General features: G+C 36.9%; 1 long non-coding RNA gene and 1 pseudogene across 1 annotated transcript; one reads left to right on the top strand and one right to left on the bottom strand.

Annotated features, from left to right (window-relative positions):
- Positions 1–36,692: 36,692 nt before the first annotated feature.
- On the bottom strand, positions 36,693–41,652 carry LOC112647928 (cytochrome c oxidase subunit 7A-related protein, mitochondrial-like; annotated as a pseudogene).
- Positions 41,653–55,179: 13,527 nt separating this feature from the next.
- Positions 55,180–61,670, top strand: LOC118355218 (uncharacterized). The gene is made up of 3 exons (XR_004817250.2): positions 55,180–55,331; positions 55,614–55,716; positions 61,217–61,670. It is a non-coding gene; the product is annotated as an uncharacterized LOC118355218 (long non-coding RNA).
- Positions 61,671–62,318: the final 648 nt, after the last annotated feature.

Here is a 62,318-nt window from a genome sequence, read left to right as displayed (position 1 = left end):
ATTGCGTATAGCTCATTATACATAAATATATATACAACTATACATACGTATATGTATAATATACATATTTATACACATATTTATATATTATATGTACAATAAATTTTAAAAGATATACAGAGAGTTCTTGTATCAATCTCCACATCATTCTAAGAAACTAAAAACTCCTAATCAGGATGGTCTAAGAAATAGTTGAAATTCCTTTTTTTTTAAAGATTTTTGCTTATTTATTTATTCATGAGAGACAGAGAGAGAGAGGCAGAGACATAGGCAGAGGCAGGAGAAGCAGGCTCCATGCAGGGAGCCCGATGTGGGGCTCAATCCTGGGACTCCAGGATTACACCCTGAGCGGAAGGCAGATGCTCAACCACTGAGCCACCCAGGCATCCCAGAAATAGTTGAAATTCAAATTATGTTTTCCTTTTTCACTATTTGCAGATGACATGATACTATACAGAGAAAATCCCAAAGACTCCAAAAACTGCTGGAACTGATAAATGAATTCAGTAAAGTCGCAGGATACAAATTCAATGTACAGAAATCTATTGCATTCCTAAACACTAATAATGAAGCAGCAGAAAGTGAAATTAAGAAAACACAGCATATTTCAAAGATCTAGACTAAACAGTCCTAAAATTTGTATGGAATCACAAAAGACTCCAAAGAGCCAAATTTTGGAAAGGAAAACCAAAGCAGGATATACCACAATTCCAGACTTCCAATTGTATTTTTACAAACTGTAATCAAACTGTATGGTACTGGCCCAAAAATAGACACATAGATCAATAGAACAGAATACAAAGCCTAGAAATAAACCCACAAACATATGGTCAACTAATCTTTGACAAAGAAGGAATGAATATACAATAGGAAAAAGTATCTTCAACACATGGTGTTAGGAAAACTGGACAGTATATGCAAAAGAGTAAAACTGGACTACTTTCTTACACCCTACACAAATTCAATATGGACTAAAGACCTAAATCTGAGACCTGAAATGATAAAAATCTAGAAGTAAGCACAGGCAGTAATTTCTCTGACACTGGCAGTAGCAGCATTTTTCTAGATATGTCTCCTGAGGTAAGGGACATAAAAGCAAAAATAAACTATTGGGATTACATCAAAATAAAAATCTTATGCACAGTGAAGAAAAGAATCAACAAAACTAAATGGCAACATACTAAATGGAAGAAGATATTTGCAAATGACATATCCAATAAAAGGTTAGTATCCAAAATATATAAAGAACTAATAAAACTCAACACCCAAAAAACAGATAATCCAATTTAAAAATGGGCAGAAGATACGAAAGATATTTCTCCAAAGAAAATGGACAGATAGCCTACAGACACATGAAAAGATATTCAACATCACTGATCATCAGGGAAAGCAAATCCAAACTACAATGAAATATCACCTCACACCTGTCAGAATGGTTAAAATAAAAAACACAAGAAACAACTGTTGGTGAGGATGTGGAGAAAGAGGAATCCTTGTGCACTGTTGATGAGAATGAAGACTGGTATGGCCACTGTGGAAATACTTGTTCATCAACGTTCAAGTCCTTAGCATTGTACTTAGTACGTAGAAGACATTCAATAATGTTTTCTAAATTAACAAGGGGAACAACGTGTACTTTTACTGTATTTTGAGATCATTTTACATAGGAAAGCCACAAACTTTCTTTATTTACTTAGGTTCCTAGCGTCAAAACCAAAAAATCTAGCCATGAGCCAGAATATTTAAATTTAATCATGTGAGATCAATGCTAAAAATGGAAAACCAAAAGATAAAATCTCATAGATTTCTGTATGAACACATGTCACAATTGTGTGTTGAATGGAGTAAATATGATGACCATTCCCCACTGGTGGAGCTGGTATGTAATAGTTTGTCAAATGGGGAGACCAAATAGAAGGAGAATGTCATATATGTCATCTTTGAAAGGACTGCCTAAGGAAATCTGGGAAATTTGGGTAATACTTAGTCCCAGGAATATTAAGACCCTCTTAGTTCAGTTATATTGATAGGTAGGTGAAATTCCTACCTCTTTGGTGACTTATGTGATACTGGGCAAGGTATAATTTAACAGCAATGCTCATTTATTATGGCTCTAAGATGACATTTGATGGTTTTAAATAGGAGGTGATGTGCCATTATGCATAATAGAATATTTATGTTCAGTGCAGATTCCAAACAGGAATTTGTACTGTTTTTTTGTTTGTTTGATTGGATTTGTTTTTTATAGATGGCTTGGGAAAGAGAAAAATATACAAGGCCATTCCAGAAAAAAGTGTGGGAACAGGATGAGAACTAAATACCTGACCTCATTCAGGGGAAGGGGAAGTTTTATAAAGGAGGCGATATTTAGGCTGAGGTACACATCTAAAGAGAGATTAGTCATATGAAAAAGCCTCAAAATGTACCATTTCCCTAACCTAATCAATTGCAATTCAGTAAATGTATTATATAATATGTATGTTATATATTCATATTTTTGAAAGAGCATATTATATATATATATATAAATATGCATTACTTACGGTACAATGTATAAATACGTACTTAATATGTGTCCAAGCATGTCTATGTGGATTGTAGTCTTACAGCTTCTTGGGTACTTTACTTAATAATGGAGAAATCAGAAGAAATAAGGCAGGGTCTCTGATCTTAAGCAATGCCTTGCTGGTAATTGCTGATTTTTTTTTTTTTTTTTTTTACATTTGATCATTCCAAACTTACACTGAAAATGTTTTAATTTCAAGATAAGTTTCACTTATCTTTTTTATATGATTTTATGTAACTTTCCCAGAGTTACTAGCTAATTCAATTCAGATGAGAATTGGCAAAGTATTTAGAGTTGTTCAGGCCAAGGTACTCGTCTATCCAGTTTGATGACTCTAGCCATGAATATAGTAGGATGTTCCACCATAAAGAGGAAATCTCAGGGTGGTGTGCCAATGGAAAAAACACTGAATCACAAGCAACATTGTAAAATGTTGTTTTATGGAAAGGCGCCAATGAAAGGTAGCAGGCAGTTTCTATTTGCTAAATAAAGAACAAACAACTTTAAGGAGTTAGCTATGAATATTATACTAAGATAAGGCCCAAATTATTTCAGCGTTTTTATCACCCAACAAGCCTAAAGGAAATATTTTTGGCTGAAAATAAAAATATTCTCCTCCCCACACGTACACAGCCTCTTAGATCCTCTTCTGGTCCCTCATCCTGTGAATTCATAGATCATGTCAAACACCAGCCTCACTGATGGCAATATCACTGAATGCTGATTTCAAATGTAAACCATACAACAAGAGGACAGAAAATTATAGAGTGAAAACAAGGAAACATATATATATTAAAAATCAGGCACTGTGCTTAAAGTTTAAATTCTCACATGCATTGTTAGGTTTTTTTAATCCTCATGAAAACATTAGATAGGAGCCCATGTTAGTCACATTCTACAGATGAGAACACTGAGTTGAGAAATGTTTAACAATTTAACCAAAGCCACAAAACTACAAATTCAAATCCAGATTTGCTTAACTCTAACATATATTCGTTGTGTCTTGATACATAAAAATAAGTACCTGAATTTGGCTTTTGTAAGAGAATGGCTTTAAAATGAGAAAACAATGTCCAATATTAAGGATCCTAAAGTGCTCCACTTCTTTTACACCTTTTTTGGGGGGGGGGGGCGGGGAGGGTTGATTTTTGGTTTTTGTCTTTGAGGTAGGTTCATGCCCTGCATGAAAACACAAATTCTGAGATCAAGACCTGAGCTGAGATCAAGAGTTGAATAGGCCTAACTGACTGAGTGATATAGGCACCCCTGCTCCACTTCTGAATATAATATCTACTAATATATCTTTTGAAGGGAAAGCTCTTAGTAAATAATAGTATATTTTTAAAACAGACATAATTTTTGCTCTGTTTTCAAATTCATATTCATATATATATATATAAATATTTTATTGGAGTTCAATTTGCCAACATATAGCATAACACCCAGTGCTCATCCTGTTAAGTGCCCCCCTCAGTGTCCGTCACCCAGTCACCCCAACCCTCCACCCACCTCCCCTTCCACTGCCCCTTGTTCGTTTCCCAGAGTTAGGAGTCTCTCATTTTTCCCACTCATTTTCTCTCCTTGCCCCTTTTGTCCTTTTCACTGTTTTTTATATTCCCCAAATGAATGAGACCATATGTTTGTCCTTCTCCGATTGACTTATTTCACTCAGCATAATACCCTCCTGATCCATCCACGTCGAAGCAAATGGTGGGTATTTGTAGTTTCTAATGGCTGAGTAATATTCCATTGTATACGTAAACCACATTTTCTTTATCCATTCATCTTTCGATGGACACCGAGGCTCCTTCCACAGTTTAGCTATTGTGGACATTGCTGCTAGAAACATCGGGGTGCAGGTGTCCCGGCGTTTCACTGTATCTGTATCTTTGGGATAAACCCCCAGCAGTGCAATTGCTGAGTTGTAGGGCAGGTCTATTTTTAACTCTTTGAGGAACCTCCACACAGTTTTCCAGAGGGGCTGCACCAGTTCACATTCCCACCAACAGTGTAAGAGGGTTCCCCTTTCTCCGCATCCTCTCCAACATTTGTGGTTTCCTGCCTTGTTAATTTTCCCCATTCTCACTGGGGTGAGGTGGTATCTCATTGTGGTTTTGACTTGTATTTCCCTGATGGCAAGTGATGCAGAGCATTTTCTCATGTGCATGTTGGCCACGTCTATGTCTTCCTCTGTGAAATTTCTGTTCATGTCTTTTGCCCATTTCATGATTAGATTGTTTTGTTTCTTTGCTGTTGAATTTAATAAGTTCTTTATAGATCTTCAATACTAGCCCTTTGTCTGATACGTCGTTTGCAAATATCTTCTCCCATTCTGTAGGTTGTCTTTTAGTTTTGTTGACGGTTTCTTTTGCTGTGCGGAAGCTTTTTATCTTGATGAAGTCCCAATAGTTCATTTTTGCTTTTGTTTCCCTTGCCTTCAAAGATGTATCTTGCAAGAAGTTACTGTGGCCAAGTTCAAAAAGGGTGTTGCCTGTGTTCTCCTCTAGGATTTTGATGGATTCTTGTCTCACATTTAGATCTTTCATCCATTTTGAGTTTATCTTTGTGTATGGTGTAAGAGAGTGGTCTAGTTTTGTTTTGTTTTTTTTTTCTAGTTTCATTCTTCTGCACGTGGCTGTCCAATTTTCCCAGCACCATTTATTGAAGAGACTGTTCTTTTTCCTGCTTTGTTGAATATTAGTTGACCATAGAGTTGAGGGCCCATTTCTGGATTCTCTATTCTGTTCCATTCATCTATGTGTCTGTTTTTGTGCCAGTACCACACTGTCTTGATGACCACAGCTTTGTAGCACAACCTGAAATCTGGCATTGTGATGCCCCCAGATATGGTTTTCTTTTATAATATTCCCCTGGCTATTCGGGGTCTTTTCTGATTCCACACAAATCTTAAGATGATTTGTTCCAACTCTCTGAAGAAAGTCCATGGTATTTTGACAGGGATTGTATTAAATGTATAAATTTCCCTGCGTAACATTGACATTTTCACAATATTAATTCTTCCAATCCATGAGCATGGAATATTTTTCCATCTCTTTGTGTCTTCCTCAATTTCTTTCAGAAGTGTTCTGTAGTTTTTAGGGTATAGATCCTTTATCTCTTTGGTTAGGTTATTTCCTAGGTATCTTATGCTTTTGGGTGCAATTGTAAATGGGATTGACTCCTTAATTTCTCTTTCCTCAGTGTCATTGTTAGTGTATAGAAATGCCACTGATTTCTGGGCATTTATTCTGTATCCTGCCATGTTGCTGAATTGCTGTATGAGTTCTAGCAATCTTGGGGTGGAGCCTTTTGGGCTTTCTATATACAGTATCATGTAATCTGCAGAGGGAGAGTTTGACTTCTTCTTTGCCAATTTGAATGCCTTTTATTTCTTTTTGTTGCCTGATTGCTGAGGCTAGGACTTCTATCCTTGTCATGTTCCTGATCTTAGGGGAAAGGCTCCCAGTGTTTCCCCATTGAGAATGATATTTGCTGTGGGATTTTCGTAGGTGGCTTTTAAGATACTGAGGAATGTTCCCTCTATCCCTACGCTCTGAAAAGTTTTGATCAGGAATAAATGCCATACTTTGTCAAATGCTTTTTCTGCATCTATTGAGAGGATCATATGGTTCTTGTTTTTTCTCTTGTTATGATCTAGCACATTGATTGCTCTATGAGTGTTAAACCAGCCTTGCATCCCGGGGATAAATCCCACTTGGTCATGGTGAATAATCTTCTTAATGTCCTGTTGGATCCTATTGGCTCGTATCTTGTTGAGAATTTTTGCATCTGTGTTCTTCAGGGATATTGGTTTATAATTCTCCTTTTTGGTGGGGTCTTTGGTTTTGGAATTAGGGTGATGCTGGCCTCATAGAACAAGTTTGGAAGTATTTCATCCCTTTCTATCTTTTGTAACAGCTTTGGTAGAATAAGCATTGTTTCTTCTTTAAGTGTTTGATAGAATTCCCCTCGGAGGCCATATGGCCCTGGACTTTTGTGTCTTGGGAGATTTTCCATGACTGCTTCAATTTCATCCCCGGTTATCAGCCTATTCAGGTTTTCTATTTCTTCCCGTTCCAGTTTTGGTAGTTTGTGGTTTTCCAGAAATGTGTCCATTTCTTCTAGATTGCCTAATTTATTGGCATATAGCTGCTCATAATATGTTTTTAAAGTTGTTTGTATTTCCTTGGTATTGGTTGTGATCTCTCCTTTTTCATTCATGATTTTGTTAATTAGTCTTTTCTCTTTTGTTTTTAATAAGGCTGGCAAATGATTTATCTATCTTATTAATTCTTTCAAAGAACCAACCCCTGGTTTTGTTGATCTTTTCTAGTTCTTCTGGTCTCTATTTCATTGAGTTCTGCTCGGATCTTTATTAACTCTCTTCTTCTGTTGGGTGTAGGTTTTATTTGCTGTTCTTCCTCCAGTTTCTTTAGGTACAAGTTTAGCTTGTGTATTTGAGTTTTTTCCAGTTTTTTGAGGGATGCTTGTATTGCAATGTATTTCCCTCTCAGGACTGCTTTTGCTGTATCCCAAAGATTTTGAATGGTTGTATCTTCATTCTCATTAGTTTCCATGAATCTTTTTAATTCTTCTCTAATTTCCTGGTTGACTCTTTCATCTTTAGGTGGTCTTTAACCTCCACATGTTTGAATTTCTTCCAAATTTCTTCTTGTGACTGAGTTCTAGTTTCAAAGCATTATGGTCTGAAAATATGCAGGGGACAATCCCAATCTTTTGGTATTGGTTAAGACCTGATTTGTGACCCAGTATGTGGTCTATTCTGGAGAAAGTTCCATGTACACTTGAGAAGAATGTGTATTCAGTTGTGTTTGGATGTAAAGTTCTGTAAATATCTGTGAAATCCGTCTGGTCCAGTGTATCATTTAAAGCTCTTGTTTCTTTGGAGATATTGTGCTTAGAATATCTGTCATTTGCAGAAAGCGCCGTGTTGAAGTTTCCCAGTATAAGTGTATTATTATCTAAGTATGTCTTAACTTTGGTTATTAATTGATTGATATACTTGGCAGCTCCCACATTAGGGGCATAAATATTCATGATTGTTAAGGCCTCTTGTTGGATAGATCCTTTAAGTATGATTTGGTGTCCCTCTTCAACTCTTACTACAGTCTTTGGGATAAACTTTAATTAATCTGATATGAAGATTGCTACCCCTGCTTTCTTTTGAGGACCATTTGAATGGTAAATGGTTCTCCAACCTTTCATTTTCAGGCTGTAGGTGTCCTTAAGTCTAAAATGAGTCTCTTGTAGACAACAAATAGATGGGTCTTGCTTTTTTATCCAGTCTGAAATCCTGCATCTTTTGATGGGATCATTAAGCCCATTCATGTTCAGAGTTACTATTGAAAGATATGAATTTAGTTTCATCATAATACCTATTCAGTCCCTGTTTTTGTGGATTATTTCTTTGGACTTCCTCTTTCTTTTACAGAGTCCCCCTTAATATTTCTTGCAGAGCTGGTTTGGTGATCACATATTCTTTCAGTTTCTGCCTATCTTGGAAGCTCTTTATCTCTCCTTCTATTCTGAATGAGAGCCTTGCTGGTAAAGTATTCTTGGCTGCATGTTCTTCTCATTTAGGACCCTGAGTATATCCTGCCAGCCCTTTCTGGCCTGCCAGGTCTCTGTGAAGAGGTCTGCTGTTAATCTAATATTTTTCCCCATATAAGTTAGGGATCTCTTGTCTCTTGCTGCTTTAAGGATTTTCTCTTTATCTTTGGAATGTTCAAGTTTCACAACTAAATGTCGAGGTGCTAAATGTTTTTTATTGATTTTAGGAGGGGAATCTCTATCTCCTGGATCTGAATGCCTGTTTCCCTCCCCAGTTAGGGAAGTTCTCAGCTATGATTTGTTCAAATACACTTTCTGGTCCTTTGTCCCTTGTGGTGCCCTCTGGAACCCCAATTAAATGTAGATTTTTCCCTTCCGAGGCTGTCATTTATTTCCCTTAACCTTTTAATTGTTTTTCTCTTTTTTCCTCAGCTTCCTACCTTGCCATCAACTTGTCCTCTATGTCACTCACTCTTTCTTCTACATCATTAACCCTCATCATTAGGACCTCCAGTTTGGATTGCATCTCATTTAATTGATTTAAAATTTTGGCCTGATTAGATATAAATTCTGCAGTCATGAAGTCTCTTGAATCCTTTATGCTTTTTTCCAGTCACCAGTAGCTTTATAATTGTGCTTCTGAATTGGCTTTCTGACATCGAATTGTAATCCAAATTCTGTAACTCTATGGGAGAGAGTACTGTTTCTGATTCTTTTGTGGTGAGTTCTTTCTAGTCATTTTGCTCAGTACACAGTGGCTAAAAATGAGTTGTACTGGAAAAAAGAAGAAAAAAAAAGAGAAAAAAAAAGAACCCCCCCCCCCCAAAAGAAACAAAAACAAGGAGGGATATCCTCTGGTTCTATATATTGTAAATCCCTTGACTTCTCCTGCAGCTTTCCAGCGCTGCTCTGTTAGAACTTGCTCTTCCCCTGTCCTTCCAGCTGGTCTTCTCGGGGAGGGGCCTGCTGGCTGATTCTCAGGTGTGTGTACATGGGGGAGCTGCCCACCCCCTGCCAGGTGCCAGGCTCAGTGGGAGCTGTTTATCCTGTGAGGCCCCTGTTCCCTGGTGGCCCCGCTCCGACCCAGGCACAGGGTGACACAGGGAGGAACAACAAGACTGGAGGTGGCCAGGTCTCCAGCTCTGGAGTCAGCTCCCGCGGTAACTACTACAGCTCCCAATCCACACTGTCCTGGATGCTCTGGGGGCAGGGGACGCTCATCTGCACAGCTCGGGGGCACCCGGCAGCAGGAGCATCCTCTCTGTCCTGTGCCCTCCTCACTTCCGCCTGTGTTCCCCAGCACCCTGGGACCCAGGGCCTGCACCGCTGGAATCACACTCCCAGGGCTGCGCAGCCCCTCCGTGCGGAGCCGCAGTCTGAGCTTCTCCCAAGGCCCTGCAGGGCACGGGCTCCAGCCCTTTTCCAGCTAGGCCCACCGTGTGTGGTGCGCTCTCCCCCGGCCGCACCCCCTCTGTTAGTGACCCTGGGAACCTGGAGGCTCCACTGCCCTTCCTGGGATCCCGCCTGAGTTCCCTGCCAGCGCCTTTCCCTCTGGGAAGAATCTGGTGTGGATTTTTAAAGTTCCTGCTTCTCTGGGGCTGGGCTTTCCTGTCCTGGAGGCTTTTGCTGCCCAGCCTTAGCCCGGCTCCTCACAGGGGCTCTTCCCCCACTTGATTCTTTTTTATTTATCTATTTTTTTCCATCTTCCTACCTTTGTTAGAAGCGCAGACTCTTCTCTCTGTAGCGTTCCAACTGTTCTCTCTTTAAATCTCAGGCCGAATTCACCGGTTTTCAGGATGATTTGAAAGTTATGTAGGTAAGTTGGTGGGGACAGGTGACTTGGGGACCCTACTCTTCTGCCATCTTGCCCCGCCCCCTCCCCATTACATATTCTTTCTTTTATTCCTACTTATCTCAAAATGACTCAGGTTTCCAGATGGAGCCAGATGTGAAATCAAATTTTAAATTAGGATAAAGATACTGTGATGGGAATGTCAAAACTATTTCCAATCACGTAATTTCCCCATGGTATTCAATTTTTCTTAGCAGAAAATGTCAACTGAAAAAAAAATCCCTTTATATTCCAACACCGTATGTATACAGCATATACATACTATACTATATAGCTATATAGTATATATAGCATGCATCTATTTTTAATTTTATCCTTCATTTATTTTAAGGAGGAGAGTAATAGGGCACCTAGATGGCTCAGCCAGTTAAGTCGCTGCCTTCAGCTCAGGTCATGATCCCAGGATCCTGGGATTAAGGTCCTGTGTTGGTCTCCCTGCTCAGCAGGGAGCCTGCTTCTCCCTCTGCCCTTCCCCCTGCTTGTGCTCTCTCTCACTGGCTCTCTCTTTCTCTCTAACACATAAATAAAAAATCTTTAAAGATTAAAAAATGTTGAGAGCAATGATAGTAAAATTTATGGGCAAACACAGAGTCAGTGGGAGTATTAATTATTTTTTAATATTTTATTTATTTATTCTTGAGAGACACACAGAGAAAATCAGAGACACAGGCAAAGGGAGAAGCATGAGGGATTCCATCCCAGGATCCTGGGACCACGACATGAGACAAAGGCAGACACTCAATTGCTGAGCCACCCAGGTGTCCCAGTGAGTATTAATTAAAAGAGAGATTTAGAACTAAGTAGAGTTATGGGAACCAAATATAGGGGTTAGTTGTGGAAGTTTCAATGTAGAAGAAAATAGAGGCCCCAGAAGGTTCACAGGGAAGACAGACAGTATAGTAATTGTAGCTAGGATGACAGATTATTTCAACAGCTGTTAGAGTCATTCATGAATGTCTGGAAGCACAAAGACTCATGAGAAAATTCTACTGACAGTAACAATATTGCAACAATCATGGCAACAATGACAGCTAATGTTTATTGATCACTTTCTGTCTTTTAAGTAGGAGTTGAGTAGCCCATAAAAAGGACTTGACCATGCAGATATGAAGTCATCCAATGGGCAAGGCTATTTTAAGTTCAAGATGAGAAATATGTAAACTCACCACCAGTTGTATTTCTATGAACATGTAAAGCATGTGGTTTGCCAGTGGATGGATGGACAAGAAAATTAAATGGCATGGATTTCTGAAATTAATGAGCCAAGGAAAGGGGAAATAGCTCTGACTCCATAATTTCTCTTTTCTAAGTCCAGCCTGCAATTTGTCCACCTCAATGTTGCATGGTGGCTTGGGGAGGTGGACGTGGGGAGGTCTTACTTTCCCAGCTAGTATTGCTCTGCTGTGTTATAAAATAGGAGAAGGAGCTTCAGGAAAGCACCTTGATAAGATATAAAGAGCCTAGCCAAGGGGCCAGGCATTCTAGATTCAGAGTCTGAAAACTCTAAAGCCCTTCATAAATTGAGATGTTTAGGATGCTTTCCTGTCTTTGCAGTTGGATTCACCAGGCCACTTCATACTTCTCATTTTTTTTTTTAATTTTATTCTCTGTTACAAAGAGTTTTCTGTGTTTCCCTATGGAATCCCCCCCACCAGGCACATTCATATGTATACACCACACATGTAATTTTGTGATGGGAAATGAATAAATTATAAAGTAGCCAAATTTGTAAAGTGTTTATTTAGTTGCTATGTTTACATATCTAAGTGAAATGGCAGAGAATTTGGATATTTTTGAGTCTAATATGTGAGTGTACAGATGGGATCCTTAGGATATTCTTTTATCATCTTTATAAATCTAGAATATAAAGCTGAAAACAATTATTTTAACTCCCGCATTTTTCCAATAAAGGAACTGAGGACGCTACTTAAAACTCTTGGTGAGCTACTAGTATTTCTCTAAGTAATAAATACTTCCTTAGAAAGCGTTGCAGTGCCAGTTCTGGTACAAGATGATGATATAGGAGACTTCTAAACTCACTTCCTCCCATGGACACATCCAGTGCATAGCTACACATAAAGCAATTCCCTCTGAAAGAAATCTGGAAACTATCTGAGCAACTTCTACATATTGGGTGAATGAGGAAAAAAAAAAAAAACCATATTGAATCTGATAGGAAAGGCTGAGACACACTCTCATCATAAACCCCACCCCAATCATAGCACTATACAATTGGGAGAGAACCCCCAACTCTCACTTTCTCCGTGAGGAACGAAGGATTTGGACTCTACAACTAGCACCCCAAATTTGAATACTCCCATCTGAGGGGTGGTTCTTCAAAATACCTCACTTTGAAGCCAGTGGGGCTCTCTAGCTTCATCCATGTTGTTGCAAATGGCAAGGATCTTCAAAAAAGCACCTCGATAAGGTATAAAGAACCCAGCCAAGGAGTCAAACATTCCAGAATCTAGGTCTGAAGACTCTAAAGCCCTATGCAAATATGAGATGACCACAAGACCAATATGAAAAAAAAGACACAACTATTAATAGCCTCTAGATATTAAATGGACTAAATTCTCCAACCAAAATACATAGACTGGCTGAATAGATTAAAAAACAAGATTCTTTTCATATTGGTGAGCATGGGGAGAAATGCAGCTCTTCTGGAAAATAGTATGGAGATTTCTCAAAAAATATGATCCAGTAATTCCACTACTGAGTATTTACTCAAAGAATACAAAAACACTAATTCAAAACAATATATTCACATCTATGTTTTCTACAATAGCCAAATTATGGAAGCAGCCTAAGTGTCTATACATAGATGAATAGGTAAAGAAGATGTAGTATATGTACACAATGGAATATTACTCAGCCAAAAAGAAGAATGAAATCTTGCCATTTGCAACAACATAGATGGACCCAGAAACTATAATGTTAAGCAAAATAAAATAATCAGTTAGAGAAAGACAAGTACCACATGATTTTGCTTATATATGGAATTTAAGAAACAAATGAACAAAGAAAAAAATGAGACAAACAAAAAACAGACTCTTAGCTATAGAGAACAGATAGTTACCAGAGGGGAGATGGGTAGGGCATGGGTGAAATAGATGAAGAGGATTAAGAGTACACTTATCACTTGACATGATGAGCACTGGGTGTTATGCTATATGTTGACAAATCGAACTCCAATAAAAATATATACAAAAAAAGTACACTTATCATGATTAACACTAAATAATGTAATATCAATCATTCTCAAACTCCTTTAAAAAATACATGAAGAAAAAAAAAATACATGAAGAGAAAACACTTCCAAACTCATTTTAAATCCAGCATTACCCTGATACCAAAATTAGACAATAACACTACAAAAAAAGAGTAATTTTAGCCAATATTCCTGGTAATACAGATGAAAAAAAAACCCTCAAAAATATTAGCAAACCTAATTCACTGGTACATTAAAAGGATCACACACCATGATCACATAGGATTTATTCCTGGGATGCAAGGATAGTTTGAAATCTATAAATCAATTAATATGATTTATCCCATTAACAAAATGAAGAATAAAATGATCATCTCAATTCATGCAGAAAAAGCATTTGACAAAATTCAACATTCTTTCATAATAAAAAAAAATACTCAACAAAACTGAGTCAGAGGCCTTTACCTCAACATGGTAAAAGCTGTACATTCCAAGCTCACAGATAACATTATATTCAATGGTAAAAAGCTTAAAGCTTTTCTTCTAAAATCATAAACAAGAAAAATATGTCCACTTTTATTACCTTTATTCAAGATAGTACTAGAAGTCTTAGCCAGAGCAATTAGGTACACATATATACACACATAAGTGGCATCCAAATTGGAAAGAAATAAGTAAAATTGTGTGTACTTGGAGATGACATGATATTTTATATAGAAAATACTAAAGACTCCATCAGAAAAACTCTTAGAACTAATAAGTGAGTTCAGTAAAGTTGCAGGATACAAAATCAATATGCAAAAATCAATTGTGTTTCTAAACACCAACAATGAACTATCAGAAAAGAAATTAAGAAAACAATCATATTTACAATTGCATCAAAAAGAATAAAACACTTAGGAATAATTTTAACCAAGGTGATGAAAGATCTGTATGCTGAAAAGCATAAGACATTGATGAAGAAAATTGAAGAAGACACAAATAAATGGAAAAATACCCCATGCTCATGGTTTGAAAGTATTAATATTGTTAAAATGTCCAAACTGCTCAAAGTAATCTACAGATTCAATAATTCCTATAAAAATTCCATGAATTTTTCACAGAAATTTTTTTTAAATCCTAAAATTTGTATAGAACCACAAAAGACCACAAATAGCCTGAGCAATCTTAAGAAAGAACAACAAAGCTAGAGGCATCACATTTTCTGAACTAAAACTATATTTCAAAGCTTTAGCAATCACAGCAGTATGATATTGGCACAAAAACAGACACATAAAACCATGGAACACAATAGTGATCCCATAAATTGATAGCCACATGCAAAAATAAATAAAAAAAATAATAAAACCGGACCACTATCTTACACTATATGCAAAAATAAACTCAAAATGGATTAAAGTGGTGAATGTAAGACCTGAAGCTATAAAACTTTTAGAAGAAAGGATTAGAGGGTAAGCTATTTAACAACAATATTGGAAATGATTTTTTTTTGGATTTGACAACAAAAGAAAATGCAACAAAAGCAAAATAACAAGTGGAACTAAATCAAATAAAAAGCTCTGCACAGCAAAGGAAGCCATCAACACAATTAAAAGACAACTTATGGAATAGTAGAAAATATTTAAATCATATATCTGATATAATGTTAATACCCTAAATACATAAATTACACAGAACTCAATAGCAAAAATTCTGATTAAAGAATAGGCAGAGGAACCAAATAGACATTTTTCCAAAGAAGACTTACAAGTGGCCAACAGGTTCATGAAAAAGGTGCTGACATCACTATTCATCAAGGAAATGAAAATCAAAACCACAATGAGATTCACCTCAAACCTGTTAGAATGACTATCATCAAAAAGACAGAATGGTTCTTGATATGCTTCTTCTCCCTGTTCCCTCAGGGGAAAATCTTATTCCAAATAGGCTAATAGACTAATAAATGTCTTAGCTCATGGCAGAAGTCTGCTTTCTAGAAGTACCAATATCACAGAGGCCAGTATTACACAAACTCTTCAGTTTTTTCTCATCCTAATCTTCTCCTGACCAATTCTTACCATCCTCTAAAATTCCATGAAGCACTACTTTCCAGAGAAACCATCCCTTGACCTTTTCATTTTCCATCTGCTCTCAAACCTCATTATATTTATCCATTATAGCACTTACCATCCCACAGTATAATCATCTGCTTACTTATACATCTAGTGGTGATATTTTTTTCTAATCTTTTTATACCCAAAACTTACCTAAGGCCTGCTCCATGGATGATTCTCAATGAAAACTGGACGGAGGGAGGGATGGTTTGGTGAATGAATGGCTTTACTAATATTAGATTATCACACAGAAGCACCAGACCAGATTTAGCTCCTAAAGCTTGAGTTTATAAGTTCATTCCATTTTTCTCCCACTAGTCAGAATCAGCTATCACCAAAGCCAAGTCTATGCTGAAATTTTTGTTTCACATTGAAGTTCATGATTGTTTTCCCCCAAAGCATTGTAGCACTAATAATAAAAACTTTTTAAAATGTACAGGTGAGATCTGGTGGTCTCATAGCTGGCTAGATTGCTCCAGCCTTTCTCTTTTATGTGATTCTGACTGCTGAGGGCTTTGAGATGACACTGAAGAAAGCAAGCAGATCAGTGTTTGTGCTTATCCCATTGCCTAAGCCCTGTAGTATAAATAGCATGACTCATTGGTCTTGTCTAAACTGGAGGCCCAATAGCACCCTGCCTGTGATTTGTAAGTACCAGGATCTTACTGGACACCCTGTAGGCACTGAATGATTACTCTGTATGCTTGTTTCCTGATGTATATCAAACGAAGCTGTAATGTAAACCTTGCCACAAAACCACATCCTGTTAAAGGAGTAAATACAGTGAGTAGATTCTTACCAAGAGGGATAATCGTTATCAGCTCATCTAAAATGGTCTGCCCCCCGAGCAACTCTTGTTTGTTGTCAGTCTAGTTTTGTTCACTCTTTCACTTACTTTGGTGCATTGTACCTATCCCCATAATGGTATCTTCATCTGTATATCAAATTGCAAGGCCCTGAAGGGCTGGGACTGTGTTTGTCTCTATATCTATAGTACCTCACATAGTATGAGTGTTCAATAAACATGTATGGGAAGAGTAAATGAATAAATGAAAGAATATATTGATCCTTTTTAAGTCAAATGTTACATATAATTTGTATTATCTTTCCAAGTAGGAATGGGCTCACCCATCACTTTTCACGCATTTGTCCTATATTTTATAGTAGTCAAAAACATACATTGAAGAGGCTAAGTTCAGTCTCTGGCCTTGGATCAAAACAAAATTAACTGGTTCCTACTATTCAGACTCAATGTCTTGATCTTGTTAGGATCATTTCTTTGCTTGTTTCTTTCAATTGTGACTGATACGATATGTAAAGATAAATTTGCCATTTGGGTTTAGATAAGAAATCTGAAAATATTACATTATCCAAGTAGAAATTCCTAATGCCCTTAAGGTGCAGGATGGTATGCAAAAGGAATTTCAGAAAATAAAAATTGTTAAATGAAATTGATATTATGAAGAAAGGGGGACTTTTATTTTCAAATTTTTAGCCATAAAAACACCACGTGAAATAGGAGCAGTAAATGAGGGGTGACACATGATCAGAATACATACATTCTAAGAAATGGAGAAAGTCAAACGAAGACAACATTTTGACTGGAATTACTTTGGTTGAACAGTTTGCTGTTCAGCTATGCAAATATGTTTTCATGAAACCTTAATGTTTTAGCCCTTTGCTAAAGATTCTTTGGTGAAATATCATTCAAGTTTCACTTTTTTTGATACCCATGATGATTATTCTATGCAACTTCTCTGTTTAGACAGCCTCATTTGTCTCCATTTCTGCATACCTATTGTTTCTACCTCCATCATTCTACAGTTCCAAGTCCAATTGCCTTGTCTCAGTCATTATTTTATTTGAACTTTTTGTACGTCTTAAAATTATTGATCAAACACCTCTTGAAAACTTTTCTCAGCTTAGTTTCTAGCCTACCATCCTCTTTTGGTTCTCTCTATGCCTTTTTTTGTCTTATATTCATGCATTTCTATGAATTATTTCTTGATTTCTCTTCCATAATATGTCTGTTAGAGTTCAGTCTTTAGTTCTCTTTTCAGATTACAAAATATCTCTGGAAAAGTGATGTCAGCAAAATGGTAAACTAGAAAACTCTAGCCCCCCATTTCTCTCTAGAAACACTAAGTAGTCAACAATACATTGACCAAAATAATTATGTGGGGGCCCTAGAAACTAGTCAAAGGAGCTAAAAACTTATATCCACACATAAACGTGTTCGCAGATACTTATAATAGTTTTATTCATAATTGCCAAAACTAGAAGTAACCAAGATATCCTTCAGTAGGTGAATGGACAAACTGTGGTACATCTAGACAACGGAATTTTATTCATTACTAAAAAGAAATGGATAAAACTTAAATGCATATTACTAAGCGAAAGAAGTCCATCTAAAAAGGCTACATACTATATAATGTCAATAAAATGACATTCTGGAAAAGGCAAACTTATGGAATCAGTGGTTGCCAGGGGTACAGTGCAGAGGAAAGATAAATAGGTAGAGCACAGAGGGTTTTTAGGTCAGTGAAAATAAAGTATATTACAATGATGAATATATGCCATTATACATTTGTCCAAACCTATACAATGTACAAAACTAAGAGTAACTCTAAAATAAGCTATAAACTTTGAGTGACTACTGTGTCAGTGTAGATTCATCCTTTGTATAAATTAATTAATTAATTAATTAATTATTATTTCATTCTGGTGAGTGACATTGATAATGGGAGAAGTTGTGTTTGGGTGCAGGAGGCATATGGAAAATATCTGTACCTTCTTTTTAATTTCATTGTAAACCTAAAAATGTTATTTAAAAAGTTTTTTAAAGTATTTATTCTGTGGAGAAAAAAGAATAAAGTAAAGAGAGCCTAGGATACTTATGAAACACCAAGTGGATAAATACATGCATTATGGGAGAAGATGGGGGAAAGGGAAGTGGAGAAGAAGGAGGACAAATGAAGAAAGGGAAAGGGTCAGAGAGCTAATTTGAAGAAATAATGGTGCATAACTTCCTAAATTTGAGGAAGACATTGATATACAAATAAAAGAAGCTCAGTACAATCCTAGTAGGATAAACTCAGACCTATACCAAAACATGTTATAATAAAATTGTTGAAAGTAAAAGACAAAAAGAGAATATTGAAATCTGCAAGAGAAAAATAACTCATTTTACAATGGATCCTTAATAAGATTATCAGTGAGTTTCTCAGGACAAACATTGTATGACAAAAGGCACTGAGATGATAGTTAAAATACTGAAAAAAGCTGTCAACAAAGAATTTTGTATCTAGTGAAACTGTCCTTTAAAAAATAAGGAAGAAATTAAGTCATTCCTCGATAAGCGAAAACTGAGAGAGTTTATTACTACTACATCTTCCCTACATGAAATGCTAAAAGGAGTTCTTCAATTTGAAAGAGAAAGATTCTAGATAGTAAATTGAAACCATATGAAAAATAAAGTTGTCCCATAAAGATAAATACACGAACAAACATAAAAACCTGTTGTAATTTTATGTTTAAAATTTTATGTAATTTTATGTTTAAAATTATGTTGCAATTTTACCTCATAATCCCCACTTTTAATTCCCTTATAGAATTTAAAAAATAAAGCATTAAAAATAATTATAAATCTATGTTAATGGGTAGCACAATATATGAATATACTGTGTGACATCAATAACATAAAGTGGTAGGGCTATATGAGTAGAATTTTTGTATGTAATTGAAGTTAAGTTGTTTATCAGTTTTAAATTGTTATAACTTTAGAATGTGTTATGTGATCCCCATTAAAACCACAAAGAACATATCTATAGCATACACACAATGAAATGAGAAGGGAACCAAAATATGTTATTGCCAACTAAACACAAAGGAAGGCAGTAAGGGAGGAAATAAGGGACATATAAGCTATAAGACATACAGATTAACAGGTAACAAAATGGCAATAGTAAGTTCTCTTCTATCAGTAATTATTTTAATTATAATGGCTTAATTCCCTAATCAAAAGACATAGATTAGAAGAATGGTTATAGAAATAAGATCCAACTATATGCTGTGTACAGCAGACTCAATTTAAACCTAAGGACACACATAGGTTGAAAGTGAAAGAATGGAAAAATACATTCCATGCACATGGTCACCAAAAGAGAGCAGGGGTAGCTATATTAACATTAGACAAAATAGACTTTAAGTTAAAAACTGTTACAAGGGGCAAAGATGGGTAGTATGTAATAATAAAAAGGCTACTTCACCAAGAAGAATATTTATAAACATATTTGCACCAAACATCAGAGCTTCTGAATATATCAAGCAAACATTGACAGAATTAAATGGAGAAATAGACAGCTTAACAATAGGAGTACAAGACTTCAATGCCCCACTTTCATTAATGGCAGATCAACTAGATAGAAGATCAAAAAGGAAATAGAGGATTTGAACAACACTATAGACCAATTGGACCTAACAAACATACACAGAACAATTCCACCCAACAAAGGTATAATACATATTTCTCTCAAGCGCACATAAAGGAGATCATATATTAGGCCACAAAATGAGTCAGTAAATTTTAAAAGATTGAAATCATGTAAAATATTTTTTTGTAAAATATTTTTTGTAATCACAATGGAATGAAATTGGAAAGCAATAGCAGAAGGAAAACTAGAAAATTCACTGATCTGTGGAAATTAAACAATATATTCAAACAACCAATAAGCCAAAGAAGAAATCACAAGGGAAACTAGAAGATATCTTGAGAAAAAATAAAATGAGGTTACAACATGCAGAAAAAGCAGTCCTAAGGGAACACTTACCAGCTGTAAATAATTACATTAAAAAAGGAAAAAAGATTCCCAAGTCAACCACTTAAATGTACACCTTAAAGAAATATAAAAAGAACAAATTAAGCCCAAAACTGATAATAATAATAATAATAATAATAATAATAAAATTAGAGCAGAGATTAGGCAAAATAAAGAATAAAAAGTAATAGAGAAAATCAGTGAAATCAAGAGTTGGTTTAGTTTTTAAAAAATCAACCAAATTGTCAAAACTTTATCTAAATTGACTAAGAAAAAAAACAGAGAAGATTCAAATAACTAAGATTAGAAATGAAAGAGGAAATATTACCAACTTTACAGAAATAAAAAGGACTATAAGAATACTCTGAATAACTGTACACAAATAAATTGAATAAACTAGATAAAATGGACAAATTTCTAGAAACACATAGCCTACAAAATTTAAATCATAAAAAAAGAGAAAATCTAAACAGACCTATAACTAGTAAGGAGATTGATTCAGTGATCACAAACCTTCCAAAAAAGAAAAGCTAAAGCCAAATGATTTTGCTTTAACAAATGACGTTGGGAACATTAAATATCAACATGCAAAAAAAGAAAAAAGGATTCCTACCTTATATTATATATGAAAATTAACTCAAAGAGGGCTGAAACTAAACATAAGAGCTAAAAATATAAAACTCTTAAAAGGGACGCCTGGGTGGCTCAGCAGTTGAACATCTGCCTTTGGCTCAGGGCGTGATCCTGGAGTCTGGGATCAAGTCCAATATAGGGCTCCCTGCAAGGAACCTACTTCTCCCTTTGCCTGTGTCTCTGCCTCTCTCTGTGTGTCTCTCATGAATAAATAAATAAAATCTAAACAAACAAACAAACAAACAAAAAACCTTTTAAAAGAAAACACAAGGGAGAATAATCATGACATTGAATTTGGCAGTGATTTGTGGGTTTGACATCAAAAGCCCAAGGGAAGGAAAAAAATAGAAAAACTGAATTCATCAAAATTAAAAACTTGTGTATCAAAGGACACTATTCACAGAATTAAAAGTTAACTTCAGTATGGAAGAAAATATTTGCAAATCATATATCTGATAAAGGATTGATATCTACCATATGTAAGGAACTCCTACAGTTCAACAACAGAACAAAAAACCCAATTCAAAAACAAGCAAAGGACTTGTATACACATTTTTCTAAAGATATACAGATGGCCAATAAGCACATGAAAAGATGAGAAGTGCAAATCACAACCACAATGACACATGATGTTCTCTCCATTAAGATGGCTATTTAGCTTATTGATTTGTTTATAAAATAACAAGTGTTGGTGAGGATGTGGAGAAATTGGAACCATTCATAGCAGTATTATTCACAATATCCAAAAATATGGAAGCAACCCAAATATCCATTGACAAATGAATGGATAGACAAAATATGTATAATGAACTGTATATGTCCCCCCCCCCCCCGCCAAAATTCATGTTGAACTCCAGTGAGGAGGCCTCTGAGGAAGTAATTAAGTCTAAATGAAGTTATAAGAGTGGAGCTGCTGATATGATAAGATTAGTATCCTTATAAAAGGAAAAAAAAACACCAGGGGTAAGCTCCTTCATATTGGTCCTGGCAATGACTTTTTGGATTTGATTCATAAACAAAGTGAACAAAAGCAAAATAATCAAGAATGATTACATCAAATTTAAAAGCTTCTACACAGAAAAAGAAACCCTTAACAAAATGAGAAGACAACCTATGGAATGGGGGGAAATATTTCCAAATCACATAACCAGTAAGGATTTAATATCCAAAACATACAAGGAATTCATACAACTCAATAACAAAAAACAAATTCCCAATTAAAAAATGGGCAAAGGGGGATCCCTGGTTGGCGCAGCAGTTTGGCGCCTGCCTTTGGCCCAGGGCGCGATTCCGGAGACCCGGGATCGAATCCCACGTCGGGCTCCCGGTGCATGGAGCCTGCTTCTCCCTCTGCCTGTGTCTCTGCCTCTCTCTCTCTCTGTGACTATCATAAATAAATAAAAAATTAGAAAAAAAAAAAAAGAACTAGAGGGTCCCCCCTTTAAAAAAAAAATGGGCAAAGGACCTGAATAGAGATTTCTCCAAAGAAGACATACAATTGGCCAACAGGTATTGAAAAGGTGCTCAACGTTACTAACTATCAGGGAAGTGTAAATCAAAACCATAATGGCTATGTTAGAATGGCTATTATCAAAAAGACAAGAAATAGCAAATGCTGGCAAGGATGTAAAGAAAGCTTCCATCATCTTAGAGTGTATTCAGATACATAAACACACACATCTTCAAGAACAGAATGTTGGTAGAAATATGGATTTTAAAGGTCATTCTGGTGAAGACCCTAACATAAATGAGAAAGAGATCATTGGAAACTGGAGGAAAGATGATCCTCATCACAAAGCAACAAAGAACTTGCATGAATTGTGTTCTAGTGTTTTGTAGAAAGCAGCACTTGCAAGAGGTAAAATTGGATATTTAGCTGAGGAGATTTCCAAGCAAAGTACTGAAAGAGTGGCTTGGTTTCTTCTTACTGCTTATAGTAGAATACAGGAGAGAGACAAATAGAAGAAATTGTTGAGCAAAAGGAACCAGAACGTGAAGATTTGGAAAGTTCTCAGCCTGTCCACATTACAAAAAATGAGAAAGTTCTCTGAAGAGAAAATTTTCTGAAGGGAGTGTCTGAACTATCACTTCATACAATAATTATGGGACTAAATGAGCAGAAGCACTACCAGTTTTCACTGAAGGGGATAGAGTCAGGGTACAATGAAGGAAGGCTATCAGACTTCTTAGATTCCACAGGAAGGGACAGTAAATCTATATAGCTCTAAACAAGTGCTATTCTTTAAAAAAAAAATTTTTAAAATTAAAAAAAAAAAAAATGGAGGAGAGGGAAGAGAAGGAAGGGGAGGAGAAAAGGAGAAGAGGAAGAGGAATGACCCCAAAGGCTACTCAGAGATCATCAGAGCTGCCTCTTTGGTTTCAAAAGCTGGGGCCTGGGGCCACTGCCTTGTTTTCAACAGGCTAGGGCCTCTACCTACTCTGCCTAGAGCCATGGGGTAGAGCATGAGGTGCTCTTGCTGAGCCTAAAATTCATACAAAATTTCTAAGGAGCCTAAATAGCCAAAACAATCTTTCTGAAGATTCCAAATTCCAAAACATTACAAAACTACAGTAATCAAAACAGTATGAGTATACTAACATAAAAATAGACATGTAGACCACTAGAATAGAATAAAAGTCAGAAATAAACCTTCCCAAATATGGCCAAATAATCTTTGATTCAGATTCCAAGGCTATACAATAGATAAAGCATAGTCTCTTCAACCAGTGGTTTTGAAGAAACTGGATATTCACATGCAAAAGAATGAATATGGACTCTAACCTAACATCATATACAAAAAATTAACTCAAACTGGATCAAAGACTTAAACATAAGAGCTAAAACTATAAAACTCTTAGAAGAAAACCGTGGACAGAAGCTTCAAATATTGGATTTGGCAATGATTTCTTGGATACAAGCAAGCATACAAACTACAACATACATACAAACTGCATACAAACTACAGAAGAAAAAATAGACAAATTGGAATTTATAAAATTTAAAAAATATATATGAATCAAAGGACACTATCAACAGAGTGAAAAAGCAAGCAACAGATGGGAAGAAATATTTGCATATTATATATCTGATAAGGAGGAAAATTTATTGGTAGAAATAAAGAGCTGTGTCAGGATAACAGCCCTAGATAACTTTCTTAATAACTACCCTTAAGGTTTAGTACCTGCAAAGTTTATCCATTTATAAAACATAGGCCCTTAAAAGACCTTCTGAAGGAGAGGAACTGTATTCTAGTTATATATGTAGCACCATTGCCTGGCATAATGTTTGGCCCATGATAGGCACTCAATCAGTGTGGAAAAAAGGAAGAGAAGGGAGGGAAGGAAAAAGAGAAGAAGGGAGGTCTGAAGGAATGAAATTTGTGGACTCTATCTCTAGAATCTATATTCTACGCAACCAGACTGGTTCAAATGCCTAACTATCATGGAATTAAGATTTGCCTTAAAGGGAGAGTCCACACATTTTCCTGGCGGACTATTCCAACCTTTTATAAGATTTATTGCCAGGGGGCATCCGGATGGCTCAGTGGTTGAGTGTATGCCTTTGGCTCAAGTAGCAGTCTCGGGGTCCTGGGATCAAGTCCCGCATCAGGCTCCCCACGGGGAGCCTGCTTCTCCCTCTGCCTATGTCTCTGCCTCTCTGTCTCTCTCATGAATAAATAAAATCTTAAAAAAAAAAAAAAAGATTTATTACCAGGAAAATCTTCCTGTTGACTAATCCACATCCTTCGTGCTATGCATGTAATCCCCTTCTACCTTTCCATTTTTAAGTGAATGCTAAATAATTACATTTTTTTAAGATTTTATTTATTTATTCATGAGAGACAGAGAGAGAGAGAGAGAGGCAGAGACATAGGCAGAGAGAGAAGCAGCCTCCATGCAGGGAGCCCAATGCGGGGCTTGATTTCGAGACTCCAGGGTCACGTCCTGGGCTGAAGGCAGACGCATTACCTCTGAGCCACCCAGGCATCCCATAATGACTTTTCTAATATGCTCTCCTCCCATGTTTCAGAACTATATTAGGTTATTAGCACAGGTTAGCTCAAACCCTCACAGTAGTTCTGCAAAGTGACTATTTAGTTTATTCTTCAGATGGGAAAAGTGATTGGCCCAAGCCTTCAATATCAGGAAGGAGTAGAGTCAAGCTTTAACCTGTCTGTCTCCAAAGACTATGTTCATCTTCCATATAACCTGCCTATACATCTATCCATGCTTCCTTCATTGCTGACCAGCCTGTAATTATTTAGTTAACAAATGCTGATAGGAACTTACTGCATGCTAGGCACTAAGCGCTCTGCATGTATTGAATCCTCATAACAATCCTATGATTGTTAAGTATCATTACTGTTTATATCTTACAGATGAAGAAACTGAAGCACAGAGAAATTAAGTTCTCATTTTACAGATAATAAGACTGAAACACAGAGAATTTAAGTGGTTTTTCCAGGCTATTAGTCTTTAGCAGGACCTAAATGCCAGTAATTTGGACTCAGAGTCTGTGCTTTGAGCCTCTACACTAAACTTCCTTTATTTTTAGTTTTAAAAAATAATTTATTAGTGAATTATTTTGCTAAAAGTTGCAACTCAAGAAATTGATAACAAAATAGAGATTATAACTTAAGGTTAATTTCCCTACTTGCTTTGAGTCTTTGACATATCTAAAACAATTTGTTCCATGACCAGAGACAATCTTGATTTTCTCAATAGTCATTTTGAAAAGATTTTTGTAATTATAGTATAAAACAGAGATGACAGTGTGCAGAGAGTCCATGTGAATTACTCTCTTATTCTAGAAGAGAGCTTTATAAAGGCATGACTAGGTTTTTAGGGGTGAACTTACTTCTCTCATCCTAACTCTGGTCAGTCAGTAGTAGTTTCTTGGAGGAGTACATTGAACAGCTTTCAAAAACCATGTTCTACTACAAATAAGTTCAAATAAAGATCAATCTTCAAATTATGCAGAAGACTATGAACAACTTTCTGGCTTCCTACAGGCTTTCTTCCTTTTTATACGAAGTGTCGTTCAGCTATAAATGCAACGATGCACTACTCTTTCCAGTCAGCAACCTACCATGAACAGATTTAAACTCAGCAAAGTAAGAATAAAACTCATGGTGGCCCATTTTCAAAAACTAAACTAACTTTTCTTTAGTTCTTACCAAAGGCTACAACACAGATTTTCATTTAACTCTCACAAATAATTTGATGAAAGGAGGATCCATTTTGCAAACCAAGGAAACAGGCTCACAGAGTTCAAATGGCTTTCCAAGAGTTTAAGTGGCTTCATGCAAGTAGCAAGAGGCAGAGCTGAGATTCAAACTCTGGTATGACTATGAACAAAAGCCATCCTATTTCCAGTATAGGAGACATTAGGATACCAAGCAAAAAGGATGGGCATTATTACATAAAGGACCAATTAGCTTATGATATTTTAGCAAAATACTTGGCTCTGAAGTCTCTGACAGCTATTACAAAAGGGAAGCAAATGTGGTAAGTGATAAAATTTTATTTTTTTAAAGCGCCAAATTACCTGCAGAAAAAAAAAGTAAAGTATTTTCTGGAAATGGTATATCTCCGTGAGTAGATAAGATCTGATAATATTACTTTTAGGTCTTATATAAAACCACATTAGAAAATATTATAATAGATTTTATTCTTCTTGTCCCTGAAAAACAATGAGTTAAGGAAACAAATATAGTATAGTCTTGTGATCATTTCTAGCTTTTATTCAAGGTTGGATTTATCAGCACAACTAGAAAATGAATGGATTATATCCATTTGAAGCCAGACTTTGAGCCAATTCACTATGGTATTATAGCTACCATCTTCTAGAGAACCCAACCAGCTGGGATCTATTTTTTCTTGAGAGGTGGGGAGTATAAGTATGGCTGCCCAAAACCACACGTTTTCTGATTGGCTTTCAAGTGTCTTTCCAGATGAAAATTAGCTCAAATGGAAAATAAAAAAAAGAAGTAGATAATTTCCAAGCACTCACAAGCCTCAGCAAGTAAATTTCACATTAACTAAAGGAAGTGAAACCTTTTTTATTCCTGTTTTTAACTACAAAAGTATTTTCCCAACGTATTTTTCCTTTCTGAGTGGTTGACGGGTACCTAATTTCCAGAACTGTAGTAAGATTTGTTAAAGTCAGCTGATTCAAAGTGCTACTGAGTCCAAGTGGAAACTGCTCTATGGGACACAGAATCAAGCATTCATGAATTCTTAGCACCAGCTCTGGCAAATTGTGGCACCAGTCATCCTTTGCTGTATATAACCTGAGAGATATATGCCTTAGGACACACACCAGTGCCTAATTTCCATATTTATTAACAAATAATAAATTAGTTAAGTGTTCAATTGCCTGAGGGAATAAAAGGTTTCATCAACAGACCCTAGTGAGGAGTAAAAGAAAAAGAAAAGTCACCTTTTTCTAAATCATATATTATTGTTTTCCATGTAATGAGATGACATACCAAAAAAATAGTTGCTGCCGTATTTATCTGTACAGAAAACTCAGATTCAGATTTTCTGAAGTATTTATTAAGAGAGTAGTTTTCTTCACAAAGTAAAACAATGTGCTATCTGGAGAGAATGGACCTGCAATATTTTGGTAGTATTCAGAGGAGAGACACGTGCTGCCAGTAAAGAAATTCCACACTCAACAACAGCTTATAATCAAAATAGAGAAACAACTCATAGTAGCATCATTTCCAGACTACATCTCTGAGCTTTGACATGAAGGAGTTCTTTAAATACTCCTTTCCTTGGTTTCTCTGTCCTAGTTCCCATTTCTCTATTCCCCCCTTTAGTCTTTATGGTGGAGTCCTCTTTCCTGGTTGATTCCTAAAATATTGGTATTCATTGACATTTGGTCCATGGTCTTTTTCTCATGTGGCCACTCTAAGTAGGTATGTTATCCACTCCAAGAGCATTAATTACCACCATATCTGATGATAAATTCCAACTCTCTACCTCAAGAGATATCATTGGAGATCCAAATGTACATTTTTACCAGTCAAATCCATCTGGAAATCTTATCATTCAACATGTCCAAGATTTAATTCATCAGATGCCCTTTTAACTATTTCCTTCCTTTTGGATTGCCTATTGTGAATCCATCACTCTACCCATAATCCATCCAATTCTTTATGCCTCTTTTTTCCTCACTTCCTCCCCCTGCTTCATCCAAATCTTGAACAACTCTTGAATCTATCCCATTTTTCTCTGGATCCACAGCCAAATTACCACAACACTCTTGCTGTCCTCCAATTCACTCTTTACAATGCTGGCCCCATGATCTTTCAGAAAGAGGGAGAGAGAGAAAGAAAGAGAGAAGGAGTGAGAGAAAAGGAAATGATAGCAAACTGGAGCTAAGCGTTCCTTAGGCCTACAAAATCAGCAGATAGCCTTTTGAAACAATAACATCTAACATTTGGCTAAGTTATGCTTGCACTGAGATGTTCTGCAGACTCCATTTCCCATCAATTCCCAAACCTTTAGTAAAATTCTGGTGCAGATATATTTTATAAATAGTCCTGAGGAAGGGGTTTGGGGCAAGGGGATTGTAGGGAGCAAAAGACACTATTTAATGCCAAAATTGAAACCGGTATATCAAAAGACAGTTATGTCCAGAATTAGGTTTAGAGTAAGGAAAATTCGCTGCAGTACTGACTGACCAAGAAAATATACATTTGTGGGATGCCTGGGTGGCTCAGCAGTTGAGCACCTGCCTTTGGCTCAGGGCATGATCCTGGAGTCCCAGGATCGAGTCCCACATCAGGCTCCCTGCATGTAGCCTGCTTCTCCCTCTGCCTGTGTCTCTGCCTCTCTCTTTCTCTCTCTCTCAAGAATAAATAAATGAAGTCTTTAAAAAAAGAAAAAGAAAATATACATTTGCCTATTTCCTCTTACTCCCAAATATTTTTTTTTTGGATTTGCCTTTTACTGAATATAGAAAGTACCAGTAAGGCTGATTTAGAAGCAAAATAATGAGAGAAATGTGCAAAGCTATAGAATTGCCAACTCCCCTACTCACACGTCTCTCTTCTCTCATTTTCACCTAAACTCAGCAGAAGCAGGTCTGTTTTGCTCCACTCAGCAAGTTTCCATTTTACTTCTCTCTTCTCTCTGAATTCCAGCTTTAAAAAAAAAAAAAAAAAAAAGGAAAAAAGAAAGAACAAAACTTGTCCTCATTTTCCCCTCAGTCCTGATTGCATTTCCTGCCAAAAGATGGTCCAGTCCTCCCAGACTTTTTAATTGTAGGAAGTACACCAAATATCCTACAGTATCTGGGTTGGAAATTAAACCAGTCCCTCCAGTAATAGAAAGGTAACTAGGAGAAAGCTGGAGAACTTGGAGTATTTGCATGACATTAGCACTTATCCTCACATACAACTATTGCCTATTTGTTATAAGCAAGTAAAAGGAGTGATTAAGTCTATGGTCTTGTGGACTCCAGAGTCATACTGCTGGTATTCCAACTCTGGTTGTGTGGCCCTGGGCAAGTTATTTAACCTCTATTCACCTTGACTTTATCATTATCTAAACTGAGGATAATAGCACTTATCCCACTATCAAAGAGTTACTGTGAAATCTTTATTATATACATCATATGCTTTGCACAGTTCCTGGCAAATTTTGGGTTGACATCTACCTTGTGTGGTATCATACCCCTAACGCCTAGCATTGTGGTGAGCACATAGTAGGTGCTTTGTGGAAATGGATTAAGTTCATTAATAAATGAATAAATTGTATATCATTCCCTCTGACTAATATGTATTCTCCTACCTCTTCTCCTCACATGAGAAAATCCTTCCCCATCTTTTGTTTTGGGCTTCATATATATTACCACTAGTCCATGAAAAGCCCTCTTTCTCTCTCTCTTTTTTAAATTGCTGTCCCTATTCCAATCCCCTTTATCCCCACAAGGGCTCATTGTAATATGTACAAAATATGTGTGTGTGTGTGTGTGTGTGTCTATTTTTCAAAGGTTTATATATATAAAATTTGTATTTGCATATTTACAAAATATATGCATTATAAATATAATGAACACATTTATATAAATACACATATTTGAAAAATATAGTGTTGCTTCAAGTATGTTTATGTTTTCTGTTTGGGGTTTTTTTTTGGTTTGTTTGTTCGGGGTTTTAGAGTGTGGAGGAGCAGAAGGAGAGGAAAAGAGAAAATCTTAAGCAGGTTCCATGCCCAGCTTGGAGCCCCAAGACCCTGAGATCATGACCTGAGCCAAAATCGAGAGCTGGTCCCTTAACAGACTGAGCTACTCAGGTGCCCCCAATTTTAAAAAAAATTTTAAATGGGCTCTATATTCAGTGTGGAACCGAACTCAGAGCTTGAACTCAGAACCCTGAGATCAAGACTTGAGCTGAAATTAAGAATCAGACCCTTAACTGATTGAGCCACCCTGGTCCCCCCTCAGGTATCTATGCATTTAAAATTTACTTACATAAATCTCCATCCAAATTTCTCTCTTCTACAATTAGGGTAAAGCATGCAGTATCTCCCAAGATAGACAAATTTGTAAGACTGTGGCAGAATGTCAAATTCCCAATTAGGAAGGCAAGAAGAGGTATTTTGTGAAGATGTTCAAAGGATATGGATGGTGCAGCCAAGCCACTATCCTAGGTTGGAGAGAGACCATAAAGCATAGCGGGATACTTTTTGAGAAGACTAAAGCTCTAAAAAACATGTGTGGATATATACTTAGACATAAAATGTTCTTTTGTTTTTACTTAAGTTCGATTTGCCAACATATAGTATAACACCCAGTGCTCATCCCATCAAGTGCCCCCCTCAGTGTCCATCACCCAGTTACCCCATCCCACAGCTCACCTCCCCTTCCACAACCCTTTGTTCATTTCCCAGAGTTACTAGTCTTTCATGATTTGTCTCCCTTTCTAATTTTTCCCACTCATTTCCCCTCCTTTCCCTTATAATCCCTTTCACTAAAACGTTCTACTCAAAGTGTTAAACACTGCTCTCAACTTCTCTGATATTCAGGGCTTGCAAACAGGAACTAAATAATACAAGAATCTACCTGGAGTAGACTCAGCACAGACAAATTGCTCCTTCCTTTTAAATAAAGCCTTGGAGATTCCACATTATTACTTCTTGTTTTTGTTTCACAAGAAAAAATTTGCAAGTCAGAAGGCCCTTTTACTCTTGAAGTAGAGTTTTGTAACACATATGCCTCTTTGGAATGTTCACATCAGCTCTAAAGATGTTGCTATGGGTATTATTTCATGGAATATTCTCATTTATAGACCAGGAGTCAGACCACACACACACAAACTAATATAAAACCTTGCTCTGCCCATTGCCTATGTTCCTCTCCTGCTGGAGCACCAAGCCTTCTGCCACAGCTTTCCATCCAAAATGAATTTTGAGGTTCCATATAATAGGATATCTCCCACTCAAACAGTTGGTAACAGACTTTAAGGCCACCAAGCCAATCTATAAGCCCCATGGTCTAAGGCTGGATTACCATAAACTCTAAATTATGTTCTATTAACTTTACCAATCCCTCTTAAAAGAATTATCAATCACTAATTTGGGATTTATAAAGTTTTGCCTTCAGATTCATTTCTCAGAATCTGAGGATATGAATCAATTAATGATGCTATAGGGCTCTGGACTTTTGGAAAAATAACCAACTCCACAAGAAATGTATAGAGGTGAATCCCAGAAAAGGGACCAAGGCTTTAGGCATTAAAAGAAAAACATGGGGGTCTTAAATACTTCAAATATACTGATGTAACTGAAAATTCCTGAAAAGAAGTATGACTAACAGATGGATCAGGCAAGACTATGACTCAAAGTACTGCTGTGTCTAAACAAGAGGACATTTTAGAATTAGGCTTCCTACACTGAAGGAAGCATGAAAAGGTTACACGAGAGTAGAAGGGTGGAGGGAAGAGGCTGCTCATAACTCCAGAAGGAGAGTCAGAGAAGGAGAGAAAACAAGATTTCTCAATAATAAGGCCACACTAGCTGTGTTGTATGACTCTGTGCATATGATAGCATCTTTGGGTATGATTTGGCCTGGAATCCTTTTGTGAAAAATTTTGCAGATACCATATTTCTTGCAATATAATGAGGGCAAAAAGCTATTTCTGATTAAGAATGGCAAATGGTCATGGCTTTAAAAAAATACCTCCCCTTTTTTATTAACCACTCAGGTGAAGTCTGTGGAACATGACAAAGCTGGGAAAAGAAAGAGATATTAGTCCCTCTAGATTCAGAGAGTATGTGGGGAGAGAATCTGGTGTCCCTTAGCCTGACAAGGGAACAAAAATCCATGGAACAAAAAGACAGGGCAAGGAAGGACAACCCTACTTGCTCCTATCTTTTGTTTCGTTTTGTTTTGTTTTCTGAAGCACAAATTTTTCTCTGAAAGCCATGAGAAAGAGGCAAGAACTGAAATTTTCTGCAAACAAAGAAATGGTTTTATTTAGATCCAGAATTTCATTTCTAGTGTGATGCTTTCTTGGTGAATGAGCATTCTCTGGGCCAGTTTACCACAACACACATTTATCATCACTCTCTTATGTGGCAGGTGCTGGAAATACAACAGAAAATATGAGGACTTCATCTTTTTGAAGTCTGCAGTCTACTAGGAATGCTGTCTGATAAAAGTTGGTGAGTAAGACCAGTTTTGTGTTTCTCAGAACAATCCAAAATGTAATAGGTTCCTGGGGAGTTTTTTTCTCAAGGAACCCTCAGCTGGCTGTTGGGATTACTGCAATCCAACCCCAGGAATTACTTAACTATTCAGATAGTTTATTAGTTGAGGCTGTTGGGGGAGGGTGGGGAGGTTCTTTGTGTTTAGTTTAGTTTTGTTTTTGGCAATGCTATAGGTCTCTGCAATGCTATTAGTTCATAGTCCAAAAAGCAGAAGCAAATTCTAAATCAACTCAAATGTGGTGATGGCCTAACCTCATGAAATGCTTCTTTCTTGAACCTGTGACCTTTTGATTGCTTTATTATTATTGTCATTATTATTGTTACCATTCTTCTCATGAATGGAAATGAGTTGCCTCATTCTACAGGTGTGACTTTATCTTATCAAGTGACTGAGAGAAATGTAAACTCACACAGAAGCTAAAAACAAAATTTGAAGGAGTACCAAAGAGGTCTGTGGGTGTGAAAGTGAATCTATTGGAAGTTTGCTCATCCTGCTGCTTTCTTAGTTCTTCCTTCCCCAGAGTCTAAGGAGCTCTAAACTCAGGGAAAGGAACATCTACTGCTTCATTTTTAAGACTGCTATGTTCTCTAAGGCACTCTAGAAGTCCCCTCATTTGTCCACGGTTAGCCCACCAGTGTTTTTCCAGACTCATTTCAAATGCCCTCCCAAAAACTTTGTGGAAGAACCAGTCATTCCAGCATACCAGTTGTTCACACCATTACCATACCACTTGTCATGCTGAATTGGAATTGCTTATGTTCCTATCTCTTCTATTGAAGTGTGAGCACTTCTAGAGGAAAAGATTTATCTTATTCCCCTTCTTCCCTACAGAGCATAACAGAAGTTTGGTTCATTATGTGGAATAAATTAATAAATGAATAATAATGTTTTACTTAGGTTCAAGGAAGCATTCTGAAATCTGTCCAATCAAAATAATAAATGCTCATCTTGGAAAAAAAGGAAATAGTAAGAGAAATTAAGAAAAAGAAGCAGTTCAGCCCTACAGATGCATAGTTGACCAAATATACTGACCAGAGGTTTTTTTTTGTTTTATTTATTTATTTTTTTCAAGGAGAATCTCATAAGGATCAGCTTTAAGAGAAAACACTTTACTATTTTATGGATAGTAAAGCCATTGCCTAGAATGAGTAGTTTAAGTTAGTAAAATACACAAAAAGTTGCCCTCCTTTCTTTTAGTAGTATAACAATAACACATTTCAACTAACTATGGGAATTTGAGACTTGAAATTTGAAATGTTTTAGATCAGGAAAAGTCCCTATCCTTCTCAGAAAGGGTAGTGGTAGAACCTTTCCTAAATCAGTTACTCTAATGCTGGACAGATGGACGAATGCTTACATCCTCTGAAGTGTCTACCACTTCTTCTACCACAAAATCTATTAAACTTAACTTGAATAAGAGAGGATGCATAGGCTGCATGGTTTAGGCCAGATGATTTTGTACATTACTTTCAGTCTAGGAGTCTGTTTTATCAAAGGACAGTTGCTTATGATATTTACAGCCTGCAATAGCTTTCATGATTGATTTAGGATTTTTTTAAAAGGGCAATGAGACAATTCGGCAAGGAAAAGGAAATAAAAGGCATCCATGCTGGAAAGAAAAAGTAAAGTGCTCTCTGTTGACAGATGAGATGATCTTCTATGTAGAAAATTCTAAAGATAGCACACACATGCACACACACACACACACACACACACCTGTTAATGCTAACAAAGGAATTAAGGAAATTTCCAGGTTATAAAACCAACACACAAAAATCAATTGTATTTCTATGCACTAACAATGACTAATCCAAAAAGGAGGTAAACAGTTCCATTTAAGATAGTATCAAAATGAATAAAATAGTTACAGATGAATTTAAACAAGGAAGCAAAAGATTTGTGCATGAAAAGTTATAAAACTTACTGAAAGAATTTAAAGAATACATAAATAAATGGAAAAACATCCCACGTTTATGGATTGGAGGATTTAATTCTGCTAAGATGACAATACTACTTAAAGTGACCTATAGATTTAATCCAATCCCTATCAAAATCCCAATGTTTTTTTTTTTTTTTTTTTTTTTGCAGAAATAGAAAAAACAATCTTAAAATGTATATGAAATCTCAAGGGACTCAGAATAGCTAAAACAATCTTGAAAATAAAGAGCAAAAGTGGAAGAACTCCCTTCTTGATCTCAAAACTTACTACAAAACATAGTCCTCAAAATTGTATGGTACTGGCATAAGGACAGAAATATAGACAAATGGAACAGAATAGAGAATCCAAAATAAGCTTGAATATATAGTCTTGATTTTTAACAAGGATGCCAAAATCATTCAATGGGGAAAGGACAGTCTTTTTAATGACTGGTGCTGGGAAAACTGGATATCCATGTGTAAAACAGTGAAATTGTATGCTTCCTTATACCATATACAAAAATTACCAATTGGATCAAACACTTAAACCTAAGAAATAAGACTCTTAGAAGAAAACACAGGAAAAAATCTCATAACACTGCATTTGGCAATGATTTCTTGTATATGACACCAAAGGCCTAGACAAGAAAAGAGTAGATAAGTCAGACTTCATCAAAATTATAAACTGTTGTATATCAAAGGTTGCTGTCAACAGAATGAAGAGGTAACCCATGGAATAGGAGAAAATATTTGCAAAGCACATATCTAATAAGGGACTAATATCCAGAATATTTAAAGAGCTCCTACTACCTAACAACAAAAAACAAAGAATTGAAACATGAGCAAAAGACTTGAACAGACATTTCTCTAAAGAAGATATACAAATGGCCAATAAAACACACGAAAACATGTTCAACATCACTAGCCATAGGGAAACGAAAATCAAAACAACAATGAAATACCACTTGACACCTATTAAAATAACTATTATCCTAAAAAAAAAAGGAAAAAATAAAAAGTATTGGTAAAGATGTGGAGATATTGAAACATTTGTGCATTGCTGGTGGGGATATAAAATGATATAGCTACCATGGGAAACACGGTGGCATTTTTCTCAAAAAGCTAAACAGAATTACCGTATGTTTCAGCAATTTCACTCTTTGATATATGCTCAAAAGAGTTGAAAGCAGGTAGTCAAACAGGTACTTGTGTACCAGTTTTCATGGCAGCAGTATTCACATAAAACCAGAAAGTAGAAACCACCCAAGTGTTCATCAACAGATGAATGCATAAACAAAATGTGGTATATACATGCAATGGAATATTATCCAGCCTTAAAAAGGAATGAAAATCTAATATATGCTAAATATAATATATTGAAGATGATTTGTTTCTTTTAAAATTTGCTCTGACCTTAGTTCTATCCAGACATACTGGTGTGCCAAAATTCCTAGTAGTTTACTGTCACTTGAAATAAATTTTTTAAAGAGAGGATTTATAATTCCTTTATAATCTTCTAGTAGTTAAAAGAGGGAATTTACAATCCCTTATACTCAAATATCTCAGATGGTATCTTAATTTAGTATATATATCCCATATATTACCCTAGTTAATTGCATTGGACTTTTGTCAACTTGTACATAACTGCAAAGATTTGGAAAATTGAATCATCTAAAATATGTTCACAAATATTTTGCTGGTCACAACTTAATGTTTTCTTTCTAATCCTCACTTTTAATAAAACCATCACATCCTGTTTCTTAAAGATTCAATTCCAAAGTGGCTTTTGATTACACCAAAGACTAAAAATAGTTTGGTATGATTCACGATGTGTTTTTTTGTTGTTGTTGAGATTTTTCATTCATGTATTTATTCCACAATCAAAAAATCATAATTTAAAGCCATAACATTTTGAAAAGATAAAGGAGACTTTGTGTCACAGTTGCATTAATAAAACACACTGGTCTAATGTGCAACACTAAACAGGTGTTGTCTGTTCCCGAGGTGGAATAAATACATAACAATTACACATAAAATTTCACTAAAGATCTGAGATGATCTTGAAACCTTGAAACTCTCCAACGAACAGAGGCAGATTGCACGTAATTTTTCTTAACATTTTACCACAAGAAGGAAAAATTCTCAGGGTGTCGACTAGTGCAAACCCCTCTTTCATGCTCCTGGCCTTGGCTTCTCTCTTCCTCGGGAGCATCCAAATCCAGGAAAGCCTCTGTCCACCCTTCCCCCCCATATTCAAAAACACAACTGTGGGTTCCTAAGGACTTCAGCATAGACTGCTGCCAATAAGCCTAAATGTGCAACCTTCCTCTAGAACCTCCAGGGAAGTCAGGAGCCCAAGGAGCAGCAGCAGTGCTTTACACAATAGTTTTAACTGTCCAATGAGCTCTGATGGACCATGTGTATTTCATAAACAAACCAAAATATTGCCTTAATATCTTTCTACTTTTCTAGAAAAATATTAAGTAAACCATTCAAGTAAAAAAGAAAAATATTTACAGAACAGTGAAAAATGAAAATTCAAAGGGTTTATGCCAGAAAGCAAATCAGTCCTCTGCAGCCTAAGTCATTTGTTTCTGCGCTGCAAAGCCAGGTAGAGAGCGATCAGACAGCAGATGGTCCCCCCACAATGTCAGTGCCATGGTGGTCCGGTAAAGCATTTGGTCAGGTAGGCCTCGTTTCAGGTGGATGGGCACACCATCAGACTTCTGGAAAAACTTCTGCAAAGTTCCAGAGGGAACTTTGTTTTTCCCAGCATAATCATATACAGTAAAATCAGAACTCCAGTTTGGTTGGTGTGGCAAATGTGGTAGGTGGTGCTTCTGGGGAAACCACAGGCCTTAATCCCTGCGGGCTATTATAGGCTTCGAAGCCCACGTTCCAATCAACTTCTGCGTGAAGCCGCTAAACCGGTGATACAGGAGGCGGGTGCCCGGGAACCCCGCAGCCGGGCCTGCACGACTGCCTCAGAGAAGGCGATTCACGAGGTTTGTCTATATATGCTGCTTCCCCTCCCTAACCCTGACTGCTGACCATCTTTTAGCATTTCTATGAGAATGTCGACACATAGAAAGATAGATCCCTATTTGACAAAATATTCTCATAATCTTAATGGAAAAAAGTTACTCTGTGATCAAATAAGTTGAGAAATAATTAATAGAATAGAGTTGGTATAAGAGTCTTTTTCTGATTTAGAGAGACAAATTCAGTTTTTTACCCTAAAATTTGAAATTAGAAATGGAATTTTTGTAGCTTCTCTACAAGGAAGCTTCCTTGTTTCTACTGTGTCAATTTTTTTAAAGATTTATTTATTTATTTATTTATTTGTTTGTTTGTTTGTTTATTTATTTATTCATGAGAGACAGAGAGAGAGAGAGAGAGAGAGAGAGGCAGAGACACAGGCAGAGGGAGAAGCAGGCTCCATGCCCGGACCCCGACTCAATCCCGGGACTTCAGGATCACGCCCTGGGCCAAAGGCAGGTGCTAAACCGCTGAGCCACCCAGGGATCCCCAAGTTTTTTTTTTTTAATCGTGAAAGAGTATTGGAGTTTGTCCAGTGCTTTTTTGTATTAATTGATCATATGCTTTGTTTTATTAATAGTATATTACTTTTATCGATTTTCACATGTTAATGTAACATTGCATTCCTGGGATAAATTTCTCTTGGTCACGGTGTATAATCCTTCTTATGTGTTGTTAGATTCATTTTGCTAGTATTTTTTTTTTTTTAGGATTTTATTTATTTATCCATGAGAGATACAGAGAGAGAGAGAGAGAGAGAGAGGCAGAGAGAGAGAGAGAGAGAGAGAGAGGCAGAGAAGCAGGCTCCACACAGGGAGCCCGATATGGGACTCGATGCCAGGTCTCCAGGATCATGCCCTGGGCTAAAGGCGGTGCTAAACCGATGAGCCACCCGGGCTGCCCCGCATTTTGCTAGTATTTTTTGAAGATTTTTAGATTTACATCCATCAGAGATATTGGTCTGTCATTTTCTTTGTGATATCCTTGTCTGATTTTCAAAACAGGAAAATGCTGGCCTCATAGAATGATTGTAAAGTGTTTCTTTCTCTCTTCCCTCCCCTGCAGCCACTTCAAATAGTCTAGTCAGTATTAATTCTTTTTTAAATGTTTGGTGGAATTCACCAATGGAATCATCTGAACTTGGATTTTTATTTATGAAGTTTTTAAATTACTAATTCAGTCTCTTAATATGTATGGGTCTATTCAGATTTCTTATTTCTGCTTGAGGCTATTTTGGTAGTTTGTGTCCTAGGAATTTGTCCATTTCACCTAAAGTTTTAAGACTTGTCATACAGTTTTTCATATTCCCTTATAATCTTCTCTAATATGCTAGTAAAGTCCCTCTTATATCCTTGTTAGTCTAGCAAATTGAGTATTCTCTCTTTTTATCTTGCTAGCATGGCTAAAGACTTCTCAATTTTGTTGTATTTTTCAAAAAACTAACTTTTAGATTTTTTTTCTATTATTTTTCTATTCTCTATTTCAGTTATTTCTACTCTAATCTTTGTTATTTTCTTCATTCTGTTTGCTTTCAGTTTGGTTTTTGCTTTTTTCTGAATTTATTAAGGTAAAAGTTTATCAATTTGAGATCTTTCTCTTTTTTAAATATAGGCACTTATTTGCACCTATAAATTTCTTTTTAGGAACTACTTTAGCTGCATTCCATAATTTAGTATACTTTCTTTTTTTATTTGAATACTTGTCATTGTATTTTCTAATTTCCCTCATGATTTCTTCTTTGATCCATTAGTTATAAATTTCTACATATTTGTGAATTTCCCAAATTTCCTTCTCATTCTTGATACCTAATATAATTCCAGTGGTGTCAAAGAAAATAACTGGTATAGGTGTGAGTCAATGAAATTTACTGATGCCTGTTTTACAGTTTAGCATATAATTTATCCTGACAAATTTTTATATGCACTGAAGAAAAATGTATATTCTGCTATTGTTGAGTGGAACATTTTGTAGATGTTAGATTTAGTTGATTAGTTTTGTTCTTCTAATTCTTTGTTGAATTTTTGGGATTGAACTCTTTTACTTTTTTTCTTTTTTTTTTTACTTTTTTGGGGGATTGAACTCTTACTTTCAACCTATTTGTGTCTTTGAATTTAAAGCATGTTTCTTGTACACAAAATATAAATGGATTGTATTATGTTTTCATATATTCTGCAAACCTATACCTTTTGATAGGAGTGTTTAATTCACTTATCTTTATTATAATTGCTGATAGATATGATTTATATATGGCATTTTGCTCTTGTTTTTAATATATGGCTTATGTCTTTTCGCTCCTTTGTTTTTCTGTTACTTTATTTTTTTGTGTTAAATACATATTTTCTACTGTACCCATTTGATTTCCTTGTTGTTTCTCTTATTATATTTTTTATTTTAATAGTTGTTGCCTTAGAGATTCAATTAGCATTTTAACTTAAAACAGTCTAGTTCGGGTTAATATTAACTTTATTCAATAGTATATAAAACCTTTGCTTTGATATACCTCTGCTCCCTCTCCCTTTTTAGTATTATTATTTTCATACAGATTATATATTTATACATTCCAAGTACAACAGTTTTATAGTTATTGCTTTATGCAGTTATCTTTTAAATCAGATAAAAGAATAAAAGAGAAACAAAAATATGTTTATACTGTCTTATATTTATCTACCTACTTACCTTTTCTAGTGCTCTTTATTTATTCATGTGGATTTGAGTTACCATCTGGTGTCTTTTCTTTTTAGCCTGACGGGCTTCTTTTAGTATTTCTTATTGGATAACTACGCTAATAACAAAGTGTCTCAGAATTTGTTTATCTGGGAATATCTTAATTTCCCCTTCATTTGTGAAGGATAGTTTTACTGGATATATCATTCTTGGCTGACAGTCTCTTTCTTTAGTATTTTGAATATGTCATCCCACTTCCTTCTGGCTTCTATGGTTTCTGATGAGTATCCTTTATATGTGATTAGTCACTTTTCTTCTTGCTTTCAAGATTCTATCTTTGTCTTTCAAATGTTTGTTTATGAATTATCTTTGTGTAGATCTCTCTGAGTTTATCTTATAGTTTATGGAGGTTTTGGGATATGTTGATTTATTAATGCTTTTCATCAAATTTTGGAAGTTTGTGGTTATTATTTCTTCAAGTATTCTTTCTGCCCCATTCTCTTTTCTTTCCTTCTTAGACACTAATTTTTCATATGTTTATATGCTTGAGTGTGTTTGCAGGTCTCTGAGGTACCACTCTTTTTTTTTTGTTCATTCTTTTTCTTTCTGTTTCTAAGGACTGGACAATCTTAATTGGCCTATCTTCAAACTCATTGATTCTTTCTTCTGCAAGCTCAATTATTTTAGCACCTCTAGTGAACTTTTTAATTTCAATTTTGTACTTTTCAACTCTAGAATGTCTGAGTTATTTTTTAAATTCCTTTTTATTGCTATTCTCCAATTGATAAGATATTATTGTCATACTTTCTTTTAATTATATTATTATCTTAATATTTTATAATAACTGATTTAAAGCCTTGTCTACTAAGTCCATGATTGGTTTTCCTTCAGGGGCATTTTCCCTTAGCTCTCCTTTATTCCTGTGTATGTGTCATATTTTCATTTTTTTGCATGTCTCATAATTTTTGTTGAAAGTGGATACTTTAGATACTATATTTTATATTATAATAACTACGGTATCAGATCCTCATCCCCTCCAAAGTTTGTTATTGTTGCTGATATTCTGTAATATGTGGCCACTGAGTTCTCTGATAGGTTTCTTTTTTTTAAGTTCTCATTTTTAATCTGGACTTCTAAGGGTCATCCTTGAACCAGTATTGTTTAGTGACAGCCAACAATCTTGCATAAGATTTTCCTAAAAGCTTTACTTGTATGTCACCTTTCGCCAATGGGATCTGTGTGTGAAGACATGTCTTCAAACCTCGAGCAATTTATTAAACAGTCTTAGCTTTCATTTCCTGCCTATGCAGGAACTCAATGTCAGCCAAACATGGACTGGAATGACTAGAGCCTTCTTTTTTTCCCAGGTCAAGTCTTGCATACACGCTGTCTTCTAGATCTCTAGCAATATATCAGGGCTTTTTAAAGTTCCCCAGTTCTAGTTGTGGAAGGGTCTCAGTGGAAACATCCAGATGCACATACCTGGGGATCCTGAAGGATGGTACTCAGGTGATTCTGAAGTTCTTTCCTTATTTTCCAAGGCCTGTCCTTGGTACTCAAACATGTGGCCAAATGTTTAGGTGTTGTTAGGAACAGTAGACTGGTTAAGACCCAGTATCTGGATGAAGTAGTTGCCACATTTAAAATATCATATAAATGCCATATACTGTGGATTCTAGCCACAGATGCTTACATGTCCTCCAAAAGGTTAAGTGAAGCCAGTTGTACCTGACAGGTCACCAATGCAAGAAATATATCTGAGTGGCTTTCCACTGAGAATGAGAATAAGGTTTTAGAGAATGCCGCATGCATTCCAATCACTTGTCTTAACTGTTGCCATGAGGTTACACTTGGCAAAGAGAGGGGGGCAGGAGTAGAGATGGGGAGATGAAATCTGAGAAGCATTTACCCAAAAGAGACTAAATCATTCAAAATACATTATTCAAACTGGAAGAGCCTGTGTTGCAAGAAATAGGGAATCTTTGTATAAGAAGAAACATGACTATGCTTTCATTGAGATAGAAGACTCTACTGCTTCTGTTTCCTGAGTCTTGAATGCCCTCCATCTCTACCCCTTTTCCACCTGACTGGCTACCTGTCCCTAATGAATTAACTTGAACATCTGTTTCTTATTCCCCAGTCTGAGTTGAAGACTGGTTCTCTGGCTCCCGCAGTACCTTACCCATCTCTATCTTCCTCCCACCAATACTGCATGTATTCACTTTTCTGTTTCTCCCACTGAACTGTGAGCTCCTGGATGCCTTTTGTCAGTGTTTAATCTAGTACCTGGGAAAAAGAAGTTATTCATTTCAGTATGTATGACTGAAGTATGTAGTACTGACTGTTAATTACTTTTTATTCTGTTTCTTAAATTTTACCACTTTGTACTTTTTATTCACTCGAATTATTGAGCACCTACCATAGATTTAGTACTAAATAAAATTCAGTCCTTAAAGCTGAAGAGCTTATAATTCTTTGGGGCAGATAAATGCAACTTCAAAATCCAATGTATTAAATACTTTAAGAAAAAAAGTTGTGGGATCAGAATAGACAAAACTCTAACTTTCATGTGGTATCAAGATAGATTTAATATAGAAGGATATGTTTTATTTGAACCTCAAAGAATAAGTTAAATTTCACAAAAAAATATGGATGTGGTGGAGAGAATCACTGAACAGTATGTGAATAGCAAGACAAGATTATTCAAGTTTACATGTTTATTTTTTTTTTCAAGTTTACATGTTTAACATTTATTATTCCATCCAAGACTTGAAAAGATGGAGATAGATTGACTAAAAGCCTCAACTATATTTACTAGGTGGAGTCTAGAAGATACTTGAATTATAACTTTATGTCATAATAACTATGGTATCAGATCCCCATCCCCTCCAAAGTCTGTTATTGTTACATATTCTGTAATATGTGGCCACTGAGTTTTCTGAGAGGTTTCTTTTTTGTTTTTTTAGTTCTCATTTTTATTTTTAATCTGGGTTTCTAAGGGTCATCCTTGAACTACTGAGTTTCAATGTCAAGGTAATTTCTAAATAAAAATGCAGACTTAATCATCGTATCATTCCATCATTAAGTGGGAAAGGATTTTCAGTGTAACCTCTTCCAATTACATTGGAATGAAATGTAACTTCATTTCATTTCATTTCATCCATTTCAGGGATGAAAATGTAAAATTCTTCCTGAAGTATCCATGTCAGGAGTTCATCCCGTAGTCTGGCCCATATTCTGGCCATGCTTTCTCTAGAGTGAAATGCTGAAGAGAGACATGTACTACTTGGGCCTAAATGCCATCTTTATCCAAAACCAGAGACATTAAAGTGCATGAAGATTAAATCAGATGCATATCTGGAATTCCTAACATTTATTATGGTGTGAAGAAGTGAATAATAAAGAAGGACATTAAGATTTTCAGTGTGTGAAACTCTTGAATATTCATGTACACTACCTCGAACAATATCTTGCTTCTCTCTCTCTCTCTCTCTCTCTCTTTGTGTAGATTATATTCTATTTCCCTTTCTCTGGCTGAGTAAATTTCTGCCTACTACTTGCTCTATTATGTTTGCCTTTCACTCAGTCACTAGTTACCCAAAAATAAACATTGAGTATCTATAATGAGATTTTAACTATAAAGGTAAAACATACACAATAATATAGAGAATACATAGCATACTACAGCATACATACAGAATCACAATGTCACACAGCTGAAACTAACATAACACTGTGTGTCAACTATACTCAAATAAAAAATTTTTAAAATAAAATAAGAAGAATAAGCATCAAAAAATTTTAATTTTTTTTTTAAGATTTTATTTATTTATTAATAGAGATGCAGAGAGAGAGAGAGAGAGAGGCAGAGACACAGGCAGAGGGAGAAGCAGGCTCCATGCAGAGAGCCCGATGTGGGACTCGATCCGGGGACTCCAGGATCATGCCCTGGGCTGCAGGTGGCGCTAAACCGCTGCGCCATCGGGGCTGCCCCAGCATCAAAAAATTTTAAAGATCAGAGCGGGCACTTGATGGGATAAGCACTAGGTGTTATGCTATATGTTGGCAAATTGAATTTAAATTTAAAAATCTAAAAAATAAATAAAGATCAGAGAGAGAAAGAGGGGTATATGAGGTCAGAAGAAAGATAATCGGAAAGGACAAACATTATATGGCCTCATTCATCTGGGGAATACAAAAATTAATAAAAGGGAATAAAGGGAAAAGAGAGAAAATGAGTGAAAATATCAGTGAGGGTGACAAAATATGAGAGACACCTAACTCTGGGAAATGAACAAAGGGTAGTAGAAGGGGAAGTGAGCAGGGGGTTGGGGTGACTGGGTGATGGGCACTGAAGGGGGAGCACTGGGTGTTATGCTATATGTTGGCAAATTGAACTCCAATAAAATAAAAAAGTAAAAAAATAAAAAGAAGAAAGATAACAGAGATGAGGTGGAATGTGGGGATGGTGGCTTGAGCTAAGAATAGATGAAAAGATGGGGGGTGAGTGTTTACCTTTGAAGAGGAGACAAGAGGATGCAATTAAGGGAATGCAGAGGGCTTCTGATGAGCCAGCAAATTCTAGTTTTTTAATTTGATAATAAATATATGAATGTTCTTTTCACAATATCTTATTAAGCCATTCATTTGTTTTATGAAATTTTCTGTATGTGCTAAATTTTATAATAAAATAGTTTAGAAAAGAGATTGATGGGTGGGAAAAGGCTGAGTTAATTCAAAATAAGGTGTCCTTAAATCCTCTAACACTGGGAAGTCAAAGCTAAGTAAGACAAAATTGAGTTTCATGGCTATCCAGAGGCTCCCATTGTATACACCGGAAGGAGAGATGGTAACTGGAGATAAGTCTGGAAAGGTGAACCTAGACAAGATCACAAACACTGTACACATGTTGCTAAAGCACTTCACTTTCTTCCAATAAGTAATACAGAACCATAAAGGGCTTTAAGCATATTTATGTGATGAGATTTTCATTATAGAGAGATAACTCTGGTCATAATATAGAATATGGATTGGGGAAATGAGGTAAAACTGAGGGTACAATATCTGATAAAGACTTATATTGTTCTAACTGCTCAGTTACATGTTTTCCTTCCCTAGTAGTTTTGTGACCTGTTGTATCACAATCTTATATTGTCCAGAATAGTGTACACAATCCTTGTGAGTGAACACCAGCTGCTTTAATCCTTTTTGTTAGTGTAGAAAAAAAGAAACAGAAATATTAGTTGAATGAATGAATGGACTGCTGAATTATCTTAATGTCTTGATACTTTTAAAACCTGTTGAGAAAAAGAAAAAAAAATAAAAATAAAACCTGTTGAGTTATGCCCAAATTTATCAACATTATTTGGTTAGCTTCTAAATTTTGATATACTCTTAATTGCATTTATCCCATCTCTATCTCCTTCAATCCCTTTCACCATACCAGGAAAATTTAAAAAGCAATTTATAGAACATAAGACCCTATGAGTATATATGTATATAAAAATATAAGTGCAATATAAATAAAGGAGGACATCGCGCTAAGCTTTTCTTGTAGGCATCGTAGGGTTTTTGTTTACAAGGTCACAGAGTCACTGACCAGAACCTAGGCTTGAGAAAACATTGATAGGAAAGAAGAAGAGCAAAGAACCAGAAATCATGTTATTAGTGTCAGCAGTTCCTTAACTGTATAATGCTTGCATCATGTCTGTAGGGAAATATGAGAATATGAGTTATTTTTGAATTTTCTTTTCCATGTTCTGACAATAACCCTTCCCTTTTTTTTGTCTTAATGGTGTTTTTTTGTTTCTTTGTTTTCTTTTAAGTAAAATGCCCTAGCATTAATAGGAGGAAAGAAGTTCCAGAAAACATCAGTGATATTTTTTCTAGTTTTTTTTTCCAGTTTTTATAGGAATCTTGTGTGGCTCTGTACATATGTGTATAGGTGTTTTTGAGGTTGGAGTGAAAAAAAATGAGTGGAGTGCAGAGGACTTTATTCTTTTCTGCTAATTCTCAACATACCCGGATACAGGAAAACTTCAGGAAGGACCTAAGATAATACAGAATCAATACAAACTAAGGCCCATTTTGAAAAGCTATATAAGACCTCTTACCTTAAACCAGCAAGATAGTAAAGATCAGCCAGTGGTCTATTTGGAAATCTCTAACTACCTCAGACAGTAGACTTTAGGATGGAAACTTCACCAGGTATTACCCAGAAAGAAAAGAAGCCTATCTTATGGGGGAAACATCCTTCTAAACAGATCTACTTCTAATATTCTCAGGTCTGGGTGTGGAAAAATAAATGAAGAGACATGTACTATATTCTAAATATTGGAAAGTTCTAAGTCAAACTAAGAGGCTGTTAAATTAAATATGTTTTATCATCTTACATAGATTGTAATAGTTTGGAAGACCAAGTTCAAGTTCAGAATTTGTAGACTCTTCTCAGAGTTCTGTACTTGAATATGGTAGGATGAGAGAGCTAGTCCTCACACCCTCAGCCCAAAGCTTCCTCCCTATTTCCACCTCTGGCTGTGTTCCATAATACAATGAGCTATGAAGACATGCTTAGGCAATCCAGCCTACCCATCCAAGCTCTGTCAGTATCCCCTGGGCCTACCCTTGGGTCATCTTTTGGATGAGTTTTAGAAAAAGTGTGAGTTCATGGACCACAGCATAAGTTACTGGTGTCTGAGAAGAGAAGAGCCAGGGGAGACTGAAGGCCCAAAACAAACTGTACTTTAACTTAATTGAGAATAAGAATTCTTTCTCTGATTCAACCTTAGATTTCACACTTGACCAGCAGGGGAAAACAGGAAGAAATCTAGTAGAAGTGGTTGTTTTTAGTAAGGGTTTGCTGAGCTCATTAAAAGAGTTGAAAGAAATGGCACCTGGGTGGCTCAGTCAGTTCAACATCCATCTCTTGATTTTGGTGCAGGTCATGATTTCAAGGCTGTGATATTGGGCCCCGTGTTGGGCTCTGTGCTGAGTGTGGAACATGGTTAAGACATTCTCTCACTCTCTCCCTTTCCCTCTGCAGCTACCCCAAAGGGGGCGGGGGAGAATTGAGAGAACTTTGACAAAGAAGCAAAGAATATTGAATTTTGGTCCCAGATCTATCACTCACCAACAGGTCTACCCCCAAAATTTGTGGATCCATAGGTAGAGGACAAAGGGAGGTCCTACACTGTATACCTAGCTGTGTAAAAGTTAAAATCAAGTATCAAGCTGTTAAATAAAATATGTTCTGCCCTCTTACTTTGACAAATATGCCCTCATAATGATTTGAAAGGCTGTTACAAATTTGAAATTCTTGGCCTTTTCAAAGTTAGTATGGAAAATGATGGTGCCAAAAGTCTGCTCCTGACCTGACCCTCAACCCTACCCTTGGTTCCTCCTACATATTGAAGGATCTCACCTGAATGTGTGTCAACACCTTAACTTACACATCCAAACAATATTCAGAGCCATCCCCTCTCCCAACCTTTCCTATCCTTGAGGCAAACTGCTGCTCTGACCACTCTGAGGCCTAAGGATGTGCACACCACAAGCATGGTTCACTCTCTTGTGGATGGACATAGGGAAAAAACCCAAATAGGTAAGCCTAGAAGCAGGTAAATGAAGTAGTCCTCATACTCCAGGTAGGCATAACCACTTGGCTGTATAAATCCTCACCAATGAAGAGCACAGCCAAGGAAAGGCTAGCATGTGGTTCATGTGCTACAAGTACTACCTACACATGTACCTGGCTCCTGGGGACAAACTGCCCCTGGAGGCCATCATCAAGCATCTTTGAAAGCCACTGGGATTCAGGCTTCATGGCCTCCTCACCCTGAAGACTAGTCCAATGGGGGCAAGAAACTGGGAGCTAAAAAGCCTGACCAGTTCAGACTACCTGCTGAGGTCATAGCTGCCAGACACTGGGGAAATAGTTCTTCTAGGTCTCAGGGCCGGAGGTGTCTGAGGTTGATCCTGGACAAGAAGTTGTAGCTGTGGCATTTAATAACAAATAGTGAAGTTCTTTTTTTAAAAATTTCCCAGCTATGGTTAATAAAAAGCAAATTTTATGTTGGTGAAAGACTAGACAAATAGGTCAGTGGGGGGATCCCTGGGTGGCTCAGCAGTTTAGCCCCTGCCTTCGGCCCAGGTTGTGATCCTGGACTCCCGGGATCGAGTCCCGCATCAGTCTCTCTGCATGGAGCCTGCTTCTCTCTCTGTCTGTGTCTCTGCCTCTCTCTCTCTCTCTATGTCTCTCATGAATAACTAAATAAAAATATTTAAACAACAACAACAACAACAAACCAAATAGGCCAATGGAACAAAATAGAGAACTCAGGGATAGACCCACATGTCGACCAATCTTTGACAAAGGGACAAAGGCAATACAATGGAACAAAAATGGTCTTTTCAAAAAATGGTGCTGGAACAACTTGATACCTACATGTAAAAAAACAAAATTTAAACATAAACATTATATGTTTTACAAAAATTAACTCCAAATGTAAAAGACAAAAGTATAAACTTCCTAGAAGATAATATAGGAGAAAATCTGGATGACCTTGGGTTCAGTGATGACTTTTTATTTAAAAAAATTTTTTAGATTTATTTATTATTTGAGAGGGAGAGAGACAGACTGTGTGGGTGGGGAGGAGCAGAGGGAGAGGGAGAAAAGAATCTCAAGTGGACTCACTGCTGAGCGAGGAGCCTGACACAGGGCTCAATCTCCTAGTCCTGATATCATGATCTGAGTTGAAACCAAGTTGGACACTTAAATGACTGAGCCACTACGATGCCCCATCATGATGATTTTTTAGATACCACAACAAAAGCATGATCCATGAAAGAATTGATAAACTGGATTTCATTCAAATTAAAATTTTCTGCTCTGCAAAAGACACTGTCAAGAGAATGAAAACACAAGTCACAGATTAGTAGAAAATAATTTGCAAAACGTATGTCCGATGAAGAACTGTGACCCAAAATATACAAAGAACTCTTAAAACTTAATGATAAGAAAACAAACAATCCAATTAAAAAATAGACCAAACAGCTTATCAAATAACTCACCAAAAAAGACATACAAATGACAAATAAGCATATGAAAAGATGTTCCACGTCATATGTCATCAGGGAAATACATATTAAAACATAATGACTTACCACTACACACCTACTAGAATGGCCAAAATCCAGAACACCAACATCAAATGCTGGTGAGAATGTGAAGTAAGGGGAACTCTCATTCATTGCTGGTGTTACGGCCACTTTGGAAAACAGTTTGATAGTTTCTTACAGAACTAAACATATTCTTACCATATAATCCAAAATTGTACTCTTTAGCATTTACTCACTGAAGCTTAAAACTTATATCCACACAAAAACCTACACATATAAGTTCATATCAGCTGTATTCATAATTTCCCAAACCACGAAGCAACTAAGATGTTCTTCAGTAGGGGAGTGGATAAACTGAGGGATATATCCAGACAATGGAATGTCATCCAGCACTAAAGAGATGAATGGGAGGAAGTGGGGCAGAAGGAGAGGGAGAGGGAGAATTCCAAGAAGGATCCATGCCCAGTGCAGAGCCCAACACAGGGCACAATCCCACGATCCTGACTTCATGATGACCCAAGCTGCAATCAAGAGTCGGACACTTAACCAACTAAGCCAGCCAGGTGCCCTTGAATTTTATTTTTAAAAAGATATTGCTGTAGTCTGATTTGTGTCCCCTCAAAATTCATATATTGAAATTTTCATCACTAATGTCATTGGTATTAGGAGGTGGGGTTTGGGGGAGATTATTAGGCCATGAGAGGAGAGCCCTCCTGAATGGAATTAATGCCCTTATAAACACATACACACACACAAAACAGAGAGCTCCCTCACCCCTTCCACCATGTGAAGACACAGTTAGAAGATGGCTATCTATGCTTCAGGAAGTCCTCACCAGACACCAAATCTGCCAGAACCTTGATTTTGAACTTCCCAGACTCCAGAACTCTGAGAAATTAATCTCTGTTGTTACAAACCAGCCTGTCTATGGTTTTCTGTTACAGCAGGCTGAACAGACTAAGACAGAAATCTAGGAAGAAAAAAACAAAAACCACAACACAGTTGGTGGTCAACCTACTCCCACCAGTTTCTGTAAAATACTTGTTAATCGTTTTTTATTTTATATAGCTTATCTCATGTAATTTACTTTATCCTCATTTCAGTGATGGGACATGAAGAGGTTAAAGAATGTGGCAGAAAGCACACAGATAGATAGTACTTGGTGGGACCAGGACTGAACCCTTGTCTGATTTTCTAGAACACACTCTTTAAGCCCTGGGCCTCGCTATCTTCTGGACTTGAAAAACCTGCATCCTACCTAACCCAACAACTAGCCTTGCCATCTTGGGCTGATGTATTTAATCTTTCTGTATTCTTTTGTAAAATAGAGAAAATTATGTCACTTTCCTAGGACTGTTCTAGGGCTGGAGGATTCAAGCTATGAAAAGCACCTATGAAAACAGAATGCTAGGTATGCTGTAAGTGTTGCTTCCTCCTTTCCCTCTTTCCTTCCTTCCTTCTTTCTTTGGCTTGTTGGCTATTTTCTCTGACTACTTTCTTTTGACTCCGAATGTGCAATTCACAGTAATGATACTGATTTTCCTTTTGGCATACTTATTAGCCAAACACTTCCCTCTACCTGTCTTAAGTCTTCATTTCGACTGTGATCACTTTGTTGCTCATTTTGTTTTTGTAATAGGCCACCACAAGTCTTTTGTTCTATGGGGAAGAGAAGAAGACAGGGTGTAATTTACAAATTATGAGAGTAGGAGGCTCTCATAACCCTGTCATCACTCCTGGAAATGATCTTGTAAGGCACATACCCTTTCACTGAAGTCAGCAGTTCTGTTTTGACGCAGAGGGACAGAAAAGCCTCCTGAGGACGTCTGTTCTTCAGTTCCTGCACATACAAGTTAGGGGCTGGCACTTACTTGGTTTGGGCTGTCTTCTACTTTCTACAATTATGAGCCCCTTGAGAACTGCATCCTCTTGACTTTACGGGTGAATCACAAATACCGTATGTGAAATTAAGTTGCTGGCACAGATCTGGAGGATCAATCTCCTTTCCTGAGGAGAACAAGCTATTTTATTCTCTGCTTAATGTGGTCTAAAGCAAGATCGGTCTATAGAAGGAGAGAAAAAAAAAATCAACTTAAAATCAGAGGAGCTGAGTGATTGGGAACAGACTTCATCCCCAAAGCGGTGTCTCCATTCATTGGGTGGATTGGAGAAAGCAAAAGTCTGAGTTGCTTGCTCCTCCCACTGGACAGGGATGCCAATTTTTATCCTAACTGAAAGAAAATCCCCTCTGACTGTTCCGCCCACCAGAGATTCCTCCTGGGCGGGCCCAGGCTGTTTGCATCACTCCTGCTTGCACAGGACCGGTTGCATCACTGAGAAGCGGAAGCCCTGGAGGGATCTGTCTCTGCCAGTTTCTCTAAGTTGTTATTACTTTTAAAAGTGAAACCAAATATCTGCTTCCTCCATTTAGCACATTCCTGAGGAGCTGCAGCCACATGCTAGATTCGCCAGGCAAGGGAGGGAGCCCTGGGCTCAGAAGTAAAGGCCAGCTTCCTTCTTTTGTGATTCAGAGCCTAGTTACAGCTCAAACCTCTGCCAACTTGCCTTTAATTCCCCCCAACTGCCAGGTTTTTTAAGTCATCGAAGAGGTCCTGCCTTCCTAATACCCAAATAAGGAGATTCAGGTGGGGTCCTGCTCTCAGAGAGACTGAAGGGCTTGGAGTAGACTGGGCCTGGGGTTCAGTGCCAAGATGACCCTGGGACCCGAGGATTTGGAATAATGATTCTTTTTGAAATCATGCAAAATAGGCCCATGAGACACTGGCTGGTACCTAATTAAGGCAGCTTTGCAAGTACCAAGTTTATTCCCTTCCTTGTTTTTGAGCTCCTTGTTATGTAAAGCCTAAGAAGGTTTTTTTGAATAAAGAAAGGCTAGAGAGGAAAACCCAACATGTTCTCCTTTGTCTTTGGTGTACCTATAGGTTGAGGGGGATTCCAGTTTGAAGACCTGGCTATAAACATCCCATGGTATTCATCTTGTGCCCCAGCTCCTCGCCTCTACCTTTACCTACTTCTCTGACTTTGAATTTGCTGAACCAGGGGCACCCTTTTCAGCTGCTGTGTGGTGCTACGTCATGGGCTTCCTCTGTTCGCTGGCATCGTGCAGACTGCTCAGTCACTGCCTGCCCAGAAGTGGAAAGAGCTGAGCCAGCTTCTTATGAATGAAAAGGAAGGAATCATCATAGTCACACCCCACTGCTTTTCCCAAGCAGCTTCCCGGGTATTAACTTGTGCTAACAAATGAAGGGGAAATTTCTTAGGTATAAATTTCCACACCTCAACTCCAAACAGCACAAACTTGCTCCATCCTGAAGCCTAAAAGGAATGTTTTGCAGATAATCAGTGTGTTCTAACTTAATTCTTTAGATTCTTTCTTGCATTCCATTGCTGGCCTGGATTTGTACCCAAGAGGCAGTTTGCAGAAGGATAAATACTGAACAAGGCATATGTTTTTCCACTGAATCTTCCAAACATATTACCATTATAAAATTCAGACTATCAGATGTTTTCTAAAGCTCAGGACTCCATCTTAATTGCTGAGACTTAGCCTGGAAAAATGTTTTATAAATAAAAGCCTCAAAAAAAAAAAAAAAAAAAAGAAAGAAAGAAAAGACTTTCTTTAGGCACTTTTTTAAAGGACAAAGCTAGAAATAACTGGATGCCACCTGTCCTTCACAGTCACATGCTATTCCAAGCAGGCAAACTGAAGGGAGTGCTCTGGGTGGCATGCTCTAAATGGCACTTTCACTGGAGACCAGAAAGTCATTGCCTTATTTTTGTGTAATGTCTCACACACAACTCTTAAGGATAAGGAGGAGTTAGCCAGGTTAGCAATGTAACAAACCCCGGCTGGAACTGGAAATTCAATGGTGCCAAGACTCTCTTTCAGTCTTTTTCTGATTTATCTGCATGTGGACCTCATCCTCTCTCACTGCTGAGTAGTTTTCTACACATTTGGGTAAAACATGCTCACCAACTCTTGAGTTTGACCTCTTGCAACTTCTACCAGCTGAGATGGTATCTCTTCCTCAACCTTCAATTTTTTTCTCTCTCTTCTCAAGCCCAAAAGTCCTTTGGCAGATAGTTCATTGACTCAGTTTGGAAGACCCAGAGAATGGTTGAATCTGACCAGAGATTTGAAACAATGAGATATGTTCATGGAAAACCAAAATGTTTTGAATGGCTCAAGTGAGTAAGTCGCTAGTGGCCAAGATCATGAATGGTCTTCTAGAACGTATTTGAGTTTTACTTTGAAGATAATGAAGGAGTCATCGGCAGATTTTAAACAGAGTAGCAGCAGGATAAGAGTATATTTTAGTAAGCACACATTCACGTGGAAGACAAGACTTGCAAGGTATTGAGTGGGTGCAGCCATGCATCAACACCTGCGAACTACCGTGTCGTCTCCTTTCTGCACATCTGTGCCTCAGGTGAGATGCAGTGCCAGAGTGGCAATGACCTGGGCTCCACCTTTAGCCTTTAGCTAGACCAAGAGCCACAAGGCCTTGCCCCTTTTAATTGGATCAGCAGAATCTAGTGGAATACACTTAGTCCTGACCCAGGGTAAAGAGAGAATATTTGTGGGTCCTGATTCCAAAGAAGCTTTTTCACCACACTCTCTCTGCCCTGCTTGCCATAAGAGAATGCATCTGAGGGATTATGTTAATAGAAACAGCTTTCATTACTTTCTAGAGTCATTATGGCCCTCAAGAAAGAGGGGGGAAAGTTCATTTTAATTGCATGTTTGGGAACTACATTAGAAGTGTCTCTACTTAAGTGTAGGAGAGCAAAAAAATTTTCTTAAATCTCTTAGAGTTCCTAGCTGGGCCTGAAAATTAAACTGACAAAGACAGCACAAAAACAGATACATAAATAAACGGAACAGAAAAAAAAAAAGCCCAGAAATAAATTCTAATTATATGGTCAATTAATCTATGACAAAAGAGGCAAAAATATGCAATTGGAAAAAGTTTCTCCAGCAAATGGTACTGAAAAAAACTGGACGAATACAAGCAAAAGAATGAAACTGGATGACTTTTTACACTATACACAAAAATACACTCAAAATGGATGAAAGATCTGCATGTGGGACTTGCAACCATAAAAATCCCAGAAAAGAGCACAGGCAGAAATCAATGGAAAGAAAGAAAGCAATGATGAATCTTCAGAGGTCAAAAACCAAGAGAAAGTAGGCACCCAAAGAAGACAGGCAACATTTGGGTGCATAATGGCTGAAAAATTTCCAGAATTGCTAAAATTTTACTATCAGGTTCAGGACATCTCAAACAAGGTAAATGAAAGGAGACTTACACTCATTGTACTAAATATACTCATCTGCACTTGACATCAATTTCCACTCCCCTTCTATGGGTTTGGTTTGATTTGGATCCATTCAGTTCTGTTGTTCATTGGGAACGCTACAGACTACATTTCCTAGATTCCACAGCTGAGGTTCTGGATGTGATTTAGCTTCTGCTTGTACTCTCCTGTGCAACTTGGAAGACAAAAGGGAAGCAAGGCTGTCTCCCTGCTACAGCTCTGTCTGATATGAGTACAGTCCTAAGATATGACTGTTTCAAGATAACGGTGACAACTGCACTCAATGATGCAGAACCTGACAGGCACAAGCATGGCAATTCCACAGGTATTTGAGGCATTTAGGCTGCTGGACACAGCATTTCTCCATTGGGTCACCCACTCATAGAGCTTCCTGATTTCTAAACTGCAGCTGCATCGGTAAGTTCTGCACCCAGGAGTGAGGACAGACCCCGCCTACCTTCCCCCATGTTAAATGTCACTTGTTCCCTGTATTAAGTCTCAATCTCCTTCCTCCTAACCCTGAGGAAGCTAGCAGAGAAGAAATGAAAAATATATAGAAAATCATCACTCCCAAATGCTCTGTGTTCACTCTGAGGAGCAGCTGCCACTCCTCTGCCTCTGTCTCTGTCTCAGTATTAGATGGAACTCCTTATTCCAGGTGCCTGCCTGGAAGGGGAGGGTCCCTGAATGGCTGGAGGGAAGAAGCTTTGCTTCAGCCGCTGCCACCTCTGATTGCCTGGATCATCTGCTGCAATGCTGCACCTCTGACATCTGGCCCTCTGACAGGTTTCTGCTCTCTTTTTTCATAGAACTCTTGCAACAGTCCCTTCTATAGTGATTTTTCCTCCTTTTCATTTCCATTTGTTTTTTCCTTGATAAGTTGCAGCCTTATAAGAATAATGATAGCTCTTGGGATGTGTTAGTTCTGCTGTAACATTTTTTGCTTACCAATTTATTTTTTTCAGATTTTGTTTTTTTCATTTCCACCAATTTCCTTAGGACTTAGGCCTTTTCCTCCTACATAATCAAATTAAGTATTTTATTTGTTTATTGTCTCATTATTTTTAGCAGATAAAGCATTGAAGATAAGAATTGACCTCTGAGTATTTCTGTGACTTCATCCCAAAGGTTTTCTGTATTCTGAGGAGCTCTAATTTTGAATTTATCCAAGGTCTGTTATTAAGTCATTGGCTTATGTATTTTTTAGTGGTTATACTGGGGAGTTTTAAAACTTTTTTCATATGAATTTTGTCATTATTTATTTGAATTCTTGCAATAATAATAGTAATAACAATGAAGTATTACCGATAACTATTTCTTGTTGTATTGCAATGTGACCAGAGAACACAACCTGGAGAATTTCTTCTGTTGTTCATTTATTTGGATCCAAGAAAAGTGATTCTACTTATTAGAAATTCCTGAACTTGTCTTACTGATATTCACTGATGTTCTCAAACAATGTGTGTAGGCACTAAAGCCAAACAAAGTGTGCAGATGTCTGAAGCCATGAGCCTCCCAGATGTCACTTGAGGTGTATTCACAGGATAAGATATCACAATCTAAAACTGCTTTGTAACAAATTGAAAGGAAACTCCCCCCTCAATAAGCCAAATTCCTAGCCTAATCTGCTCTCTTAATTTGAAAATTTCCCACATTTTCTTGTCAATCTGGTACATGCAGACATTTTTCCATTGAGTTAATGTAGTTTAGTTCCTCTTAAAAATATCATTACTCATTCTACTCCTGTGGCCACATCACTTTAGCAGACTGGTTGACACCATCATTTCTCTCTGACACATGCCATTCTGCAATTATTGGTTTGCAATGATAAATCTGCCACACAGGGAGCAAGTACCATTTTTGGTTTATTTTTGCATCTCTAGAGCCTAACTCACTATGTACTACATACATGCTTGCTGAGTTCAGTTAATCAAATTTTGAAAGCATTTTGTTTTTTAAAAAAACATGTACCTGTCCTTTATTTCTATAATAAGATGTTAGGAAGAGATGCTTGCCCCTTCATCTCACTCGTAGGAGTATGGCTTTCCATTAGGCTACTGAAAAAAAGCTTAATTTGTGATCACTGTGTGTTATAAAGGTTTGAGGTTTAATGTTCACCCAAAGATGGTTTCTGGGTGGTGCTGGATGGTGCTGAGTGGCTCAGTCAGCTAAAGCATCCAACTCTTAGCATCTGCGCTCAGTGTGGAGTCTCCTTCAGATTCTCTCTCCCTTTCCCTCTGTCCCCCAATCATGCTCTCACTCTCTCATGCATGTTCTCTCTCTCCCTCAAAAAGAAAATAATTACAATAAAATAAAATATTCATCCAAAGAACCTCAACTTGAATATGAGCTAACTGCTCTGGTGGTAAGGAAACAGAACATACTATTATATTGAGATTGGCCAACACTACTAGAGTTCGTCAAGGCAAAGATGTTGATGGGAACCAGGTGTGAGAGCTCACCTTGGGTGTTTGTCCTATACAGTCACCTAAAGAGGCAGTGGAACCCCAGCAGCAAAAACCTGGAAATGAATGCCTACAGAAAGCACAGAAACTACAGAAAGCTCAAGTGACCATCTAGATTAGAGAAGTATCTGCTCAGGATAAGGGAACTGAACTCTGAGAGACTTGAACCAACTTTCAAAGAGCCACAAAAGTGCTTCATGAAAGACTCTGCTTTAAACACTTGCCATATTTAAACTGACTTTATTCGGTTAGTTCAATTGATGCTTTTTCTATTCTTTTACATTCCCACACCAGCAAGGAAAGAAAGGATGAAAAGAGAGTTAGGAAAGAAGTTAACCATGCCCTTCTTTCCTACTAGAAGCTTCCAGGCTGAAAGAGGCTGATCCATAGGTAGGAGGAAATGAGCCATTGGATCACATTGGATCACATTTTGAGAGCTCCTAGATACTGTAATTACTGAACATATTACTGTGTTCCTTACTTAAAATGACCATATGTTCTGAATAGAAAAGTCCTGGGTCTACCAGAATCTTCAGAATAGGGAAAGCTTGCTTCTGAATAAACATTAAAGGGATGAAGGGAGACAATGGACCTGCACTCTGCTTATATCATGAGTTATATAAGGTCACTCTACTGCTTAGACTTCATGTGGTCCATCCCCAGTGACAGATACAGGGCAGTTCTAAAGCCAAGAGTTACAAAAGCTATAAAGAGCCAATATAATGTCAGCAGGTCTCCTAGTTCCAAAAAGAGAATTTACTCTGGCAACTTTAAGCAGAAAAGGAATTTGTTACAGGATATTAAATAGCCCAAGGGGATGGAGAAATAAACTTATGGTTGGGTTTCCAGAAACTCCTCTCAGAACCTCACTACAGAATGGTGCTTCTACATTGACTCTGACCTCAGAACCAAGCCACAGCCGTCTACGCATAGCATTTTCCTCACATAGCTCACTCTGAAGTTGCATGTCTACTTGATAGAATCTAGATGACCTGCCAGCATCATTCTACTCAATAAAGGTGGAAATCATAATAGAACAATCAAAGTATAGACTCTGTTCAAAAGACATTGGAGGGACACCTGGGTTACTCATCAGTTAAGCATCTGACTCTTGGTTTCAGCTCAGGTCATGATCTCAGGTTCCTGAGATTGAGCCCCACATTGGGCTCCATGCTCAGCGTAGAGTCTGCTTATTCCTCTCCCTCTGCTCCTCCCTTTCCACTCTCTCTCTCATAAATAAAGTTTTTTTAAAAAAAAGACCTTGGACAGCCATACATGACAACGTCTTTAACTCACAGCAAAAATACTTAGTATGCCCTTTATTCTGATTTCCCATCCTGTTCATTGCACCGTAGAGCTTTTTTCTTGGCTTTTTTCCAAAGCCTGGAGGAATGTCTAGGTTTCATAGCTCTTTTTGATTATAGGAGGCTTGTGCCTGTTTAGGATCCACAAAGTTGGATCCTAGTTGCTGCGCTAACTGCCTTAACAGTTTTATTTTTTCTGCTATTCAGTCTTAACACTCAGCTATGGACCATCGTGTCCATGCAAACTTCTCAGGGAACTACAACTCACGAGGACTTCTTTTTCGGACAATAGCAGTCCGTATCTGTCTCATTCATCTGCACTTGTAACATCTTTCACTGTGTTGTTATTTAACTATTATCTTGTTTGTAAAGGCGGCTAGAATGGAGTGAAGAGAACTCTCTCAAAAGTTACTTCTCTTAGACATTCATACATGAACATGACAAGCATTCAGAAACTATTTGTATAACTGTCACATTTAGAAGGCAGGACACCACTGGATAGTAAGCTTCTGAAAAACAATCCAAAGTCACGTGATCAAAGTTTTGCTACTTTTTCAGTGTGTACCCACCTTTCCCATGGCTTATAGGGAGCCTGCCCACACAAAGTATCTAACTCAGTGCTTATTTGCCACTCCCACGTTTCAGTGTCTCTGTCCACTTCAGTATCAATCCCAAAAGCATGGCTAGCTTCCAAATTATTTTTCACAATTCTCTAAAGAAAGCTTCTGTAATACCAGTGTGAGCTGTGAGGACATGTCATAAGCAAGCTATGTGACTTGTGACATATGCTGTAGGTCAGTGGCTCCTGAAGAGCTTCTGGGGCATAAGTGAACCTTCACAAACAACTTGGTCTGGACTAGCATCAAATGACTCCCTCCTATGAAAACCAATCTCTTCTTCCTCATAAGAATTTCTTTTTACACTGTTTTCTAAGAGGGAATAGTTCGGTTTGTTACCTTTGGTGCCTCTTTTTCATGGTATAGGCTTTCTTTAATGGTTTGGGCATTTTTGTACTGAGGATCCTGGTTTTAGGTCTGTCTATTCTGGTTACCTGCCTCTGGTCATTGTGAGAGGGGACAAGGGCATGAAGCTGGACCTTAGTCTTACTCTCTGCTTTCAGAACGTACATATACCACTGCCCACTGCATCACACAACAGCCAAATTACTTCAGATATACTGACTCAATTCATCACCATGATGAAGGCTCCAAGGTTCCTCCCACTTCTTGTATCTGTGGACTCTAGGCTTGGGAGCCACTCAATCACTTCTACCTCCACCATTATTTTTTCCTGCTTGTGATTTGGTTTATAATTTTGGAGGATTTATTTCCTTGTAGATTAGCTCTAGTGTGATTTTTATCCATTTGGTATCCTCAAAATCTCTCATTCACTGACATAGTAACTATCTAGGGTCTATCTGGCTAGTGTTTATTACAACTGATATCCCCTTAATAGTAGATTGTCATAACAGTTTATAATTTACAAAACTCTTATGATTATCTCATTTAACTCTCTATTAGTTTTAAAACTAATAGTCCCTTAATAGTATGTTGTCATAACAGTTTATAATTTACAAAACTCTTATGATTATCTCACAAAATTCTCACAATTTTGTCATGAAATATTACAAATAAAGAGAGAGCAATTTGAGAGTTTGGTGACTTGTGCAAAGTCACACAATCATAAATGAAGGAAATGAGATCCATGTACTCTATGCAATATAAGTAGGTCACAGGAAGCCCAGTTTTCCTGCAAAGTGTCAAAAGTTCCATTCACATCTTCTTCCCCCATTGGAACAACTGTCTTACCTGTAGGACTCACATTCCAACTCAATCCCTTTATTATGTTGACTAGAACTTTTGATAACGTTCATCTCCATGGTTAGTCATGGTCAATTTTTCACCAAGTTTTAAGCATTTTCAGTACTTACATTTTTAATACTTTAGTTACAAAGAACCCTTCTTTATCTTACTAATGTCAATCAATTTTAGCATCTACCTGGAACACTTAGCTTAACAAAAACAATGAAGTTAGCTCAGGCATGACAGAAGAGAATGTCCAGATCAATAAGCAATGTCTGCCATGAGGTGGAGGGGATGGTGACAGCTTTGAGACACTTAAACCTACAGTTCTCCACTTATTCTGCCTGCATTTCTCTTCACAATGACCTGTCTTTCCTGCTGGCTAAGTTTCCTTTAGTGGGTATGAGACTCAAGTATATTATTATATACTTACATCAAAATATTTCTAGTTTGTCAAGACTATCTATCTGTTCCACAGTGACTTTTAAAGGATTTGGCTGACTTTGACCGAATTTGCTACAGTTACAAAAAGAATCCAGATATGCAGCGAGTTTTATTTATATTTCAATCTATTTTGACATTGACCAGGAAGGTAGGAGTAGGTGACTATTGATAAAATTTTTCAATATGTGAGTAATTTCATTAGGTAATTTTTAAACAAACACAAACAAAAGTTGATATATAAGTCTCAGAATGCAGCGTCTCTGGTCCTTGGTCCCAAATCTTTAGAATTCCAGAACTCCATTTGAATACCTTAAAAGGAGAAAGTTCAGAAAGTACTCCTTTATTCGGTGATAGAACCTAAAGCCAAGGGAAACAAAGAACTGATTTTTTAAACTCTTGAAACTCAGCTACTTTCTTTGGTCAGTCTTTGAGGGTGGATGTTTTATTACTTGCCCAAATCATTGGAATTTTTGGAAATCCCAGGTAAGTCCTCTATTTTAAGTAACAATTTTATGTTATCTTACACTCACAGACTCATCCACGTAAATCACAAGCAGTATAATTCACTCCACCAATAAGTATCTCCAACCAGTTTTCAATCTCTCCCTAGACACAGACCCCAAGATAAACTAACTTCTGACAATTTATTTTTTCAGAAAGAGAACAAAGAACAAGAAAGTGTGAGTAATAATAAAAACTGGAAAATAAATTCAAACTTACGCAAAGAGTTGATGGTATCAGTACTGCATCTGGCACAAGGAGACATATTCCTCCAAACTCATTACTTAACCTCAAAAGAGCCAAACTGACTTCTTGGATTTTGTTTGGTTTAAATTACAGATGATGTTTTCTTTGAAAAAATATTCATTCTTGAATGAATTTTCCTCTAAACCATGGAGTGTGGAAAGGGAGGAGAACAAGGAAGAGGAAGAGTGAAGAGTACCTATTGATAATGGCAGATCATAGACAAAAGTGGAAATCTGCCATCTCTTCTTCCTCCTGTGGAACAGGAGTCTATGTCATGTAATATCAGAAAAACAAAAAGGACCACCCATCTCTTTCAGAGAAGCTACATTCAGAACTCCTTTTATAAGACAAAATAGCCTAGTTAGTAGCTCATTTGAATAAATTCATAATTTTTACTTTGGTGTGAATTTGTCCACTAATTTATTCATTTTCATTCACTTGTCACCGTACATTTATTAACTGGCTCTGAAATGCCTGAATTGCTGCTAGATGTTAGAGATAAAACTGTAGACATGACATAGCTATTGCTTTCACTGAACCTAAGTTCCAGTAAAAAGAGCATAGAAGCAATTTATCAATTACGGTGGATAAGAGTCAAGATAGAAAGTATAGGATTGAATGAATGAAAAGGAAGTCTTCCTGGAATAAATAATAATTAAGACTAGAGAGAAAACAAACATTAAACTAATTATAGAGAAGGGAAGGGAAGGGAAAGGAAGACAATATTTTATGTAGAATATAGCAACCAGTTTAAGGGATCAAAAGGAATTTATGTTTGAGATGTAGGTCTTTGAGGGTTGATGGCAAAAGTAGGTAGGCAAACTATATAGGGCTGAAGAGATAGGTAGACATCAGACCTTAAATTCACATATGTCATTTAGAAATTGTGTAAGGATGTAAGAGAAGTCACCAAACAGTGGTTTAAATATGACACAGGGTTATTTTTCTCTCATGTACAACAAATCCAGGAATAGGCAGTCCAAATTATCTCCATCATGGAGGAACCATCAA

Source organism: Canis lupus, chromosome 7 (assembly GCF_003254725.2).
Source record: "Canis lupus dingo isolate Sandy chromosome 7, ASM325472v2, whole genome shotgun sequence".
NCBI classification, from domain to species: Eukaryota; Metazoa; Chordata; class Mammalia; order Carnivora; family Canidae; genus Canis; species Canis lupus.
Note: the sequence above shows the minus strand (reverse complement) of the source record. Positions and strands in the feature narration are given on the sequence as shown.